This window comes from Ceratotherium simum, chromosome 10, assembly GCF_057802395.1.
Source record: "Ceratotherium simum simum isolate JZ-2026a chromosome 10, ASM5780239v1, whole genome shotgun sequence".
NCBI classification, from domain to species: Eukaryota; Metazoa; Chordata; class Mammalia; order Perissodactyla; family Rhinocerotidae; genus Ceratotherium; species Ceratotherium simum.
The window spans coordinates 53,323,110-53,387,947 of NC_141909.1; the positions used below are offsets into that span (position 1 = coordinate 53,323,110).

At 38.5% G+C, this 64,838-nt stretch overlaps 2 protein-coding genes and 1 pseudogene across 5 annotated transcripts; all 3 read right to left on the minus strand.

Moving 5' to 3' along the window:
* Window positions 1-4,134: 4,134 nt before the first annotated feature.
* On the minus strand, window positions 4,135-9,719 carry KBTBD7 (kelch repeat and BTB domain containing 7). The gene has a single exon (XM_004433615.3). The coding sequence runs from the start codon at window positions 8,522-8,524 to the stop codon at window positions 6,485-6,487; it is 2,040 nt and encodes a 679-aa protein (XP_004433672.1). The 5' UTR covers window positions 8,525-9,719; the 3' UTR covers window positions 4,135-6,484.
* On the minus strand, window positions 8,771-13,737 carry LOC101402619 (mortality factor 4-like protein 1 pseudogene; annotated as a pseudogene).
* Window positions 13,738-17,978: 4,241 nt separating this feature from the next.
* Window positions 17,979-56,981, minus strand: MTRF1 (mitochondrial translation release factor 1). Of its 4 annotated transcripts, none has more exons than XM_087436011.1 (10): window positions 56,746-56,981; window positions 54,416-54,841; window positions 49,820-49,911; window positions 48,319-48,400; window positions 48,020-48,127; window positions 38,779-38,951; window positions 32,461-32,578; window positions 26,104-26,240; window positions 23,375-23,473; window positions 17,979-18,955 (listed from the first exon to the last, which is right to left on the minus strand). In XM_087436011.1, the coding sequence occupies exons 2-10, from the start codon at window positions 54,831-54,833 to the stop codon at window positions 18,842-18,844; spliced, it is 1,341 nt and encodes a 446-aa protein (XP_087292137.1). In that variant the 5' UTR covers window positions 54,834-54,841; window positions 56,746-56,981; the 3' UTR covers window positions 17,979-18,841. The 4 variants fall into 4 exon arrangements, with proteins under 4 accessions (XP_087292137.1, XP_014645433.2, XP_014645434.2 ...); XM_014789947.2 differs by having other exon boundaries at window positions 56,711-56,981; XM_014789948.2 differs by having other exon boundaries at window positions 56,447-56,981.
* Window positions 56,982-64,838: the final 7,857 nt, after the last annotated feature.

Sequence of the window (64,838 nt, forward strand, 5' to 3'; positions counted from 1 at the left end):
TCAGAGAAAGCATTGAGGCAGAAAAACAAAGTAAAGTGGCCTGTTACCAGGGTCTAGGGGTGTCCGCCATAGTTGCAGCTGAACTCAGAGGCTGGCCAAAAGGGTGTGACTCCACATGCATCTACTAGTGTCTCCAAATACGATCTGTCTCCTATATTCTCAAACTCATTGAATGACAACACTATCCACTTAGTCAACTGCGACAGAGAATGCCAACTGCCCCAGTGCATTCTCCTCTTTTTCCTTTTAGCAAGAGTGAGAGCTGTTGGGGTGTAGCATAAGTGAGAGGGCTAAGCTGGTAGGTTCCCAGAGGAGAAGACAGGATTAGAAAAGAGTTTGGGCATTTAGGGAGAGAACCCTGGAGGCTTAATTTCTGCCCTTTCTAGGAAAACTTGGACTGAGATAGGACTTAATGGCAAGGATGTGACAAGTGCTCCTGTGTGTGACAAATGTGTGTGTTAAAGGCACTCAGGGGTGCATTTTTTTTTGAAAAATCATTGTTCACCATATACGGAATTTAACTTTTGGCTGTGAATTTATTGCGGAAGGAGGATTATGGAGACTTGAAATGACCATCATAGCAATAAAGCCTGCATGGTGTTGTGAACTGTCTGCATTTGAATACAGGAAGCCTTGACATGTCTATACTAAAATATATTAGCTTATTAATCTATTTAGTAATAGAACCCCGAGTCTGCCACAGTAGGAACTATAACCCTTTATTGAGTATATTTCCTTACCTGTCTTCCTCAACATTTTCATCCCCCAACTTTTATCTATTACAAGTTACCAAACTTGGCTATTCAGAGTCCTAGACCTCCCAGGAGTTATCTGCCAGAGATATCAGAAAATACTGCCTTCTTCCACCGCAGTTTCTAAGCTGTGGGTCTTGGGAGTCCTGGCAATCATTTTAGCTGACTGGAAGTGATGTGCACAACTTCCCTCACAGGGAAGGGTCATGCCCTCTCCTTCCTGTTCCTGCCTTCCTGATAGCTGGAATGTGGACACGAGGATGAACCAGTTTGGACCACGCGGACCAGGACAACACCCCAGAGATAGCAGAACAGGAAAACAGAAAAGCCTGGGTCTCAGGCAACCTTCTAGATTAGGGCCAACATAACAGATTGGACTTTTACATAAGAAACATCTATCTTATTAAAGCAACTATAGTGTCTCTGTATATACCACACTTAGATCCTAACTAATGTATAAAGTGAGAGGAAAACATTGCCCCATGATATCTTCTCTGTAAAAAGAAAGCCATCAGGACATTGAGACTCTGGGTGACACTCTGCCTTGAAGTGACAGCCATTGCTATTTGTTAGTTTCTCCAGAATTAAGGAATAGTTTGACCCACCAAAGTATTCCTGATTCAGATATAGTTGTTCTAAGCAGCTAAAATTGCTTCACAGGTGAGAATATAAAAGGTTGACTCCATTGGAGAGAGGTAATGCCCACAACAGTAGGATGGTTTCTGAGAAAATATGTCTCAAAAATGGAGAGAATGGTATGCAACAATATCTGTTCTCTATATTCCCTGTGTCTTGGACCATGTTTAGTCCACAAGGTTAAGAAGCAAGGAACGGAAGCTGATAGAATAGATCCAGGTGACAAAATGCCCCAGAGTCACAGAGAGGGCACAAAACCTATTGTCTATCTGGTACTGTAAGACTTGGCAGTTTCTGTGAATATGATTGTTTTATTTCTTCATTTAAAAAAACAGCTGGGGGGCTGGCCCTGTGGCGTAGTGGTTAAGTTCGGCACACTCTGCTTTGGTGGCCCAGGTTTGCAGGTTCAGATCCCCAGTGCAGACCTACACCACTCTCAGCCATGCTGTGGTGGTGACCCACATACAAAATAGAGGAAGATTGGCACAGATGTTAGCTCAGGGCTAATCTTCCTCAAGCAAAAAAAGAGGAAGATTGGCAACAGACATTAGCACAGGGCAAATCTTCCTCAGCAAACAAAACAAAACAAAAAAACCAGCTGGTTTTTATATAATTAACCATCTTGATGGTTCTAAAAATAGCTTATCAATTAATTCTCTCAGGATTGCTAGTTAGTCACATTTTCTATAAATAATTTTGTCTCCTAATACTTTCATATTTGCTATAATGAATATTCTTCTAAAGTTAGTTGTAATGATGAAAACGTGTTGAAATTTTGACAAAGATATGGGAGAGATCTGATGAGGATAGAGGCAAAGTGAAACAGCTAAGAAGCACACAACATAAAATGATTCCAAGAGTTCAAACCTAAAGCATGTAGATGGGGCTGGCCCACTGGCGTAGTGGTTAACTGCGTGCGCTCCGCTTTGGCGGCCTGGGGTTTGCAGGTTCGGATCCTGGGTGCGCACCAACGCACCGCTTGTCAAGCCATGCTGTGCTGGCATCCCATATTAAAAAATAGAGAAAGATGGGCACAGATGTTAGCCCAGGGCCAATCTTCCTCAGCAAAAAGAGGAGGATTGGCATCGGATGTTAGCTCAGGGCTAATCTTCCTCATAAAAATAAATAAACAAACAAATAAATAAATAAAATAAAGTATGTAGATGTCTACATTCCGGTTATCACACTTTAGGATTTCAAAGACAAGTAAACTTTCTTTTAAAGTTTAGGGAACTGACCTAGAGCTGCAAACTTTTTATATTTTCAATTTGTGAACATTAAAACAAATGAAATAATTTTAGTTTACATTTTTTTTTTTTTGGTGAGGAAGATCAGCCCTGAGCTTCCATCCATCGCCAATCCTCTTCTTTTTGCCGAGGAAGATTGGCCCTGGGCTAACATCCGTGCCCATCTTCCTCTACTTTATACGGGATGCCGCCACAGCATGGCTTGATAAGTGGTGTATCGGTGGGTGCCCGGGATCCGAACCTGCGAACCTCGGGCTGCCAAAGCTGAGGGTGGGCACTTAACCACTTGGGCCACCAGGCCGGCCCCTACATCATGTTTTATATTTTTTCCTCATTTCAGTACAAATTGGTAAAAATGACACTGGGCAAAGCACTGGATCCTAGTTTAATGAGCAGTGAGTAGCAAATTGATTATATTTTTCATTATATTTTAAATAGATTCCTTATGGGTAGATGCCCTTTTCCAACCACCTGTTTAGCTGCCCTTTATGAGAAAAAGAACTCTTGCTACTTAGATACGTCTAACAAACAGCTATGATGTCTGCAGTATGGAACATCAGGAACCTATATTTTGCTTTACATTCTAATATATATGCAGCCTTCCTAGACAATAATCATATCACATATATGTATAACACTTCAAGTTTCAAAGCTTTCATATATATTAGTTCATTTGATTCACTTCTTTAAATCACTTACATTTAGTTACTTAACTATTCTCATGTTAATCATCATGAAAATATTTGAATTTCAGAAAGCCTTAGTTCTGAGGTACCCATTAATATTCACACCCCTATCAGATGGTAAATGTGTATTATTTCTTTAGCTCTATTTTAGGAACAACATAATAATGCCCTTCCCCCCTTACAAACATTTGAGCAATATACCGTGTGAAAAACGCTAATTCCTTTTTGTAGAAGTGTTCTTGGGACTCTGTCACAAGCGTTCTTACCCTGGGTGTGTGGACGAACTTCAAAAGTGTCATAATACCCTTGAAATTATGAAAACATGAGTATGTACATTTTTCTGGGGAATGGGCCAAAAGCTTTCATCAGATTCTCAAAAAGAGCCAGGTAGAAAACAGAAAAAACACTGCTCAACCTGAGGAGACAGAAGGGAACTATTGCTTAAATTTAATCCTAAACCCAAACTAAACAAATTATTTGCTAAATTAGTCTTTTATTTTATTCTTTTAAAAACACCAATGCCACTTATGGTTTGAATTTTTAAAGTATTTGAAATAGTTTGGGTTCTTCAGACGACAGACACACAGATACAAAAAATAATTAAGATCATTCTAAAGCTTAAAAACAGTAGTCCTACAATCAACATTATGTTGAGCATTTGCTAAAAGATGTGCCAATTAATTGTAAAATTGAGACAAAGGTGCTTTCCTGTCAAGAAGGGATTTCAACGCTGTTAATTGTGTCACTCACTGTGTAAGCAAGGGTTTTAAACCTTTAGCAGAATCACTAAATTAAGAGGTCAGAAGGCCTGGGTTCTAGTGCCAGTTTTATTTGTAACTAACCATGTACAAATCACTTAGCTATAAAATGGTTAACAAATATTCCCTAATTCACAAATATATCATGAAACCAAAATCCTTCCCAAGAAAACCTTTTTGTAAACCAAGATTTACTACTAATTAGCTTGTACCTAACCTAAAGGTTGAGAAGGGCAAATTAGAGATTTTGTCTATTATCAATCGGTTGCATATCTTAATCCTGCAGATGGATAATCTGGTCGAAATAAGCATTGTCCTATTTCAACCTTACAAAACAAAAAGCTATCAAGAAGTTACTGGTAAAGAAAAGTTGGCCAAAAAATAACACTATTAAGAAAATAGCTTTCTATGTTAAGAGCAGTGCTTATAACATCCCTGATATCAAACGGAACAAAAGTTAGCCTTAGGCCACTAAAGCATGTCTGCCGTTTGAAGGAGCACATACTGCTAGGGCAAGACTCTTATTTCACTAGAAATAATGTTAAACAAGAAAGTCTTGTGGACTCTTCAAATGGCCAACCTAAATGGCTAAGAAAACATTATCTGTGTGTTTTTTTTTAATCCTTTTCTCTCTGCCTCTCTCTCTTTTCATTCAAAATTCAGTTCCCAATCCAGGAACACACTCCTCAGTACTCTGCCAGGGTGTACGAAATGTTAGCATTCCGTCACTAGAGAATAAACATGGAAGAGGAATTAGCATGTTAGTGAACAAAGATTCAAGAAGATAATTCTAAATGGGTACAGAAAAATTTATAGACCATAAGCATCTGTATATGTACACCATTTATCACGTATATGGATTGTGACAACCATATGTATTAACAGACCCTCAAAAGGTAAGCACCTATATATTCTTGTATTTAACAAGGTCAATTTTGTGCGATTTAGTCTCTATTTCTGGACTTTCCCTTATATTATGGGCATACAAACAAAACAAAACAACCCAAAGAAGAAAGACTGAAACATGGTTCACAGAGAAATACAGAACAGATACAAATATTCTAATAAAAAAACCATGTATACCACTGCTTAGGGAAACATTTGAGAGGAAACATACTTTCACTATTGGCCCCAAATGCCACCATCCACTACGTTCTTTAACTGTCAACTTTTAATACAAAAATAGCTTCAAGCTGATAATCATTTCCAGTGACATACAAATCTGACAATATTTCAATGCTCCACAAAACAGTTCTATACACAGCTTAAAGTTTTAAAGTTCTCTGCTGGCACTTGATTTTATAGATGATAGACACAATAACTAGAGATCTCAATAAAATACTGTATTTAGTTTATACATATTTTTGAAACCAATATTACCTCACAAAAACAGTAAAGAATAAATCACTTCCTGCTGAAGAATCCTCTAAGACAAACACCAAAACCGCACAGCCAAAATATTTTAGGAAAGCATAAAAACTTTTTAAGACAAGCCATGACCAATGGATAAAAATTTACATTACCCAATCATATGTCCAGTGAAAAAAAGGATTGCTCCTCTGATTCAATGAAGCATGTATCAGATACAGATGAAAAATATGAACTTACAGAGCAAGTTACCTATTGTTTTTTGGTTTAGAAGAGTGTTTAAATAATTGGTGACACTACTAGAATGGATGTTAAGACAGAAAAATGGTCACAATTAGCAAATACACATTTTATATTCCAAAATTAAAAGTGAAATTCTTTTAGAACAGTGGAATCCCAAGTTTTTTTCACTTTGAGAGCTCTTAAGACCACTCTTCACATTACCAAAATGAATCACTATTAATGTGTATGTGTCCAATTTTTTTTAATTTGCAGAAGGGAAAAAAAAACAAATTTTAACAAACTATATTAACTTAGAATATTAGAAACTGACTAGTTTAAAATTTGGGAAATCTACTACTTTCATTATTCTGAAGGAAAATATAAACCTTCAAAACCCTACCAACAATTTCTAGTCCAATTTTCTATTATAAAAATTAAGAAGTTAAATTCTTTGTGGCACTAATAGAATTAAAAAGTTAACAGAAGACTAAATTAGATAATCAAAATACAAACTACTGTAACTAACCAAAACAATCCACTGGTGCAATGAATAACTGAACAATGAAAAAACCACCAAGCTTTCTAATCAACGATATAGCTCACTTTTTGCATATTTCAATCTCAACTTTTAGCACAGTAAATTCTTATGTGGACTGCTTAAATTTTGCAACATTACATTAGTAATTCAAACATTACCCTTTCTAAACCAAATCTGCGGTCCTAATCACCTTTTTTTTTTTTTTCCAGAAAAAGGAGAGGATATCTTTTTAAGATACATTCCATAGCAGTAGAAACATCTCGGTGTTTCAAAATATTTACAAAGAACCCTGCTGATCCTGTGCATTTCGCTGAGGTGCTACCTGTACCCAGACTTCATCATCAGAAAAAGAACTTGAACTTCCTGACTCAGAGTCCAGCTCACTGAATCCATCTAAGTCCCATTCAGTACTAGATTCACTCCGTGCATCATCTTCCTCAGTGATGAAACTCTGACCAGGTTCAAGGCAGGAAGGATAAACCCGAGCACAGAGGCAAATAAAGCCAGAGTCAAATTGCAATAGACCTAACATAGTACCTATATTAATCCACTGGTCTTCCCTAGTATCATATTCATACACAGTCACCCGGTTTTTTTTCCACTGTGGGGTGGTAGAAGTGATGAGGAGCAACTTTTGACCATGATTGACAATCTGGTAGTTATGGGTCTCTGAGTCCAAGGGAATATTACTAATCCGCCTCCATTCTCCCCTGGCTGGGTTATAGACCTTCATGACTGGGATGTCACAGATACAATAGATCTCATCATTGAAGACACAGGCTTCCTGAAAGTCACTTCGTTTAAGAGAAGCACAGTTCAGCCACATATTGTGGCTAGGATCATAGCAGAGCATGCGTTTACTGTTCACAGCATAAAGATAGTTCTGAACCACTATTAGTTCAAAGGAATAGAAGGAATGGGGTACAGGAGCCACTAGCGCCCACTGGTTCCTCTGAACACTGTAGCATTCCACTTCCTTCAATTTAACTCCGGTAACAGGGTCTCGCCCACCCAAAATGTAAATGTAGCCATTGAGGTATGCCACATCCATGCCCTCACGGCAGAGCAAGCGGTCTGCAAGTTGCTGCCAACTATTCTGGGCTGGTTTATATACCCAGAGGTCTTTCCTGGGCTGGGCAGCTAGATAGATGTCATGGTCTGGAGAGACACAGACTGCTGAGGAGGTGACAGTCTTAGTATGAGCCAAGCTGGTCAATGGTGATGGCATTGTGTAAATGTCCCCCGAGTACGGGTCATAGCAGAGAAAGGGATCTCTGGGATGTCCAAAGAAGATCACCATCTCCTTGGCACACATGCCCAGCCTCTGGGGTGGATTTTCTGCTGCGGATACAACAGAGCTGCTGCTGTCCTCTGACTTAGGCACCACAGACTTGTACAACATGTCACCGCATCGCATCTGCAGGGCCCCTTCAATAAGGTCCGGACAGTACTTCTTCACAATGGGCTTGGTCAACAGCCCTTCCAGGTAATCCTGATCTTCATCAGTGAATTGTGTCCAGCGGACACACTTGAAGACTTCTGCTGCACTAGGCCCACGCTCCTTGGGAGCCGCCTCCAACCACTGCATGGCCACATGACACACTGTCCGCTCACTTTCGATGTCTAGACTATCCAAGCGCAGGACAGCCAGCAGCTGGGCCAAGGTCAGATCTGCCAGAGTCTCCTCCCGAACTGAACCCATCCGGCTGAGCTGCTTGAAGTTGTGAGCTATAAAGGACTGGGCCTGCGATCGCAGTTTGTGATGGTCGAAGGCGTCCGCAAACTTGAGGATAGCGGTGCAGTTGGCCAGGTCTAGGCGGCGGGCTAGGAAGGAGGCACAGGCTTCTCGCACATATTCCAGCTGTAGCATGTCGGAGGCCGCGTAGAGGCGCTGCACGTTGGCCTCGCTTAGAGACACGCGACCCGTGTAGCAGTAGTCAACCAAGACCTCGAAGGACTCGGCATCCACATCGTGCATAGTCACGCTCGCCTGCTGGCTCTCGTACATGCCGCCGGTGAACATGCTCTTGAAGTAGGGACACGCGGCAGCCAGCACATTACGGTTGCAGGAAAATAGGCGGCCTGTGCCAGGCCCGCTGCCAGGTGTCACCACCTCGATGGTCACATCACATAGCAGCCGCGCGTCGTAGAACGACTTGAGCTGGGCCAGCAGGGCTGCAGAATGGGCCGTGTCCTTCAGCTCCTCCGGGCCCGTGAAAAAAGCCGAAACCGAGGGCTTGGAAATCCTCTTGGGCCGCCTCCCCCCGCGGGGACTGGCGAGGCGGCGAGAACGCGGAGCTTCTTCCCGGGACTGCATGGTGGAGATGGCGGCGCGGTGCCGAGGGCGAGAACGGGTGCAAGGACCGGGCTCTGGCTCCTCCTCACCCTCCTCTCGCCGGCGCTAAGATCGCGGTCTCCCTGAATAGACTGTCGCAGGGGCCGCACTTCCTCAACTCAGCCCTACGCCACGCTGCTGCCTCTCTTTATCGCGTAGACAGTGCCTGACTCACCCTTTTCCAGTTCCGCGCCCTTTCTCCGCCTCAGCTCGCCCTCACAAGATCCGCTAGCCGGAACCGAGAGAGCCGCCACTGCCGCGCTGGCAATACCGGTACGCGTCCAAGAGAACTACGGCTCCCAGGTTGCCTTTCGCGCCTCGAGGCATGCTGGGGCTCTCCAGACTCACCGGCATAGGCTGACCAACAGAAGCCGCTTTGCATGTCGGGAGTAGTAGTTTGAGTAATATCGCGAGGCTTCTTGGGGTGGACTGCTTTAGCTAACAGAATCAAAAAGCGTTAATTCTCCTGGATTGGATGGTTTAGAGCATTGTCTTTGAAGTCCAGAGTAGAAGCCTCGTTTTAGTATTTGTTAATTGTGTGACTTCTCTCTGACAGCTTTTCCCTCTTTGTAAAGTGGGGATAATATTCATAGGATTGTGTGATGGATGGAATGAGATAAATTGAGTAGGACATAGGATGCTTCAACAAATATTTGTTGATTAGAACGATAATTAATTAAATGCTTACACTGTGCCTAGAATATATTCAATCACTGTTAGCTTTTCTTTTAGAGTTTTTGAAAAATGAGGCACCTCCTAATTTGAAACCATGAGCAATTTCTGCAAAGAAAACTTCCAGCTTTTAATGTTGCTTCTTTTGAAAGGTTCTGAAAGGTACTGCAATATTTTCAATACTAAACTGTATCCATAGATTCATTAGACTGTCTTTGACAGAGATGAGGTCCTAGTGAATAACATTTATAGATGTCCTCAAATATGCAAATCAGGCTTCTAAATATAGATGGATTGGCATCTCACCAAATCAACACATCTCCTGAGGAGCAAGATTATTTTCATAAGCTCTTAATATGAATGTTTTCTAGTCGTCTAATACTGCTTCTTTCACTTCCTTTCCACAAATCAGTTGAAGATTCTGAAATGTTTTTATTAAGGAGTTTTAACGAGAGTTTTAAATTAAGATATTTAAACAAATAGGATCTTGTACAAAAGCACAAGATCCTCAGAGTTTGGTATTCATATATGCCCAGATGTTCCCTGAATTAAAATAGTACAGTCTATGCTTTATAAAAGTATTTTTTATATATATTGATCAACATTGTCTGTTAGTTAAATCGTCAATATCAAGTGCTTAGAGATTAACTAAAAAAACAGAGAACTTTTATTTAAAAACCGAACTGTTCCTGCTACTGGTTTGCAGTGGTTCCCATAACCCAATGAACGAAATCTTTAGTGTTACATGAATAGGTGGATAACTCATAACAGGAGAATAACTCAGTCAAATTGTTTTTCTCTCTTTTCCTGTTAGCTGAAGAGGGTCTACTGGAAATACCCTAAGATAGAGACATTAAACTAAGTGGGGCTCTGGGCTCCAATATCTCCCCTGTACCTCTATTGGGTATCCCTCAGATAGACCAGAGAGAATTAAGTCACTAATAATACCAATTGCTTTCTCACCTGCACTAAACACCAGCTGGGGAAAAAGCAGTTAAAAAAATTTTTTTGTATTAGTACAATATATGTAACATAATATTTACCATTTTAACGATTTTAAAGTGTACATTTCTTGGGCGTTAAGTACATTCACATTTTTTTGCAACCATCACCACCATCCATCTCCAGAACTCTTTTCATCTTGCAAAACTGAAACTTTGTACCCATTCACAATAACTCTCCTTTCCCCACCCCAAAACTCCTGGTAACCCCCATTCTACTTTGTGTTTCTTTGAATTTGACTACTCTAAGTACCTCATATAAGTTCAGTGATTGATTTTTAACTTTCTTATATCTGCCCTTTGTTATTTGGTTTAGCTAACCCTTCACAGAATTCAAAATATTTAGTAGACACTGTGCCCTAAGGTCTAGAGCAGTGCTGTCACAGAACTTCCTGCGATGTTGCAAATATTTTATATCTGCACTGACTGATACGGTAGCCAGAAGTCACCTGTAGCTCTTGAGTTCTTGAAATGTGGCTAGTGCAATTGAGGAACTGACTTTTTGGGCCAGCCTGGTGGTGCAGCGGTTAAGTGCGTGCGCTCCGCTGTGGCGGCCCAGGGTTTGCGGGTTCAGATCCTGGGCTTGGACTTATGCACACCGCTTATCAAGCCACACTGTGGCAGGTGTCCCACATATAAAGTAGAGGAAGATGGGCACGGATGTTAGCCCAGGGTCAATCTTCCTCTGCAAAAAGAGGAGGATTGGTGGGGCTGGCCCGGTGGTGCAAGTGGTTAAGTCTGCGTGCTCCGCTGTGGCGGCCCAGGGTCCGCCGGTTCAGATCCTGGGCACGTACCAACACACTGCTTGGCAAGCCATGCTGTGACAGCGTCCCATATAAAGTGGAGGAAGATGGGCACGGATGTTAGCCCAGGGCCAGTCTTCCTTAGCAAAAAAAAAAAAAAAAAGAGGATTGGCAGATGTTAGCACAGGGCTGATCTCACACACACACAAAAAAGAGGAGGATTGGCAACATATGTTAGCTCAGGGCTAATCTTCCTCACAAAAAAGAAAAAGGAACTGAATTTTAAATTTTAGAAACATAGCATTGGTATCAATGCAATTCAATGGAGAAAGGAAAGTCTTTTCAACAAATAGTGTTGAACAACTGGATCACAATGTGAAAAAAATTAACCTTGATCCCTACCTTATACCATAAACAAAAATTAATTCAAAATAGATCTTAATATTAAACAGAAAAGTGAAACTATAAAGCTTCTAAAAGAAATCATAGAAGATTATCTCTGTGACTTTGAGGCAGGCAAAGATTTTTTAGGACACAAAGAACACTAACCTTAAAAAAATTGATGAGGGGCCGGCCCCGTGGCTTAGCGGTTAAGTGCGCACGCTCTGCTGCTGGCGGCCCGGGTTCAGATCCTGGGCATGCACCTACGCACCACTTCTCCGGCCATGCTGAGGCTGCATCCCACATACAGCAACTAGAAGGATGTGCAGCTATGACATACAACTATCTACTGGGCCTTTGGGGGAAAAAAATAAATAAATAAAATCATAAAACAAAAAAAATTGATGAAATGAACTTCAACAAGATTACAAGCTTTTGTCCATCAAAAAGCAGTAAAAACAAAGGCAAGCTATAGACTGGTAAAAAATATCTGAAATACATATACCCAATAGCCAATAAATATATGAAAAGCTGCTCAATGTCATTCATCATCAGATGAATGCAAATTGTATTCACAATGAAAAAACTCTGCACATGCACTGGAATGGCTAAACTTAAAAAGATCAACGATACTAAATGTTGGTGACAATAGGGAGCCATTGGAACCCTCATATATTAACAATAGGAATATAAATTGGTATATCCACTTAAAAAAACTGTTTGGTAGTTTCTCTGAATGTTAAATGCCCAATAATTTCACTCCTAGGCATTTGCCCAAGGGAAATTAAAACATCTGTCCACAAAAAGACTTGTACAAGAATGTTCATGGTAGCTTTATTCACAATATCCCAAAACTGGGAATAATCCAAACGTGTATCAATAGGAGAATGAAAAAAATTAATTGTGGTATATTCATATACTGTCATACTACTCAGAAATAAAAAAGAACCTTTGCACATGCAATAATGTAAATGAACTTCAAAAATTTTATGTTAAACAAAAGAAGCCAGATATACAAGAGCACATACTGTATGACCATTTACGTGAAGTTCAGAACAGTGAAAATAAGCTATGATGAATAAAAATCATTATAGAGGCTGTCACTGTTGGGGACAGGGGGTTGGCAGATTGCTGAATTGACTGGAAAGGAACACAAGGAAATTTTTGGGGTGAAGAAAATGTTCTCTTCTTGATTGTGCTGGTGGTTACACGGGTGCACGCAATTGCCAAATTCAATGAACTGTCTCTTAAGATCTGTGCATTTAATTTACTTTAAATTATACCTCCTCTTAGGATGAGCCACTTCATAATTACTGGCACTAAATAAAGTTGCAGAATAGGGCTGGCCCCATGGCTTAGCGGTTAAGCGCGCGCGTTCCGCTACGGGCGGCCCGGGTTCGGATCCGGGCGCGCACCGATGCACCGCTTCTCCGGCCATGCTGAGGCCACGTCCCACATGCAGCGGCTAGAAGGATGTGCAGCTATGACATACAACTATCTACTGGGGCTTTGGGGGAAAAAAATTAATAAAAGAAAAAAAAATTAAAAAAAAAAAAGTTGCAGAATTCTTTGCCAGGAAATCGTGAAGATTGTTCAGTCAAAAATAAAATAAGACTCTTCTCATCTAGAGGTATATGGGCCAACATTGCTCCAATTCTCACTAGATGCAGAGCTCCATACACCTGGGACAGGGTACCTCAGGGCAATCTTCAAGGATTTCAGTGTACTGGGATCTTTCAAATTTGTAGAGTAGCTGAGTGCCCAACATTACATTCTATTATTCTTTTATTCCTGACACAACTTCAGTAACAGCATTATTATTACCTAACTATCTGTGTTTCCTCAAGATTTCTGGTAATTTGCATAATCCTCTACAATGGAATCCACATTCTTCTCAGCAGGAAGACAAAAGAGCTGTTTTTGCCTGATACATAAGCCTCAGTCATCAGCAAGCCATGATTTTAGTCCTTCAAAAATTTTGAACTTCAGCTCTTTTCATGAATGCTTCCACAGCAGGATCTCCTTGGGCCCTTTCCTGCTAAGGAGGCTGAGGCATCTCACGAGTACTGCCACCATTTCCATTTCCTGGTGACTCCAACATTTTTCTCTTGCAGATCAGATATCTTCTTTCCTGGGGCAGCTCCTCTCATCTTCCCCTCTGAATATTGCTCCTGATTGGTTTCTTGAAGCTCTACTTCTGCAGATTGGTTCCATGTATTTGAGTACTCTGGTTTCCGGAACCCATTCATCCCAGTTTTTATTCCAACCACTATAATATATCAAGTATTTGACTTGTTTGTCCTTTATCGCAACCTTTACACACTTTGTTTCATAAAGAAGAAGCCCATGAAAGCACAGCACAGGTTCGCCTTGCCGGAATTCAGGCTTCGGCGCCATGTATAAGTGATTCTCCACCGCCTCCTCCTCCCGCCCCACGCGAGTACTGCCCCTTACTCTCCACCACACCTAACTCAGGTCCTGCGCGCAGTCAGGGGCTGCCAGTTTGTCATCCTGGGCCCCATCAGTATTGTTTTTCACTCTGATTTTTAAATAGAGTCTACAGACCGTTCACTCCTTTATTTCTATATCCAAAATGACTTGCAATGCCTTTAGTTGTTGGCTGCCACAAGAGTTTTTATGGGTCCACTCTCGCTCAATTGGAGAGTGCCTAGCGATTGAGCTGCCTGAGGCATGACTTCTGTTCCACGTTGTTTAGGGGCAGCTAATTTGTTTCAAATCAGTTATATACTTTAAAAAATTTTAAATTCATTATTTAAAAACTTTAAAGTGTAGCACACATACAGAAAAGGGAAAAAATCAAAATTGTAAATGCAACAAATTATCACAAAAGGAATACACCCTTGTAACCTCCACTCGGGTCAAGAAATAGAGTATTACCAGCATCCCAGAAGCTACACCCCCCCCCCAACACATATCCTCCTAATCATTATTGCCCCCCAATATAAGAGCAATATGCTTTCAAAAATATTTTAAAAAATTATTGACTGTCTGTAGTAGTGTGTTGATCCTAGGTCCCTTGACTCAATTTCAAATTCAATTAAAAAAATCTCTCAAGTTTATTTTTTTTAAATTCTTTTATTTTTTGTGTGTGCGGAAGATTAGCCCTGAGCTAACATCCGATGCTAATCCTTCTCTTTTTGCTGAGGAAGATTGGCTCTGGGCTAACGTCCATGCCCATCTTCCTCTATTTTATTTGGGACAGGGCCACAGCATGGCTTGACACGCGGTGCATCCGTGCGCGCCCGGGATCTGAACCTGCGAACCCCGAGCCGCCGCAGCGGAGCACGCACACTTAACCACTAGGCTACTGGGCTGGCCCCATAAAGTTTATTTATTTATTTATTTATTTATTTATTTATTTTTTCCCCCAAAGCCCCAGTAGATAGTTGTATGTCATAGTTGCACATCCTTCTAGTTGCTGTATGTGGGACACGGCCTCAGCATGGCCGGAGAAGTGGTACATCGGTGCGCGCCCGGGATCCGAACCCGGGCTGCCAGCAGCGGAGCGCGCGCACTTAACCGCTAAGCCACCGGGCCGGCCCCTAAAGTTTATTTTTTAAATTAAGTTCTTCCTTGATATCCTAAAAGTGTTGTGCATATGAGGCAACAAACTTTGGCTTTCCAGATTTTTTACAAGAACCCTGATTTATCTTTGGCTTCTATGTTCATTCCTAACATTTTTCTACTAAAAGTTAAAAGATATCGTTTGTCTTTGTAGTTTGGGAGAATAAGTCTATCTGAATGAAGTAGGATTATGACTTTAATTGACTCCTATTGTATGAAAATAAAGTGTATAACAACTGAAAGTATCCATTAATTGAATAATAGATGTCCTAGGTCCTTGCTACTCCAAGTGTTATTTGTGGGTCAGCAGCATCCACCATCACAGGGGAGCTTGTTGGAAATGTAGAATCACAGGCCCTGGACCTACTGAATCAAAATCTGCATTATGGCAAGATGTCCAAGTAATACAGAGGTTTGAGAAAAATACCACTGGAATTTCTGTAGGTACATAGCTCCACTATTCAATTGTTTTGACTTCTTTTTCCTCCAAATAAATTGTGTGCTTTAAGGAAAACCCACAGCTGGAGTATGAAGGAAGGGCAAAGACCTTGGCGGCAGTAGGAGGGTTACTGGACACACTAAGGTGGTGCCTCCCTTTGGCTAAAGAAGCACTTTCCCTTTTGTCCTCTTTCCCTCTTAAAGCCTTCCCTTCCTTGGCATGTGTAGAATGTTAATACTGATCATCATATGAATGAATGGTAACAAATCAATACTCTTTTCTCTTGCTTTCTCTCTTACAGTTTTTCACTTTCTCAAATTAACGAATTTTTTGCAGAAATCATGTTTTGGGGATTTATGTATTTAGTGTTTTTTTGGGAAAAAAGGTAGAATTTAAAAAATTGTAGATGGTCTCATACTTGACATAGTATAGGAAATTAGAGTATCTGCATTTTGCCTCGTTTCAGACAATGTTTAATATTTATATTTCCTTTGAAAAAGTTTGTGTTATGTAAAATGCCTGAAAACAAAAATCATTTTCTCTGTTTCTAATTTTTACCCTGAAACTCTCTATTCCTTCAATATTCTCTCAAATTATATCAGATTCTCCAGAGACATCAATTATTTTGGGAGGCAATGCCTACTCCTAGGGAAATAATAATGATCAATCCAAATAGGATTAAATTACCTCTCAACTCAGAGAAAGTGAGAGGAAAAACAAAGGAAAGCTTTCTTTAAAGAACACCAGCTAATAAATGTAGAAGGAATGAAAGAATGAGAGTTACACAATCTTGTAACTCCCAGTGCAACAGCTGATTCAGGCAAAGCAAGAATCATTAATTGATGTTAAATCAATGAGATGAAAGATCATTGGGTGCATTAGCTACCTATTCTGGTGTAACAAACTACCCCAACAATTAGTAGCTGAAAACAGCAAACATTAATTTACTCAGTTTCTGAGGGTCAGGCATCCTGGAGCAGGTTAGCCGGGTGCCTCTGGCTCAAGGGCTCTCCTGGAATTGTAGTTAAGCTGTTGGCCAGGGCCACAGTCATTTCAAGACATGAGTAGGGTGGAGTGATCTGCTTCCAAGCTCACTCATGAGCTAGTTGGCAGGCTTCAGTTCCTTGAGGGCTGTCAGACCAGGGGTCTTACTTTTGCCACACAATGTGATGTGAGCCACTCCATGGGGCTGCTCATGACATTGCCTTGCTTCCACCAAGTTGAGTGGCCCAAGAGAGAGGCAGAGGCAGAGACAGAAAGAGAGCAAGACAGAGAGACAGAGACAGAAAGACAGAGCCAGAAGCAAGTCTTGTTATAACCTAATATCAGGTAGAAGTGACAATCCCACCACTTCTTTCATATTTTATTTGTTAGATGAGAGTCAATAAATCCAGTCCATGTTTAAGGGGAGGAGATTACACAAGTGCATGACTGCCAGGAACAGGGATCACGGGAGTCATCTCAGAAACTGCCTAACAATGAGGAATCAAATGTTTATATGATAACAAACCATTTCCCCACAGATTACATACTAATTATTAAGGAGAACATGTGCCATTACAATGGAGAGATTTGACAGTTTACAAACTTAGCATCACTAATAGTGGAACTTCCTGATATGATACAGTATAAATTTCACAACATCACCTATGAAGTAGTCTTCCCAAATGTGTTTATTCTGAATCTTTAGACTTAATTTTACTTTATAATAATTTGAGGGGATGGATGAAAGTTACCAACGGCATGAGGAAGCAGCCAGACAAATCCAGAATGTAGGCCATTCTACAAAACAACCTTGCGGGACTCTTCAAAAAGTCAATGTCATGTGAAAAAAAAGGTTGGGGGCTTAATCCAAAAACTGAAGAGATACAACCAAACGCAATGTGTGAATCTTGGGTGGATCCTAGATTGGACAAAACTAACAAACAAAAATAGCTAAAAAAGACATTTTGGGGATAACTGAAGAAATTTTAATATGTAAAAGCAACTGATCATATTATACAATTTTATTATTATTATTATTATACAATTACATATGATAATAAAGTTATAGTTCTGTAGGAGAATGTCCTTAGGATATGCTGAAATATTTTGGAGTAGTGTTATGAGGTCTACAAATAACTTTTAAATAGTCCAACAACCACCACACGTGTGTGTGTGTTAGGTGTCCAGACAGAGGAAAAACAAATGTGGCAAAATGAATATATAATGTTGAATCTAGAGTATATAGTGCTCACTGAACTGTTTCTTTTTTGTGTGTGTGAGGAAGATTGGCCCTGGGCTAACATCCGTGCCTGTCTTCCTCTATTTTATATGGGACACTGCCACAGCATCGCTTGACAAGCGGTGCATCAATGCGCGCCTGGGATCCGAACCTGCGAACCCCAGGCCGCTGAAGCGGAGCGCACGCACTTAACCGCTGCGCCACTGGGCCAGCCCCTGAACTGTTTCTTAAAAATTGTTTTTAAAACTTTTCTGTGTGTTTGAAAATTTTCAAAATAAAAATTTGGGAAGAAATTTCTCTCTCCTCTTTACCTCCGAATTACTCCATTGGTCTTAACACTCTATTTTAGCTAATCTTTCCTGGCATATAGTTCCTCTCTGAGGAATGTCTAAAATAATAACCCCTTTCTTTTTTTAATCAAGAAACTTCCAGAGAACAATTACTAGATACATCATCCTACTTTGTATTTGAGTTGGTGATTTCTATTTTGGCTTCCTCACTCAACTGGAAGCTCTATGAGGTAAAGACGAGGTTTTATATATCACTGCACAAAACCAATTGCAGTGAATTACTCATATTACACCACATCTCTTGATGTTCATTAAGTTAAGCCAAAGAACAAGAAGAAACAGAAGGCAAGCAGAGAGTCTACTTTAAATACTGGCTTGCAGTTTATACAGTATAGAATTCATTCAGCTCTCAAAGAGCTCTACAATCTATATCCTAGAGATGCTCATTGTTATTCCTCACATACTTCACAATTCTTATTTACTTTTTATTTAAAAATAGCAGTTTAAGGCCTAAATTTAACATGATTAACAGTACTTTGTCTTTAAATAGGGGTTTACAAAGAAGTTTATAAATCTTATATCACTAAATTTTACCAGGTAGTAAAGTCCTTAAATAACAGATAAAAAATGTGTTTAAATTAATTTATAGATGGTTAAAAAAAAAAAAAAGGCATATAAAGAGAACAAGTGACCTGTCCTAAATCACCTAATTAATTCTCAATACTTTAGTTCTCTTTTCAACGACACATGCTTGTTTTCTACTTGAAGAGTTGTACTATACTTTACAGGAAACCTAAAATAAACTCTTAGGTCAAGAAATGTGATGATTCATTAAAAAATATATTTGTAAGTACTGTGTGTTTTTGGCTGTAGTTTATGAACATTCATAAAGATTTCCATGCCTCAGTCTGCTTCTTGATATGAGTCCATTTCATTTATATAATAATAAATAATAAATCAGCATTTATTTTGCTGATTTAAGGTTTTCATCCAAAAATTCAGTAATGGCTTCTTCGTCTGCTGACTGAAGTAGTGTCTGTATTAGCTGATCCAGGCACTTCTCCCCACATAAAAATTCCTGACAAAAGAGAGAGTGACTATGAAAACCTGATGACTAGAAATAAAGAAGAAACAAAGCAAAGAATTAAGTGTGTATTTATTTGGTTTCTTTACAGTCACTATCTAATAGCAACCAAGGATTACTAATGTGGTTCTACAATATAATGAACACATTTGCTAAGCTGGGAGGATACCCAGTTAGTATTGGCTTTTTATATAAAAAGTGAATCCAAAAGAGTAAATGGAATTCTACTACTCCTCTTAAATTGTTTAAATTAGCAACATGTTTAAAAATCAATCTTCTGAGATTTAGATCTTTCCAACAACTCTGGAGACAACAAAACAAAGAGATCTGAATCAACTTCTGAATTTACACTGCTCTCTCTTTAAAATTCCTTTGCTTGACTTTTCTGACAACACCATTTTAGGTTCTCAAACCATCTTTGGGAGGATATGTTTGCTGAATCCTTTCTCCTCTTTTACCCCCCCAAAATTAAGGGTTTTTATTCTTGCCCTGAAAATTCCACTCTTTTCCTTCATACCACATTATTTCCCAAGGGGAAAAAAGATTGAAATGCCTTAATGCCTAGGCATCTTGCTGCCATATTAATGTGCACACTGCTCCTTGCCATTCTCTCCTTGCCGAACCCTCTGGACCTGGCTCAGATAAAGCCTCCCCAGACCATTCTAGCTCACACTTATGCCAATCCTCCAAATTTACATTAAGTGGTTTATGATAGTTCTGTTTTTTTTTCTTAAATTGAAAATGCAGTGGTTTTAAAATCTAGAAGTCCTGCATACTGAAATATTTAGGGGACCAGTGTCTTGAAGTCTGCAACTGCTTTCAAATGGTTCAATAGCAACACAGGTGTACATATGGAGAGAAAGAAGAGATGGAGGTTGAAGAGAAGGCAAACGTAGCAAAATGTTATAGAAGTTCTGTATAACAGAGTTGTTGGGATTAGCGAATTAGCACAATTTCATATTTGAGAAATGCTCAAAATCTAGACAGTGGCTTAATGGAAATACTTTATAGCATTGGCATCTGGAACACAGAACATTTAAAGTTTTGATGTAGGCATAAAGTAATCTTATATTTAGTCTTTCTTGAATGGTCTTAAAGTTGAATTTTAGGTTAAGTGGACACATTTATCTCTCAAGTTAAACTGTAGGGGAGGGCCGGCTCCGTGGCTTAGCGGTTAAGTGCGCGCGCTCTGATGCTGGCGGCCCGGGTTCGGATCCCGGGAGCGCCCCGAGGCACCACTTCTCCGTCCAACGTGAGGCCGAGTCCCACGTACAGCAACTAGAAGGATGTGAACCTATGACATACAACTATCTACTGGGGCTTTGGGGGGAAAAAACTGAATAAATAAAATCTTTAAAAAAAAAAAAAAAAAAAAAACTGTAGGGGAAAGGATATACCTTACTGTCTTTGTATTCCACAAAACACCAGCATATAGTAAAACCTCAGTTAAACTTTATTATTAAACTAAAAGCAAAAGCACTATGATGGAATTGGAAAATTAAGATTTATGCCACACTGAGCATAATATGAAAATTGATTATAAAATTAGAGTGCCTGGAGCTCAAATTATTATTGCCAACGTGATTTCATCATTTGGAAATTATGTAAAAAGGATTAGCATTCTTACTGATAATCACACGGAGAGTTCAACTGGATTAACCAGAGTGCTAGAGATACAAAGATCAAAGATCAATGAGTCTAGTTCCTAACTTTAAGAAGCTCATAATCTAGTAGGAGAGGCAGGCAAATATATAAGCATCACAATACAGTGCAAGAAATTAAAAAAATAAACAAGAAAGTGAGGGTTGTAAGGAGCCATTAATTTTGACAAGAAGGTAGCATCAGGAAAGAGTTTAGGAAGGAAGAAAAAATTTGGATTAGATCTTAAGAAGAGAATAGTATTTCTCCAAATGCAGTCATGCCTCACTTAATGACGGGAATACGTTCTGAGAAATGCCTCGCTAGGCGATTTCGTCCCTGTGCGAACATCATAGAGTACTTATACAAACCTAGACGGTAGGTATAGCCTACTACACACCTAGGCTATAGGGTATTAATCTTATGGCACCACCGTCATACATGCGATCCGTCACTGACTGAAATGTCCTTATGTGGCGCATGACTCTAGAGGCGGGCAGAACAGTCAAAACAATGAGTATGAAGAAAGGCATGGAAAGAAAGTACATCTAAAGCCCAGGGCAGGGGAAATTTCCAGTGTACTTGAACTATAGGGCAGGCGATAAGCTGATAAGGAATCTGCACAAGGACTTTGAGAAACAGAATAAAAATACAAAACAATATATTACATGGTAGCCTGTGCTCATCATCTAGACAAATAGAATAAAATAACCTACAAGAGAATGCATGGCAAGAATACTGGGTGATCTCACAGAACCCAGGGATAGGAATGTACAAGCTGCTGCCACCACCCTGGGAATGAAGCTGGGCCTCAGGAATAAATGAACGTGAGGATTCATATCACCAGGATTCTTTCCATCCAGTTCTCATTTTTGCTCCTTTCCTTATATCAGGTTGGCTGGAAACGTGGTTTCTAACCTTTTGTAAGCTTCACATATTTCAGCTCTTTCCTGTCCTTCAGATTTTAATGTTTTACTACAACATTTTTTTCATGCCATTTTCAAATTCTTTCCTTTCACTAATATAGAATGTTTTCTTTCTTTCCAGTAAGCTGGTTAGTGATTATTAGAGCATACCAATATAATTTTCCTTATTATTTCTGAGTCTGGCATGCTAGTTTAGTTAGTAATAACATGTTAGTATTTAGGCCAAATTAAGATATTTTTATTACTATTAAAGCTAGTTCGCCTGCCTCTGTTTCATGACTAAATACTATACTGAGCACCTATGCGCCCTTCTAAAAAATATTACTGGTCATAAGAATGTGGCTGTCTTAGGGAAACCACCACCACTACCAGAAAAACAACTGAAAGAATATGGTGCAATTAGAACAATACGGCCAAACATGCTTGGTTATTTCTGTGTGTTTCCTGAGGAAAGGGAAGTTAGCAAATATTTTCTTCTTTTCGACAAGGTTATTATGTTCCTATGCAAGACAACCTTAAATTGCCAAGAAGACAGAGGAAGTGGCATAAGATACACAGAAATTTCTAAATATATCCAAAACACAGACATTTCCCTTGCAAAATTAGGACTTTAATTTTGAATATAGAATGGGACAGAATCAAGTGAAAGAAGCCCTAGGTATCTCAAGGCACCAAGGAAAAAAATCAAAACTTTCTGTCACCTGCCTTCTCCACATAGTCCTTTATGGGAACAAGTTCACCTTCCCGTTTGGTGGAAGCAAAAGGGAAATTTTTCTGTGCTTCACCATTAATGTATTAATGTCAGTGGTCTCGGCTAGACGAAACTTAGTTAGGTTAACTTTCAAACCATCTTGACAGGGTCTTTTCCAATACAGCGTAAGTGTTAACACCTGAATCTAATCAACACACACTGTGGTAGGCAGAATTCTAAGATGCCCCCTGGTGTACACACCTTGTGTAATTCCCTCCCTTAAGTGCAGGCAGAAGCTGCAAATATGATGGAATATCACTCCAGTGATCAGGTGACTAATCAGTTGACAGTGAGTTAATCAAAAGGAATAGTATCCAAGTGGGCCTGGCCTAAACAGATGGGTCCTTAAAAAGACCTGAGCCATTCCTGCAAGAGATTCAAAATGGGAGAGAGCACATGGAAGGGCCCATGTAGCAAGCAACTGCAAGCAGTCTTTAGGAGCAGACAGCAGAGAACTCAGCTCTTTCGTACCTGGATTTATGACCTACAGTACCTATGAGATAACAAATAGGTATTATTTTAAGCCACTATATTTGTTGTAATTTGTTACATAGCACTACCAAACTGATACACATGTATATATGTATACTGACTATCTTGTGGGGTTTTTTTTGTGTGTGTGTGAGGAAGATCAGCCCTGAGCTAACATCCACGCCAATCCTCCTCTTTTTGCCGAGGAAGACTGGCCCTGAGCTAACATCTGTGCTAATCCTCCTCCACTTTATGTGAGACGCCGCCACAGCATGGTCTGACAAGTGGTGCGTCGGTGTGCGCCTGGGATCTGAACCCGGACCGCCAGCAGCAGAGTGCGCTCACTTAACCGCTACGCCATGGGGCTGGCCCCTGAATATGTGTTAATACGTTGCGATTGTATAACAAAGAATTTGGAATTTAAAAGATAACTGCCTCCAACTGGCATAAAGACCATATTTCTTGCCAGCAAACTAATACAAACGTTTGCAAATTTTAGGGCATCAACTAACATAAACTGGCTTAATGATTTTAAATTACTTGGCAATATTTTAGACATAACTCTCTAGAATTTGACTATACTTTCTTCAAAAATCAAAAGTCATAAAGCATACTCAGTAATATTACCTTAATATCACGAACTTCATATGCTATCCTGTGGTCAGTGACTCTATCCTGGGTGAAATTATATGTCCGAATTCTCTCTGATTGGGCTCTTGTTCCTACCTGTGCCATAACAAAAAGCAATTCATATTTTAACTTTATAATTACCTTTATTACAATGGAAAAAGTACTTGTAAATGACTTTTCTATTTCAACATTTTAAATATTTTCTAAAAGTCACATACAAAGTGACAAGGAACAAGAATGGGCAGAACTTAATGTTTGAGTCTACAGGTTTGTAAAGCTTTGTTATGGAATAAGAATTAATGTCTCTTTGGTTCTTCAAACCCCAAATACTTAAAACCAAATTATCTTTCCACCCCAATTAGTTCTTCCTCCTGGTTTCTATAAATGACACTACCATGTTCCCTTTGATCCAAGAAGGAAACTCGGACATCCTGCAATTTAATAAACATTTCATGGGAGCTTACTAACTTCCAGGCTTTGACATAGACACTGAAGGAGAAACCACCTCCCTGTCTCTAACAGCCCACTCCTAGTGGTTTCAAGGGTCTCTTATTATATCCTGCCCTTTCCATTGCTACCATCTATCATTCACAGGCTCATTAGTTTCACCTACATTCCTGTAAAAAATCTCCTGATTAATCTTACATTTCTCTGCTTACCTTGTGTTGCTCTGCTTAGTTTTCTTATAACAGTTTTATGATTAATTTTATTCTTTGGTTCCTTCTTGTCTACCAAGCAGACACCACTCAACTCAGTATTCAAGGCATTTCATAATGTGGCCAATTTTCCCAATGCTATTTCTGAAAATTATGTGAACTTCTATAATGCCACTTATTATATTATATCATTATTGTGAGTGTGTCTGTTAACTCTGCTAAAACATCATCTCAAGGGATACCCTTCCCTCACACTCTCTTACCATCTCTGCCTTTCCTGGTCCCAACAATTGAAGTATGTTATCTTCCTCCTTTGAAACCCCCTGCACTGGGAATCTGCTTCACAGCACACCACAGTTTGCCTTATGCTATGGTTACTTGCATTCTTCTTAGACTGCTCATCTCCTCTACCTCCCCAGCACACGATACACACAACACCCTCTCTCGCTTTCACTTTTTAAGATAAAAAGACATTCCCATAACTTATTTTCTTAACCTTTAAAACAAATGATATGAAACTAAACTCCTAAAGATGTCTGATCATCAGGAGAATTTTTAAAAATTAAAGATTCCAAACCCCAACCTCAGATACACTGAATCAGGGATTAGGTATTTTTAGAACATTCCCCAGGCCATCCATTCTGCAACCAGCCAGGTTTGGAAACTACTATCCCAAAGCACCATATTAATGCCCAGAACCCCACCCAGATCAATTACACCAGAATCCCTAAGGGTGGGGCCTAGGCATCTACAAAGCTCTTCAGGTGATACGGGGAGCCAGGGTTGAGAACCTGGCAGAATGCCTTCCATATAAACACTAGTGTATGTATTAGCTGAAGAAAAACTTCTAGCATTAGAAATATCCACAGAAAAATTTCTCACAGATGGACAAGTTAACTGGGAGGCATGGAGGTCTTTTCTGCTCCTCAAGCCAGACTACTGAAGATCGACACACAATTTGCATAAGGCCAATCTTGAATACTTATTTTAAAAATTACCATGTGAAACATCTGGTGCCAAAACACCAAATGGCACGTAAATCCCAATGCCCTTTATTAAATCAAATGTGGCAGAGTTACATAATGTTTATGTTCTCACTTACTTGCCAAGAAGTAATGGTTTGTAAATGAGCATTCCTATCTGCAAATGTATATACTGACGCTGTCCACAGTCTGGGATTACCACAAATAGAGGATTAATATATTACTTCTCCTGTCACTTTTACTACTTGCAGGTTAGAATGTGCATAAGGGAAACTAGAAGGGCAAAAGTGTGAAAAGACTAGGACATCCAGGCAAAAAGAATAATTAATGCTTAGTTTTGTACAATTCATTATCCCAAAAGGCCACAAAATCTTACAGGTTTACTGTAGAATACCTATCTGCAAATAACACAAAATCACAGTTATTTTCAGGTTCCACTTTCTCTTCCAACCTCTCTCAGAGACAAATCCTATTTTTAGAATTTAAAATTATACAACACTTTGTTTACTTAAAACAATAATGCATTCATTTTGCTTAGAACTTATCTACTTATATATTTGCATAAATAATACTATACATGTATATCATACAAAATTCAAAAAGTACAAAAGGGTATATTGTGAAAACTGAATCTCTCTTCTATCCCTTGTCCCCAGACTCCATCAGCAGCAATCACCGTTACCAGTTTTTTGAGGTGCCATTTATTTTTGATCCCACATAGAATTATAATAAAAACATAGGTTTTTAAATTTAAAAATCTGAAAATCTCTTAATTTCCAGAGGATTAGTTTGTCTTTTAAACCAATCTCCTCTCAATACAGTTGTAATATAAACACTGGAGGGAAACAACTGGGAAATAATTTTTATTTTACTCATATCTCATCTACTTGTATGCAAATTGGCATGTTCAAGTTTAGCCATAATCCGTCAGTCTATATGCATTTAAATGATTGTTTATTTACAAACAAGCATGTTTTCCTATGCTCTAAGATATTTCCATTCAATCAAGAATAAATACTACATTTTCTACATAAAATGATGACTTTTTGTACAGAGGTGTTAAATGATTATACCAAATAAATCTTACCTGCAGTTTTCTAGCACTTTGTTGTTGACACTTGTCTTTCTCAATAATCTGCTGGTACAGTCTAGCTCTCAACACTCGCAAAGCTATTTCTTTATTTTTTATCTGTGATCGTTCTTGTTGGCATTCCACTACAAGCCCTGAAAAGTAACAGAGATCAGAGGTAAACTGCAGCCTCCACAAGCCAAATTAAGATGGAACTGAGGAACATATTTTGATTAACTGAGGAAAGGTTAATCAGGAAAAGATCACAAAGGATTAAAAACATTTTAGATTTAGCACACTTCAGAAACTATATCTGGGTTATGATGGTAATAGCAGTAGATGGTTATAAACATTCTGACATCTGAATGAGAAATTTCAGAAGACTGAAAGCAGCCACACCTGCAGATGGTTACACATACTTTCCTTCCCAGAGCTCCGCCTCTCCATCCTACGCTAGACACTTTCACAGCTCAACAAAAAGCAAACTACTGCCACCAGCTGTGCAGCGCTGCTCCATTCTCTGTTTTACTCAAGGAGGACTCAGCCTTTGCCCTTTAAGTCACACGGAGCTGATGATTCAAAAATGACTTAATATATAGAAAGCAATGAAAAGAAACTACTCAAACTCTGTTGCCAATCCTCCTCTTTTTGCTGAGGAAGATTGGCCTTGGGCTAACATCCGTGCCCATCTGCCTCTATTTTATGTGGGATGCCTGCCACAGCATGGCTTGATAAGCGGTGCACAGGTCCACACCCGGGATCCGGGCCCGTGAACCCCAGGCTGCCAAAGTGGAGTGCGAACTTAACCACTACGCCACCAGGCCGGCCCCTCAAACTCTTTAAAAGGAAGAGTTTATAGTGAATGTTTCTCAGTTGTCTTGGTTCTAAACCCAGCTAATCAACACATCCAACCACATATGTTTGGCCAGCCAACTTCTGGATTTCGGTGGGTTTGGCCCACTGTGCAGCCCACTTACCAGCCCAAATCTAGCCCTGACATGGTGACCCTTGATTTCAGATGTGTTCTTAACTTTGCAGCTACCACTCTGAAGGTCTGAGTCCAAACCTGCTCCCAGGTACACTAGAGGTGAAAGGTACTTTTCTTTCTGAATCACAAAAACCAAAAACCCGATGAGCTTAGGCCAGCTGCACTGATATGGTGGTAACTATTTCACTGGAGATTTAAAAAACTTCTATAAAATTCTACTCTCCAAATTATGTTTTCTCCCTGACTTAATAAGCTACAATCTACATGTGCTAATACTTTTAGTAGGGCATCTAGGTTTTACCTCTATGAGTTTAAACTTATTGCTTGACTGCTTTACTGCAGCCACATGTTTGGGCTGGGGCACCAACTTGCTCCCATCTTCCAAGCATTTGCCTGGAGCTCTCTTGAATCTGGTATCCTTTTTTCACCACCCAAAAGAATATGAAAATTTCCATTTCAAGATGGCCAGACATTCATAAGCTTTGTTTCAAATTCCTCTTCTTGTCAGCTGACCCACAGTGAATTTTGCCTATACACCTGCATTATTCTTATCCAGTGGCTCAAGTCAGAAATTTTAGCTTATAACTCTTACTTACCAGCTCAGTAATTCCTAAGGGAATCACTTGATTATATATTTTACCACACTTCCTATAGGGGAGTATTTAATCATAAGTACTCCCTTAGACATAGAGGATTTGGGGGAAAAAGAGTATGTTGAATAACAGAAGAGCTGTTGAAATAAGAAGGTGCTGGTATTGTTTAAAAAACTATAAAAGGACTTTGGGAAAAAAAGTTTTCTCAGTGTTATTTCAATACACTACAGGAGATTCCAAAATTCTAAGTAGCAATGGGACCAAGTGGGCATTTAATATATATTTGCTGAATAACTAAATATATTATTTAAAAAATTTGCAGTTATAAATGAGAAGAAAAATATCATATTTTTATTCTAAAAAGCCCATTTAAAAAAAAGTTTAACATCTCTGAAATTGGGATACATCTTACCATCATTGGACTGTCATAGCTTAATTGGCAGTGCTTTTTTATTCCTTCATAGTAATAAAATAGTGATGTCTTTCAATTGATGCATTCTTAGGTTAAGGTTAGATGAAATAAGTTACATATAATCAAAGCCTAAATAAAAAGCCTTTAACCTTAAAAGGGCAAACTGATGTAAAAGATTAAATCTGGGGCCGGCCCCGTGGCTTAGCGGTTAAGTGCGCGAGCTCTGCTACTGGCGGCCCGGATTCAGATCCCGGGCGCGCACCAACGCACCGCTTCTCCGGCCATGCTGAGGCCACGTCCCACATACAGCAACTGGAAGGATGTGCAGCTATGACATACAACTATCTACTGGGGCTTTGGGGGAAAAAAATAAATAAATAAAATTATAAAAAAAAAATTGCCTTATCTTTAAAAAAAAAAGATTAAATCTGATTTGGAAGAATTCGGTGTTATGCATTATCTATAATGATGCAGGAAAGCAGTGTAAGAATTACAGAGGTCTACAGTCACTCACCAACTGGTAACAAACTAAAAAGCTTGCTTTAAAGCACACAATATTAATTTGTCTTCACCCTTGTTTTGATAAACTTTACAAAAAAAAAAGTAATTTTTCCCTGTACAAACATCTAACCATACACCTATGGTAGTACTACTCTTCCAATGGTAGAAAATGGAGTTATATAGAAGCAGTAGGTTAGAAAAAATGTGATTCATCAGAGTCCAAGTGCAAGGAGAAAATGGAATAATGACCTACAGCTCTCACTTGCAGTTGAAGCAGGGACACAGTTCCCATTCTAAGGGTCTTGGGATGGAAGAAATAGAAAAAAGGCTTAGTTTTCCTTGCAGTAGATGCTGAAATCAAGGTAAACCTCAGAGAAGTAGACTCAAGAAATCACCTGCTCATAACTACATGGATTCGTAAGAGTCAGCAGGCTCTGACATGCCTTGCCTAAGGAGAAGGTTTGAGGGTATACTTTAAGGCCTCTTTAAATCAAAGAACCAGATCTAAGTGGCTAAAAATTAAATTGGCCCAAAGTAAGTTTGGCAACACAAACATCAGTCATTTTTTGTAAAATCAGTAATTTATGATTGCACAGGGTGGTTTTACAATCCTATAATATGTTTTAAAGTGTTTTGGTTCATTTTGTCACAATTTTGGTCATCTTTTACCTTATTTTTTCTCATTCTAATTTTTCTTAAGCTAATTACTGTTCTGGACTGCATATAATATAGTATACAGGGTTTAGACGAAACACACTAAGAATCCAACAATTTGTGGATTTCTTAAGAAAACTATGGTAAACTACAAAAATTATAACCTCACTTTTGGTGAAAAAGGATATATTTATATAAGCATAGAAAAGAATTTGAAAGGATATACACCAAAGATATATACCAACAATGGTTGTTGGGTATCGTTATAGAGGTTTTCTGTTCTTTTTGCTCATGTATATATTCTAAGTTTTTATAGTTTCTTATGGAATAAAAATCAACAAAGAAAACTTAAGAGAAATTATAAAATTATCCAATTGTTGGATATTCAGGTTGTTTTAACTTTTGCTATTATAAACAGTACAAGCAATAATAATTGGCTGGAAATGAATTTAAAATTTAAACTTGACATCTGATTTCAAGATGGCCTCCTCTTTCTTTTAAAAATCACACTAAAACAACAAGAACAAGAAACAGAAACAGAAACTCCATCTGAAATAAAATGAGGTGATGTATGCAGTCCCCAAACACAACATATAAAGACAGAAAGTGGATGGAAGAATGGTAAATGACTTAGCAGAGAGGAGGCAGGTGAAACCCAGCCCCCTGGAGAGGGAGATGCTGACCAGGAGCAAGCCAATCTGCCCTGCTGAGTGCCAGAAAGGCTCAGGAATTGAGGCACTGGCTACTTCAGAAGACGAGGCTGATGATTTGGGGGCTAAAATCAGAAAGTCTATACAACAAGTGGATTTTCAAGTCCCCTCCCTCAATCTGTAGGAGGTGGGAGGTATAGTCTTTAGAGAATTAATTAAATAAGGAAAGTTCCCAACTTGAGATTAGGTACAAAAGAGGGCAAGTGTGAGGCATGGGCTTGAAAACAAGAGGATTAAGCAAAAGTTTGCTTACTGAATCGTGAGACCTTGACCTTATTCTCAGAGGTATCCTGGAGGATCCTTCTCAGGAGAAAACAAACTACCCAAGAGAAAAGATCTACAAACAGTGACATTTGGGGGTCCCTATAAAAAAGCTGATTAATCACCAACTGCCTTATAGATGAAACTTAATAGTGGATAAGTGGCACCCACGAAAGCAGAGCTTTTAGAACCTCAATCTTAAATATATACACACAGCCAAGGATTCCTAGACATTTCCAGCATGAAAGCAAGACTGAAACAAACAGAAAATATAAACTCAGAGGAAACAGAGACACTGCAAAAAGCAGAAGAAAACCTCAGGGAAACTAAAATTAATATCCTTGAGCAATAAAAGAAGAAATATGCATCAACAAAATAACAAAAGGAGGCTATGAAAAAGTGATAATTTTGAAAATAAGAAAAGGCTTTTGAAAATTTTTTTAAAAAAGAATAAGTTTTAAAAATTCAGTTAGGGCCGGCCCCATGGCTTAGCGGTTAAGTGCGTGCGCTCCGCTGCTGGCGGTCCAGGTTCGGATCCCGGGCGCGCACCGACGCACTGCTTCTCCGGCCATGCTGAGGCCACGTCCCACATACAGCAACTAGAAGGATGTGCAGCTATGACATACAACTATCTACTGGGGCTTTGGGGAAAAAAATAAATAAGTAAAATTTAAAAAAAAATTAAAAATTGAGTGAAAGATTGGAAAAAGAACTAAAACACAAAGTGACAGATGACGTGAGAGAAAAAAGAAGAAAATTACACAATGAATCCAAGAGGTCTAATATCTGTCTAATAGGAATTCCAGGAAAAACAAAGAAAACAGTAAGAAATTATCGATGAAAATATTTCAGAAGTAAAGGGCGTGAGTCTCCAAATTGAAAGCAACAAACACAATGGATGACAAAAGCTTTAAACGTTACAAGTGGAAATGATTTCCAACAAGTGTTCATGATCAATGAAGTGTGAGGTTAGAATAAAGCTATTTTCAGATATGCAAAGTCTCAAAATATTTATTTCTAATGTACCTTTTCTCAGGAAGCCACTTAAAGGTGAGCTTCACTAAAACGAAAGAGTCAACTAAAAGAAATGACACAGGATTCAAGAAACAGGAGGCTCAAACACAGAATAGAGATGAAGAGAATTCCGTGACTCTTGGTGCCCAGGACAACCTCTGTGTGGCAGCCCTAGAGAGCAGCTCATCCAGACCGGAGCAGGATAATGGAGTGCTCTGTCAGAGGTGTTGCCACAAGGCCTTAGCCCTGTAGAAAATTGAGTTAATTTCATTTTATAGAGCTTTTGGAAGATATAGGTAAACTTAGAATCAAAGAAAACTAAGCAAATAAAAAAACAGTGACGTAATTACTAACTTTAGGAAATGAAATCATAATATACTACTTGACTCAGCAGTGAACACTATTTACCTGCTCATTATACAAAAACAGTGAAGATTAATTTTGCCAAAATATAAATATATTAGGAAAAGGAAAACAGGATATTATAAGAGAGCCAAAGTCTTCATCAATTACTTTAAAAAGTCAATATATAATCTTATAATTAATTGACCAGAAGAGTACTATCTGCCTATTATTTAGAAATAAAGAGGTAATTACCAGAGAAAAATAGCTAAGAGTTTAAAGGAGTTGCCTTTGGGTAATGGGAATTTACGGTTGAGGAAGGAGGGAGGGGAAGGAGGAAGAGGTCTAGGGAGCTGCTGTTTTTTGTCACAGGACTTTACCATTGGACTTTTAAAATCATATACATGTAGTATAAAAATTAATTTAAAAAAGAAAAAAGTTTAAAAAGCTGAAAAATGATAGAAATATTTAAAATCACATTAAAGACTATAAAACTATCTCAGTATACCAAAATTACCAATATTCAGAATAACAGCATTAATGCAATGGAGCTAGCAGTCAATCTACCAGCTGACAAAAGATCCATCACAGTGGCATGTCCAATCCTACTTTTGTATTTCATTTGTTTTTAGGCTAGAGCACCTCTATTTTCTCACGCCTGTCCAGCACACCTGGGCAGCTTCTCTGAATAGGTCTGCATCCTTTAAGAGTAGTACCTTTTCCAAACAGAAGGGGAATAGGAACACATTGAGGACTTCAGACCCACAACCCCAGTGTCACCTTTAAAGGGTTTGTGCAAGGAACCAGACACTAACATAGGACTATTTCTTTCTAAATGCTGAATAGTTTTATAAGACATGAACAAAGGTTAAAAGTATAAAAGCAAAGGGACCTGCTTACCTGTAGGGAGATGGACAAGTCTGACAGCACTATCAGTTGTATTAACATGCTGCCCTCCTGCTCCTTTGGCTCGAAATGTATCTATTCGCAAATCCTTGGGGTCCACCTTCACATCTACCTAGAACAAAATGTGGAGCATAAGTAAATTCTACACTCAACAAATACTTTAACACTAAATCTATTCCAAGATTTTTCAAATAAACTGTACTGTTGAGTGTTAAGCCATAGCCATTAGACTAAGAGGTGAAATAACTTATACCAAAGAAAGGATCATAAACTCCCTATTCCAATGGATGCTATTTTTTAACACTGACTTTGATGCTATGAGATCACTGAGTTTGCAATCTTTCAAAAGTTTCATCATCCATCATCCCACAAAGCTATATTAGATACAATATATATGTGTGTATATATAATTTTATTTATTTATTTTTCCCCCAAAGCCCCAGTAGATAGTTGTATGTCATAGCTGCACATCCTTCTAGTTGCTGTATGTGGGACGTGGCCTCAGCACAGCCAGAGAAGTGGTGCGTCGGTGCACACCCGGATCTGAACCCGGGCCGCCAGCAGCGGAGCGCGCGCACTTAACCACTAAGCCACAGGGCCGGCCCTATGTATGTATATATAAAGTCGATTCTCATTATTCCCTGATTCTGTATTTGCAAATTCACCTACTCGCTAAAATTTATTTGTTCCCCAAAATCAGTTATTACAGCACTTTCACAGTCATTTGCAGACATGTGCAAAGCAGCAAAAAATTCAAGTTGCTCTACACATGCACATTATCAGCTAAGGGCGAACAAAGTGATACTCTTGCTTTTGTGTTTCAGCTCTCCTACAGAGATGACCAGAGGATGAAGGTGGGAGGGGGCAGGGTAGCGTAGTGCAAGAAGCTCCAGCTCTGGGGCCAAATGGATGGGGTTTGAATCCCAACTCTGACACCTGTCAGTGAGGCAGCCTCAGGCAAATCACTTAACACTTCTCAACCTCATTTTCTCTTTTGTAAAATGAAGAAAATAGAATCTGCCAGGATGAGTCGTTTTAAGGATTTAAAATTATAATCTATGTGATATATATATACACACATATATATATTCCCCCCCCAGGAGAAATATTCAGTATTCACTAAAGCACTGTTTGACGTGACTTTACAGAATATAACTACTGTGAGTAACGAGAATCCAGCATGTGCGTGCATGTGCTTATTAGTGGACTGAATGGAGACATCCAAAAAGATATGTCCTCATTCTAACCACTGGAACCTTATTTGGAAAAAGCATCTTTGCAGATGTAATTGAGTTAAGATGAGATCATCCTGGATTATTTGGATAGGCTCTAAATCCAATGACAAGTGTCCTTAAATGAGACACCTAGAAGAGAAAGAAGAGACCATGTGAATTCAGAGGCAGAGATTGGAGTTGTACAGCTTTAAGCCAAGGAACACCTGGAGACACCAGAAGCTGGAAGAGGCAAGGGAGAATTCTCCCCCAGAACCTTTGGAGAAAGCACGGCCCTGCCAATACTTTGGTTTTGGACTTCTGGTCTCTAGAACTGTAAGAGAATAAATTTCTGTTGTTTTAAGCCACTAAGTTTGTGGTAATTTATTATGGCAGCCTTAGGAAATTTTCTTCTCTCTATATACACACACAGACACAAATATATATATAAATAAGTATATATATAAACAAATAGCTAAAAAATATGATTTTTTGAGGAGAGATTTAACATTTCCTTCCACATTTATCATCTATTTGTATGAACGACAGACAGTAAGTGTGACTTTTCTCTTTGAAAAGTACGCTAATAATAGGGTCAAAGTTAGAATCTAATATACAACTTAGTTGGTTGTTCTTTTGTTTCCTCTAAAATGAGTACCATACGGTGAAGAAAAAGATTATACAGTGCAAAGATTATACAGCTTTTGTTAAAATATGCCAGTGTTGGCTACCTTAAAATTTCAATAAACACTAAAGAGATGAAGAGTAATTTCCCATTTCTTGTGGTTACAGTATATTAAGTAGTTATATTGCAAATATGTGGACATATGTCATATTCTCCCAAATGTTACAGAAACTACCTAATGACTTTTGGGGAATTCTGAACGTAGAAACAGTGATTTAGGGCCGGCCCCGTGGCTTAGCGGTTAAGTGCGTGCGCTCCGCTGCCGGCGGCCCAGGTTCGGATCCCGGGTGCACACCGAGGCACCACTCCTCCAGCCATGCTGAGGCCGCGTCCCACATAGAGCAACTAGAAGGATGTGCAGCTATGACAGACAACTATGTACTGGGGCTTTGGGGGAAAAATAAATAAATAAAATCTTTAAAAAAAAAAAAAAAAAGAAAGGCACAGACTTTAAAAAAAAAAAAAAGAAACAGTGATTTAATAATATACAAAGAATTCTAAATGTCAGTTAAGAGAATAAGACCTTGTTCTTTTAGAAAAATGAAGCTCCACTAAATGAGTTTAATCTTCAAGAACATGAAGACAATAAGGGGATAGGTGGGAACAGCGTGGAAGGAATAAGGGTGAAAGCAAGACAACTCTATAGTTTTGATTTCTGAACCACCTAAATGCTTAATATAACAAAAATAAAATTAGATAAAAGAAGAAAGAAAAATCAAATCCTAAAATTAAATACAAACAGAAACAAATGAACCAAAATATTTACCATAATGATAACATAACCACATAGAAAAATATTATTTCAGGTGGTCTTTGAACATAATGCTCTGACATGCTTTCTTGGTGGGTTAAATTCTAAGGACAGAGGGCCAGCCCCCTGGCTTAGCAGTTAGGTGCGCGCGCTCCACTGCTGGTGGCCCGGGTTCGGATCCCGGGCGCGCACCGATGCACCGCTTCTCCGGCCATGCTGAGGCCACGTCCCACATGCAGCAACTAGAAGGATGTGCAGCTATGACATACAACTATCTACTGGGGCTTTGGGGGGAAAAAAGTAAATAAATAAAATAAAATAAAAAAAATTCTAAGGACAGAAATCTTAAACATTACTCAGTAGTTTACTGTGTAATTTTGAAACTATTTTATATATTGTATAATAAAGCAAAAAGTAAACATATTAAAGTGATTAAGACACAAGATTTTACTCTAAGTGGAAAGAGATATAAATATAAAATGCAAGAAGGTGAGGGGGAAAAACTCCCTGTAACGGTAAATTTGAATCAGTAATAATAATATGAACTGGTGATTTAAAATCACATATGCTCTGTCCACTGCAGAGTTTAGATGTAAACACACTTTGATAATAATGAGCACACCTATTACCAAGATTTTGATTTCTAGGCACATTCCCCACTAAAAGGAGTGAGGTCTGACTCCAAGTCTGAGGCAGGAGAGTACAAGGTGGGCCTGGGATAACTAATTATACCAGAAAGCAAGGACACACTCCAAGACTGATGGGGTCATTTCAAAAGGGGCTACCATGAAAAGGCTACTGTTCGCCAAATCTGGGACAATTTGAACATCAAAAACAATAGTGTTTATAGCTCACTGAACTTAAAAAACAAATCCAGTAAGTCTATAATGAGGTCAATATATGAAACTCAATATATGAGTTTATAATGAGGTAAAATAAAACAGAAAGCAAGCAAGAAGGAAGGAGGAGAGAAGATAGTAGAGAGGAAAGCACTTTATAGAAAAGAATGCCAGTTAATACATGTAGAAGGAATGGTAGAATTAGAAAATCACCATCTTGGGCCGGCCCTGTGGCTTAGCGGTTAAGTGCACGCGCTCTGATGCTGGCGGCCCGGGTTCGGATCCCGGGAGCGACCCGAGGCACCACTTCTCCGTTCAATGCGAGGCCGAGTCCCGCGTACAGCAACTAGAAGGATGTGAACCTATGACGTACAACTATCTACTGGGGCTTTGGGGGGAAAAAACTGAATAAATAAAATCTTTAAAAAAAAAAAAAAAAAAAAAAAAAAAAAAAAAAAGAAAATCACCATCTTGCAACCCCAAACTAAACAACTGATTCAGGCAAAGATCACCGATGGATGTTAAAACCAAGGAAGAAAAGTTTTGGGGAACAGGATATATGTACTCTAGAGATTACTTAGTGATTGCAAAGAGAAAATACTTTTACAATAGAGAGATTTCTGTGGTCACCATCTTAACTAAATGCTCAAATTAATTCTAACTGAAAGTGGAACAATCTGATATTATGTGCCTTTTGATAAGATGCAACATGAATATAACTACACATATAAAGTATTCTTGCTCAAAACATGTAACCTGAATGGAACGGAACATTTAGGTATAACTTTCAATATAATACAGGGGATAAAGGAACAAGTTAAAGAGTACCATGAAGAAACAATCAGATGGATCCAGAATGTGGGTCATTCTACAAAACAAATGGTCTAGACTCTTCAAAAAGTCAATGTCATTTAAAAAAACGTTGGGAGACTGTTTCAGACTTAAACAGGTATAACAACTAATTGCAATGTGTGAAACTTGATGGGATTCCGGTTAAAAAAATAGCTATAAAGATATTTTTGGGACAACTGGGGAAACTATAAAACGGACTAGATATTAGATAATTATGATGCTGTGATTTATAATAAGAAACATATATTTGGTCTTCATCCAGTTCCTGGTACAGAGCTCCTAAAATCCTTGGAATTTCCTAAGTGATAAGCAAGAAAAGGTGTTTTTTGTTATTCATAACAAGCTCCTTTCAACTACACCTTATGTTAATGAGGTGATTTTTGGAAAATTGCCAGGGGAACCAACCATGTGATTAGAGGGTTGGAACTTTCAGCTCCACCTCCCCACCCCAAACCTGCAGGGAGAGGAGTGGGGCTCAAGGTTGACTTCATCCCCAATGCCCAATGACTTAATCAATCGTGGCTATGTATGAAAGCCTCCATAAAAATCCTAAAAGTACAGGGTTTAGAGAGTTTCCAAGGTTGGTGAACACGTGGCGGTGCTGGAAGGGTGGTAAGCATGGAGAGGGTATGGAAGCTCTGCAACTCTTCCCACAAACTATGCATCTGTCCTATGCATCTTTTCATCTGGTTATTCCTGAGTTGTATGCTTTATAATAAACCATTAATCTAGTAGGTAAAATGTTTTCCTGAGTGCTGTGAGCCACTTTAGTAAATTATTGAAGCCGAGGAGGGGATCATGGGAACCTCTCAATTTATAGCCAGTTGGTCAGAAGCAGAGGTGACAACCTGGACTTGTGACTGGCCTCTGAAGTGGGAGTCTTCTGGGACTGAGTCCTTAGCCTGTGAGATCTGGCGCTATCTCTAGGTAAACAGCGTCAGAATTCAATTGAATTGTAGGACACCTACTTGGTGTCCACAGAGAGCTGAAGAATTTTTGATGGGGGAGAAAACTCCACATATTTGGAGTACACAAGTATTCTCTGAGTAGACAGAACACACGAGAATTTTTCCTAGACAATAATATTACAGAATTATGGTTGATCTTCATAGATAATGGTATTGAGTTTATGTAGGAGACTGTCCTATTCTTTGGAGATGTAAGTTGAAGATATAGGGGGTAAAGTCTCATAGTGTCTGCTATATCCTTTATAGTTCATTTTAAAAATGTATACACACACATCTATAGGAATCTAGCAAATGTGGCAAAATGTAAGCAACTGTTGATTCCAGATGCAGATTACAAAAGTTTTTAGTGTGGTATTCTTTCAACTTTCTGTATGTTTAAAATTTTTTTAAAAAAGGTTAGGAAAAAGAAAAATATAGAGGATATGGCTGTATTCAACTAATACAATATAGATCCCATATAGATATTACATCACTGACTTCAAAATATTATCTGTGGAATTCATTTTTTTTTCTTAAGATAAAACTTTGGCAACAACATTTTAAAAGCTTCGTGGATTCTGTTTTATGAAGAGAAGTGACTTCTATTTAAAACAAAACAGGGCCGGCCCTGTGGCTTGGTGGTTAAGTGCGCGCGCTGCGATGCTGGCAGCCCGGGTTCGGATCCCGGGTGCGCATTGAGGCACCACTTCTCTGTCCATCCTGGGGCCGAGTCCCACATACAGCAACTAGAAGGGTGTGCAGCTATGACATACAACTATCTACTGGGGCTTTGGGGGCAAAAAATAAAATAAATAAAATCTTTAAAAAAAAAAAATAAAACAAAACAAAACATCTTGCTCAGGGATAAGAAGGGCAACTCTACCTGGGGAAGAGTTAAGGATTTCCCAATGGAGTCTGTAAAGTTCAATCTGTAACCCTGAAAATCACAGATTTTCCTGGAGGCAAGGCTTCTCAGCACAACACCCATTTATGTGAGCGAGTTTTCAATGTCTCCTGGTGAGGTTACCTCATCTGGTTGAGGGAGGACAATAACTGACATTGTTCCCGTGTGAATACGCTGCATCCTTGACGACAGGCCCACCTCAGGGATTCGCTGAACTCGGTGAATCCCACCTTCATACTTCAAATGCTTATAGACATTGTCACCGGAAATTCGGGCAGCTGCATGATGTAGCCCACCTATAAAAAAAGATAGTCAGAAATATTAAGGAATTCTACTTTGAAGGGGATCAGGATCTTAAATGCCCTTAATCTATGGCTTGAATGTGAGTATAGAGCCTGACATGAGATCACAAAGAAGGTACAAAACTATATTTTCCCAATGTAAATGTACTAATATATAAAAGGAAACACAGCCAAATATTATTTATGGTTATCTCTGGAGAATAGAACAGCATATTTTTTATTTTACTTTTTATACTTCTGTTTCTAGATTTTCTATAATGAACAAATTTTGCTTTTATAAAAATGCTATTGGGAAAAAAAAGAATACTCAGATGTTTTCTGCATTGAACTACCCTATGCAAATTTAGGCAAATATGGTGCCATACATAAAAGAACGATCAATAACATAATAATTTGATAATGATGAACAACTCTACAGATCCTCCCAAGTTTTCAAAAAATCTATTGAAATTTAGTTCTCTTTTGTCTGTGGAATGGGAAAATAAGCACAAAAAAATATTAATGCCTAGGCTAGCTTCTTCTTATCAGATATGTTTGAGAAAATTTTTTTATTTTAAAATAATATATAGACATAGAAAACTACACGAATCAAATGTACGGTTTAACGACCACAAGATCAAGAAAAAGAACTTTGTCAGTCACCCCAAAAGCCCTTCCCTCCCTTTCTAATGAGTAAATAGTATCCTGACTTTTCTTTCTTTCTTGACTATAATTTTATTACCTAAATGTGCCACCCTAAGCACTACAGTTTAGTCTTTTCCATTTAAAAAAGTTTGATATGTCTTTTAAATCTCTTAATCTATAGGTTCATCATCCATCTCTTTTGTTTCCCACACATTAACTGCTGAAGAACCTGGGCTGTTGACCTGTAAAACTTCCCACAGTCTGGTTTTGCTGATTACATACTTTTGGCACAACTCAACCTGTTCTTCTGCCCTCTGTACTGGCTGCAATTTGGCAGCTGGATCCAGAGACTGGACCAGACACCAGCTTGAGCTCCTTGGCAAGACCACAGGCGGCACATAGTGTCTGGGGTCTGTCTCTCTATGGGCCTGACAGCCTTTGACACTTAATGTACCATGGGGGTTGCAAAATGGTGATAGTCTAATTTTATCATCTCTTTCTCACTTATTAGTTAAAATACATTTATAAAGAGACATTTCTCCTTGGTCTACTATTTGATTACCCAGTGACACTGTTATGTAGGAAAGGCAGGATAAATGCTGGATTCTGTCCCTTTACCAGTTTTACCAATATATTTTTTTGCAATATAATGAATTAGGGTCCTTTTAATCCCCTCAAGATGACCAATTATTTTAAAAAATATCATTATGAACTCAAGGATTTGAACACATCTAGCATGTTTAAATCAATGGCAATTATTATTATTGAAGCCCAACTTGTCCCATCTTTGGCCAGCGGGAGCTTCTTCAAGGTAATTTCTGAGGTCTTCTGACATGCCTCTTGTTATTGTATAACAAGATTTTCTGGGATTATTTTGAACATTTCTTGCTCTGACCTGGAATCAGCCATTTCTCAAAGAAGCCCTGGTTCCTTTCGGAGAGATATAATATTTCAATATTTGGCGCTAGGGATGTTCACTACTACTGGGTTGGTCATTGTTTCTAGGCCTTTTCAGTGGACAGAGATAGGAAATACCTCATGAGTTCATATTGACATCAGGAGACAATTCCCTATTGGTTTCTTGTGTTACTGCACATCTTGCAAATAAGGCACTGCCTGCCCTTTTGTTCCAGAACATCTTTTTAAGGGTGTTTGTATAGTGAACAGCTTTGGCGAAATGTCTCCCTCCAGATCAAAGGACAAGTTTGCTTACAGCCTTGGAAGATAGAGACAGCTTCTAGAGCAATGAGCAGGCATGCTTACTGCCCATTAAAAAAGACTCGAGATCCCTAAACTCGGGGTTCCTTTCCTGTAATGAAACCCACTGTGTGGGCAGGTATCATCTGGCCTTCTTTGAGTTGCCTTGTGGGACTTGGAGTTCATGGAACCAGCACAAAAATGCTAATATTTTGGTTACTGCTACTACTGTAATCAACTTTCCTTCGTCTCTGACCCATGAAACTGTGGCATGCTAACTTTTTAGCTTCCAAGTAGGGTAGAATCTTAACCATTCACAGTTTTTGACAATTAATACTTCAAATGTAAATGCAAGATTACAACCTCTTCTTTACTCTTACATTTCTTGTCTTCCACACTGAGAATCTTAGTTCTCAGACAGAGAGGATACTAGAATTAGAATATTTCATAATTACTCGTCTGTTTTATCCCATATTACACATACAACAGTCTCAGAACAACAATACTAGTTCTACCACCAATATGATTACTAAAAACAATAAAACTTTTTTGTATATGCTTGTCCCATTCTCCCCCCATTTTTCAAATGGTTGTACTCTATCTGTACTGTCAGATCTTACAGTCCTTATATACTGTGTTCTTTCTCTTAGTCCTCAATTATACTTAGTTCTATACGTAACCACATATTTAATGCTCACCCCTACTTCTTATGTTGATACCTTATATTTTAATTGTCTGAAGTTTTGTTTCCTAGTAGATTCCTCAGAAAGAGATCATGGGAAGAGTATTTCCTGAATTCTCGCATATTGATAACAGTTTGTACCCTTATACTTATGTCAGTTCTGCAGATCATAAAATCCTTAATTCAAACTTCCTTTCCTTGAATGAACTTCATCTCTTTCTGGCACAAAGTGTCGCTAATGAAAAGCCTGATGAAAATCTCATTTTCTTTCCCTTACAGTCGTGGGCTCTTTTTTTCTCCAAGTCTAATAGATTTTTTTCCTTTATTTTTTACAGTCCAATAATTTTATTAGAATATGTCTTAGTATTGGTCATTCTGGCTGGATATCTTCATATGTGCTTAAATACGTGGCTTTAAATCTTTTTTTTTTCCTATTTCAGAAGAGCTTTGTTGAAAAATATTAGTATTTGTGGTAGGCAGCCTCAAAGATGGCCCTCATGATCCCTGCCTCCTGCTATTCACACACTTATAGTTCCCTCCCCCGGTCTGTATGATGCATAGCAGATGGTAGACTTGACAGTACAACTTCTGAAACTAGGTTGCAAAGAACCCTGGCTTCCCTACTGGGAGCTGGCTTCCTCTCTCTCTCTCACATCACTCACTCTGGGAGAAACAGGCTGCTGTGTTGTGAGCAGCCCTATGGAGAGGGCCCACCTGGTGAGAAAATGAGGTCGGCCAACAACCAAGTGAGCTCTGAAGTATACCCTTAAACCCCAGTAAAGCATTGGGAGGATTACAGCCCCAGCCAACAGCTTGACCCCAACTTCACGAAAGACCCTGTACCAGAACCACTCAGGAAAGTTGCTCCCCAATTCCTGACCTTCAGAAATCATGAGATTAAAAAAAACAGTTGTTGCTTTAAAGCTGCTAAATTTTGGTAATTTGTTACAGTGACAGATAGATACAGCATCTGCAGATTCTTTTTATTATGTTATCAATCTTCTTGGCCTATCTTCAATATTGTTTTCTTTGATTCCTTCTTATTTTTCTTCATTTCTTTTTGATTCTAAAAAAACTTCCTCTTTTTGACTACTGTTTTCTTAAGGCATTATCTGTTCTGTGTATCCACTCATATGTTCCTTCTGATTTATTCTTCATCTCTGAAGTGATTTTTCATTTATTTCTAATTCCTTCCTGAGTCTGTCACTTCATTTCTAATCCTGATTTATGGGGTTCTTTCACACCTTGTATTTTTTCTTACTGTTTCTTACTGTGAAAAGAAATAGTTTTACAGGCAGATCTAACCTACTTGGTTTCTAAAGTTAGCATGTTAGACAAAAATTGCATATAGTTTTAGATTTCCCTGGAAAATGCCTTAGGAAGGTATCTTATCAGAGACTGACGTACTGTCTCCCAATAATTATGTCCAACACAGCCAGTTTTCCTCCAGCAATGGAATAGACTACTGTTTATTTTCTTGAATACCAGATAAAGCTAACATGCATTTAGGGATCAGATGATACAAAAAAATTTAATTGTTGACAATCCATACTCAGTTTAGTAAGATGGTCATATTATGAAAAATACCCAGGAACTGAGACAGAGTGAGGCCATGACAATTTAAATATCCCATCTTATATTCATTCTGTACTTTTAAAATTATTCCCCCTATCCTCTTTACTTCATGTTGAGTGTAAATATTTGAATTTGTGTGAGCTGAAAAGAAGAAGGTTGCAAGTTTACTGTATAGATTAACAGAGCCAGTCTTAGGCTGCCTGAGTTCAAACTCAAGCTCCTCCTCTTCCTAGCTATATGTCCACAGGCAAGTCACTTAACTTGTCAGTGCTTTGGTTTCCTTATTCGTAAATGATAATAATATATAACAAGCTACAGCACTGCATACCTGAAGGGGGAGCCATTCATATTGTAGATTATGTAAGTAGTGCTTCAAGGCTTATGTAAGCATATGACATAGCCCTGAATTCAACCTACTTTCCAAGGGTTGTTGTGAGGAGTAACTGTGATAAACACTTGTAGAGCATTTAGTAGTGTCGACATCTAGCTGTCAACAAGTATCAGTGGTAACTGGAACTACCCCATCAGCTATCCTGGCCCAGTATGACATCTTGTAGAAGAGAAAGACATCAAGATCCCTGTGAACTAAATTATGATGTAGGGCTGGAGAGCTGATATAACTCTGAAGTAGAACAGTGGAGGTGTATAGCTGTATAGCTGGCCTTGCCAGCTGAAAGCAAACTGCTTCTGGTGGGCCTTATGAATAGGTATGGAAAAAAAGCATCTGTCAGATCAATAACTGCATACCAGGTACCAGGGGGTATTAATTTGCTCAAGCAATGAAACCACATCTAGCACAGCAGCTGCAGTTGGAGTCACCACCTGGTTAAGTTTACAGTTACCCACTGTCATTCTGTAAGATCCATCTATCTTCTGCACAGGCCAAATAGGTAAGCTGAATGGCAATGTGGTGGGAATCACCACCCCTGCATCTTTCAAATCCTTGATGGTGGCACTAATCTCTGTAATCTCTCCAGGAATGTGGTATTGCTTTTGGTTTACTATTTTCCTAGGTAGAGGCAGTTCTAGTAGCTTCCACTTAGCCTTTCCCACCATAGTAGTCCTCGCTCCACAGGTCAGGGAGCCAATGTGAAGATTCTGCCAGCTGCTGAGTATGTCTTTTCTAATTACACATCGGGAACTGGGGAAATAACTACATGATGCGTTCAGGGACCCACTGGGCCCACTGTGAGACAAACCTGAGCTAAAACTTCATTGATCACCTGACCTCCATTAGCCTCTACTCTGACCGGCAGACCACAGTGATGTTTTGAGTCTCCTGGAATTAATGTCAATTCAGAGCCAGTGTCCACTAGTCCCTGAAAGGTATAATTATTTTCTTTTCCCCAAGGCACAGTTACCCTGGTAAAAGGCCATAGGCCCCTTTGGGGAAGACTAAGAAAAAGATTAACAGTACAGGGGGTCAGCCCCGTGGCTTAGCGGTTGGGTGCTCGCGCCCCGCTGCTGGCGACCCGGGTTCGGATCCCGGCGCGCACCGACGCGCCGCTTCTCCGGCCATGCTGGGGCCGCGTCCCACGTGCAGCGGCTGGAAGGGTGTGCAGCTGTGACATACAACTATCTACTGGGGCTTTGGGGGAAAAAAAAAATTAATTAATTAATTAAAAAAAAAAAAAAAGATTAACAGTACAAATTTCTGGCAGTGTACTGGGTTCCTCAGGGTGACACAGCCTTCCCCTCATTCAAGGGGTTTGGGTCTGCAAACTGGCTCAAGTCTGGGAAATGACTGAGGGGCCATGACTTCTGCTTTTATGATACAGGTTAGACTTTTGTTCACTTGACCTAGAACTTTTCAGCTTATACAGATCAAGTAAGAATCCAGTAGGCTTCCATTTTACTTGACATCTAGGGATACCATGATCAACTGCCCAACACCATAAGTCTGCACAAGTCAGACTATTCTGATTGCTGCTTTGACTCTGCTGTCCGTTATGGTAACCATGCCCATCTTGCCTTTGGATGTTGAGTGCCATCACTTGCCACTCTGAGATCCAGTTACTCCCATTGCCTTTAGATTTCCCAATTCAGTTACCAGAGTTCCCATTTTAAGGGCTGGCCTACAGAGAAGAGTGATCATAGAGCTCTTCAACGATGCTGGGGCTCCCCTCACAAATTTATTTCTCCCAGTTGTGGTGAAAAGTATGTCTTCTGGACACATAAAATTAACCATCACATTACTTTAAGTGACCTCTCCCTGAATTCAAGTTGTGGGCAGAGAATAAAAAAATATAATTATAAACATTAATCTGTTGGGAGGGAGGAAATAATGTAACAATTTCATAGAATCCCTTTAACTTGGAAAATATTTCAAATCATTAGACAGCAGGTATACAGAATAACACAGTGTCAGATCCACAATGCATATCAAGAGCCATCACCCTCCACTCCTTCCACAAAGGCTAGCTTGTAATTATTTAGGCTATCATTTAGTTTTAACTATTTATGTAACAGTTGAGTATTGTCTCTATTTGTACCTGTAGTCACAAAACTACAAGACTTTAAGTCACTTGATATATAAATTTTTGCATGAAAGTGTTTCTTTCCATTCTTAGCTTTTAGTGCTGTGTGAATCTCTGTGGAGTTCCCCTCTATTTCAATTAAACATAAAAAAAATATGTATATATATATAACTTAATAAACATATTTTATAAGGTAGGTACTTTTTTCCCTTTCTCTATTTTAGTCTTTTCCTATCCACATCTTTTTATTTTCCTGGTTATAAATAATAAATCCATTTTTAAAAATTATTTTATAATTTTAATAAATAGAGGTTTATTCTTAGTCTTTCATTTTAAAGGTATATGAAAGAAACATTTAAAATTTTTCTTTAAAAAAAGGCCTTTTTATTTTTTAAAATATCTTTATTTTATTTTGCCAGTGAGTCAGTGTATCTAAAAGAAAAGTTTCCATTCCAAAGCCTAAACCATTGTTTAGGCTACTCCACATATCTGGAACAGAATCTCTCTTCCTGTTATTAAGTTCATCTCCCTTTCATTCTTGAAAGTCGGATTCAAAATATACATCTCAGCGGTCACTGATGACATTTTCCACTATTCTCTCTTTTAAAATGCTGCTGTTTCTGATTATATTCTCCTTGAAACTCTCTCCTCTCTTGCTTCCATAATAGTATACTGTCCTCATCCTTTTTCTGCTTATCTGACTCCTCTTTTTCTTTTGCCAACTAGAGTATCTTTCTAAATGTGGCCACTCTCCAACGTTTGGTGCCCTGAATGTTTCTTCTCTATAGACTCTCCCTCATTTATTCTCTCAGTATCAGACATTATCTCTGTGCTAACAGCTATCAAATATTTCTCCTCAATTCTGTTCTTTCGCCAAAGCTCTGGTTACACAACTTCAGCATTTACTGCATATTTCTAAATGGATGCTCACTATAACCACACACTTAATAATTAAAACACCACTTATCATTATTCTTCTTAAATGGGCTTTGCCTTCCAATTTCTATTCCATTCAATGGCATGAATGAATATCACAATCTTCCTGTTTAGAAAGATGAGAATCCCCATGGCTCATCCCCTTTGTGTCAGAATAGACTAAGGGGATGTAGTGTGGCTCTGGATCAGACAGACTTAAATTTAATCCCACGATTGCCATTACTTATTGTGTGATCTTGGATTTGTTACTTACTCTCTGAGCCTAGACTCTCATGTGTAAAACGGGATTAACAATACCTATTTCACAGGGTTGTAGGTCAAATAACCTATACTGCATACAGGACATAGTAGGCAAGCAATAGCTTCTCTTGTATCCAGTCAGCAAACTTTGCCCATTCTTCCTTTGAAGGTCTCTCACATGTCTCCTTACTCCCAATTCTAACTCTTAGTCATATCTGGATTACCCTAATCACCTCTTAGTAGTCTGCCTTAAATCTAGACACTTCAATCCATCTTTCATACTGTTGTCAAAGTAATCTTCTTAAAATATATATTTATCAAGTCATAGTCTTATTAATAAAATCTTCAACAGCTCCCTACTCCCTAACAATCAAGGCCTGTTCAGTTTCCAAGGCTGTTCAAACGCTATCAGTTCAAACCTATTTCCCATCTCTTCCTATCACACATAGCCTCTGGGTAAATTGGCTTCCTTATTGTCCTACACACACACCAAGATCTTTCCCACCACCCTGCTGTGGCTCAGGTTGTTCCTTCCGTCTGCTCTCACTGATAGTCCCCTTTCCTGACCACTGGCAATATTTAAAATCTGTATCAAGCACAACTTACTTATGCCGTATACTGGTTTTCATTTCCCTCTATTGCTTAACCTACTTTAATCCTCGTTCCCCACTTTGAGAATCTGTGGTTTATTATTGAAGATTCCTCTGTCTACTACAGCGTATCACTATGTAACCAAGCAGACAAAAAATTTCAGGTGGATTAAAAGAAAGGGAAAAAAAGAGAATTACTATTAGATGTTCTGATTTAACATATTTGAGTATTTAAAAGTTTAAAGACTTGTATTGTTTGTTATTGTTTATGTTGTATAAGTTTTTAGCAGCCCAACTAGAGTGGATGCTTCTTGAAAATAAAGACAAATGATTAACTTTTTCTGTATTCTCATAAAACATCTAGCACATCATTAGCCACTTAATCTAATCAATAATGATTTCTGATTATATCATATAAATGACAAAGTTCTTTAGAGTAAAAACCTTAATACATCTTTGCTTTGAATACAGAGAACAAGGATTTTTAAGGCAAAGTATATATCTATCCTCCACAGGGAAATTTTCTCTAATTCAAATATTCCTTCCTTCCCTCCCTCCCACTGTCTTCTCCTAGTTAAGAACTCTACTATAGTAAGCCACTGTGATTGTCAAGCCTATGTCACAGTATTCAGCAGGTAAAGACAAAAAGTTTTAGAAAATGAGACAACATGGTTCTAATCAAGATCAGAGGTAAAATAATTTTCAGCATCATCTATGGACAAAATCCTCAAATACGCCTACCATAATCAGCCGGTGTATAATTCAGAAGTTCAAATTTCCAGTGTTTATAGCTTGAATAATTCTGGTACATGTCAAATATTTCCCGGGTAAATTGTTGGCAGATATCACCTAAAATAAAATACAAAAAATATTTAGTCAGCACAAATTTCTAAGAGAGCCATTCTTACGTACAGGCCCCTTAGGAAATGAGGAGTAGCTAATTCCAAAGTGCTAACAAATTTTTAAAGTTACAGTGTGTCAAATCAATGTAAAATATAAGTATTTTTTTAGATCATTTACAACAAAATTATTTTACTGACCTCCAGTTGTTCTTCCAGATGTCACCTCTAAAATAACATCATTTTTGTCATATTTCTCCTTTGGCACTAGACTCTGGAAAAGCTGAAAAAAAAAATCAGCATTAGTGTCTATATATTTTCCATGGTATACTATTATTACTCAATAGATTGAGAAACCTCCAGACATTAAAAAATCAGTAATTAACAAAATCATATAGCATCCCAATGAGGTCTAGTCCTAAAATACTGTAATAAATAGACCTTATTAGACCTAAAATAAGCGATCAATTCATGTTAACAATGAAGGTTCTTGTCAGGATATTCTCTACAATGCTATCAGATTATCTTAATTGTCTAAAATGCTTAAGTTTAGATCAAAGTCCAGAGTGTTCCATTCCATTTTCTTCAGATTTTGCCCTTATAATTAGTTCTGGACAGTAGCTTCTTTCATCTAGATGAATGAAGTAAAGCTTTGAAAGTCTTCATTTGGAGAAAATGAGGACTCTTTACATATGATTGCATGTTCTCTCTTGCCACAAATGACAGCGGACATCAGGCCATGCCCTGTCTTCTCAGGAGAGTTGCTCTGTTTAAAGAGTATGTTGAGGACTCCCAAGATAAGGCTCAAATAGTTTCTCAGCCACGACAAGAAAAAAGGGGGCTTCCTAACAAAGAAAGTAACCAACTTTCCTCTTAGGAAGAAATGAGAAGTAATTTTATTTTTATTATTACTAAAAGGCCTTTCAAGTCAAACTAAAAGTGCCTACGTGTCATGACTCTCCCCACTGCCAATTTTTGAAATAATCCATCTTTGCTAGAAATGACATAGTCTGTGGGAGAGAATATTAGACTAAGAGTCAGACATTTTACTTCTACGTTTGATTAGCTGGTTAAGTCAATGATAACAAAAACTGATACCTCCACCTCATCCCCCTCAACCCCTTAACAAGACCCTCTACTGGATTCCCAGAGTAGGGAAGAGTGAAGGCAGGAGGATGGCAAGTAGGACAGAGGGTAACATGGTATATAGTACTGTGTTTTCCATTGTCTTTTAGACAAATCATTCATTAAGCTAGGAGTTAAAGACTTGTGTTAACCAATTATCTCTATATCCTTGAATTCATCCCAATTTATCCAGAATGCAAATTTTCAGTCCTTAATTAACATAATCACCATGAACGACTCCCCCTTTCTAATACTTAAAGCCCCCTAACTCTTTTCCAATGGTGAACTACATTTCTTCACCAGCATGTGTTCCCCTGCCTGGCAAGTTAGTAGATTCAGCTTTGGAATATTATTGCTCTGGGGGGAGGGAGGAATTTGTTTTATTCTTTGACATCACAATTTCTTCAATCTCATTCTGTAGCAAATTACAGCACTAAATCCAGCTTAATCGCTTATCGTAAGAGAAGACTTAAGAAACTGGTGTTCGCAAAGTACTTTGAGCACCAAAGCATAGTCTAGCAAGAAGAGTATTCCTTTCTATTAACACTATTGAGATTAGTTTACCTCCTAAACATACCTCTCTGTATAACATGTTGATTTTTTGAGCAATGGTTTGCCTTTCCTCCAATACAAGCTCTTGTAACTGCTTTTCATCTTGTTTATTTAGGCCTACAAACAAGCAATAGAAATATTGGTAAAAGTTTTAAAATACTTACAGAGAAACTCTTAAAAAACTACCTAATCTCTGCCTACTAAGTTTCATTTCAGTTGTGAAGGCAAAGGATTATACGAAAGAATAGTTAGAATCATTAGAGAACGTCAATTAAGTATTTGTGAAGAATGTCCAAAAAACTCAGTGTGAAAAGAAATACGATCTTGCCCCAAAGAACTTGTGATTAAATGTCTATAAGTAGGGGCCGGCCCCGTGGCATAGCGGTTAAGTATGTGTGGTCTGCTGCAGGCAGCCTGGGTTCAGATCCCGGGTACGCACCAATGCACCGCTTGTCAGGCCATGCTGTGGCGGCGTCCCATATAAAGTGGAGGAAGATGGGCACGGATGTTAGCTCAGGGCCAGTCTTCCTCAGCAAACAGAGGAAGATTGGCGTGGATGTTAGCTCAGGGCTGATCTTCCTCACACACACAAAAAAAAGTGTCTATAAGTAATTACAGAAATCAGTGATTAATCAAACAGGTTTAATAAGGTAAGTCTCAGAGTAAACTGGGGTGATCACTTATCTAAAGGTGGCAGCCATTACTCAGCACACTGTGAGTAATCTAGCATGGCTAGAGCCTCAATTTCCTTAACATTTTGAAATTTCTTGAAATGTTCATACCTAATAAGCATTTTTCAAAAACATTGTGTGGGTCAAACAAAACACATCTTTGTAAGCTCTGCTTTATGGAAACTATGGTCCTTTTCACATCATTTCAAACACAGAAAGTTAAATCATGGAATTCTAACAAAATAAACTAACACTGAATGACCAAGCATGGTGGATCCCATAACCTTTGACTCCATGCTCTAGATGCCCTAGAGACTTCATTTGTCAGTGGTGATGCTTGCAAAGTGAGGTAGAAATTTTTGATTCTTAATAATAACAAAGAGGAAAAGAGAAATGAAGAATCAATTGTAAGAGAGAAGGCTCTTTACAATTCTTCTCTAGTCATAGAAGTCATTAGGGTCTGGTGAGATTCTGTGCCTCATTCATGCTTTCAACATTTAACACTTATATGTGCCAGATACTCAGCTAGTTCCTGGGGACACAAGGAAGAATAAAACATAATTCCAGGCTTCAAGTGGCTCAGGCTGGTGGGAAAAACTGACACATACACACAATTACAATACGTAATAAGGGCAGTGCCACGGAGGGGGTCTAACCCAGACCTCAGCACTTAAGGAAGGCTTCCTGGATAAGGCACTGTCTGAACTAAAATCTAATTATAGATCATCTGTTGCTGAATTGTAACGTCACTACCGGCCCCACATTGTGCACACACTCCACAAATGGAAACCAGGCTGACATCACTCAATATAGATATCTGTTTGGTCAAAGGTTATCAGAAAAATCTTCTGATTTGCAATCATATAAAATTATTTTTGTGGCCTCTTATTATTTACTAAACTGTAAAATCCAACCTAATTCAATTTCATTATATCAACAAAGATTCGATAACCTATTATATCCTATGTTCGGTGCTGCAGGAGATATAAAAATGATGACACAGGCCCTGTCCTTGAGGAACAGACAATGGGGGAAGGGGCTGAGGTTGAGACAACTACACAAAGGATAAGAATACAAAAGAGGCAAGTAACCATACTTGTTTCACAGAGGGGATTGAAACTAAAGTATGGCATCCAAGCCATCCTTTGTAAGGGGACTGAATTTTAACAAGGTGAAATTTGTGGTAACAATGTGAACAAAGACATAGATATGGGATGGCATGGGTATATTCAGGGAAAGGCAAGTTGTCTATTTTGGTTGGAAGAGAGAATATGCAAAGGGAATTAATAAACTACACAGAGCCACTGGCGTCACTCTGCAGAGGCTCTTTTTTTTGTGTGTGAGGAGGATCAGCCTTGAGCTAACATTTGTTGCCAATCCTCCTCTTTTTGCTGAGGAAGACTGGCCCTCGGCTTACATGCGTGCCCATCTCCCTCCACTTTATGTGGGACGCCACCACAGCATGGCCTGACAAGCGGTGCATCAGTGTGCGCCCGGGATCCAAACCCGGACTGCCACAGTGGAGCACGTGCACTTAAGCGCTATGTCATCAGGCTGACCCCTGCAGAGGCTCTTAAATGCCAAACCAAGAAATCCATGTTTATAGGCAATGGGAGCTACTGAAATTTTGAGCAGGGGAGTAATATGATTAAGGTTGTACTTCGACTGGGAAAGCCTGCAGGTGGGATGACAAGTCAGGAATTCATTGTAATCATCTAGGATGAGATATAATGAAGATATACATCAGTGGAAAAAATAGAAGGGGACTCATGCAAGATACATTACAGAGGTAGATTCTATTGGACTTCGAATTATTGTGCAGTGGGTAACAACAGAGGCTGTGGAGTCTCCTTGATTGGGTTCAAATCCTCGCTCCTCTCCTGACTGGCTAAGCGACCTTTGGCATTTTAACCTCCCAGTTTCTCCATCTATAAAATGGGGATATGAATAATAATTCCGACCTCATAAGGTTATTATGAACATTCAAATGAGATAATATTTGCAAAATACTTAGCTTAGTGCCTGGCAAATGGTAAGACTTACTAAATGTAGCTATTATCACTTTTATTATAGAATAGGAGAATTGTAGACCTAGAGGAGACTTCAGAAACAATATAATCCAATTTACTAATATTACACATGATACAACCAAGGCTGAAAGAGATTATGTCAATATAATTTGGAAAGCATTTAGTAAGCTCCTGTTACGTGTAAGCAACTTTCCCAAAACTAATTACTTACAAATTTGAGTGGCATTATGAAAAGATTAAAAAATAATCCTCATTAAACGTAGGTGAAAGACTCGTGGTGCCACTAATAGAAGGCAGGAAAATGATGTCCTTGGACATCAAGGACTTTACAGGTCTTGACAGTGCTTAACATCTAAGGCTTAAGGAAACAGGATGGAGCACAGAAGAAAGTTTAGAAACTAAAAGCCAATCACAAAATCTGGATAAATGTTGAACCCTGTATTAGTCTATTGTACTTTTCTCTCAACTTCTGTATATTTTGAAAAATTTTCCTAAGAGAAAGAATGTTAAGGTAATAGCAATATTAAGAAATACTACAATTAAAAATAAACACCCCTCACATTATATATAAAATTAACTAAAATAGATCAAAGACCTAAATGTAAGGGCTAAAAATATGAAACTCTTGGAAGAAAACATAGATGTAAACCTTTGCAACCTTGGATTATGCAACAGTTTCTTAGATATAACACCCAAAACACAAGCAACAAAAGAAAAAAAGATAAATTTAACATCATCAAAATTAAAAACTGTGGTGCTTTAAAGGAGAACCCACAAAGTGGGAGAAAATTTTTGTAAATCATATATCTGATGAGGAACTTGTATCTATAATATAAAGAACTATTACGACTCAATAAAAAAAGACAACTCAACTAAAAAATGGGCAGAGGATCTAAATAGTCATTTATCCAAAGATGGTATACAAATAGCCAACAGGCACATGAAAAGATGCTCAATATCATTAATCAGGGAAGTACAAGTCAACACCACAATAAGATACCACTTCATAGCCTCTAGGATGGCTAGAATCCAAAGGGCATATAACAAGGTTTGGTGAGGATGTGGAGAATTGGAACCCTCATATACCGGAGGTGGAATGTAAAATGGTGCAGCCGCTTTGGAAAACAGTCTGGCAGTTCCTCAAAAGGTTAAAGAGTTACCATATGACTCAGCAATCTATGTCCACAGAAAAACTTGTACACAAATGTTCACAACAACATTGTTCATAATAACCAAAAAAGTGGAAATAACGCAATATCTATTAACTGATGAATGGATAAATAAAATGTGGTATATCCATACAACAGAATATAATTCAGCAATAAAAAAGCAATGAAGTACAGATACATGCTACAACATAGATGAACCTTAGAAACATTATGCTAAGTGAAAGAAGCCAGTCACAAAGGACAATATATTATGATTCCATTTATATAAAATGCCTCACATAAGTAAATCTATAGCAACAGAAAGTTGATTAGTGGTTGCCTAGGGCTAGAAGGGAAGGGGAGATTGCGACAAGATGGCTGAAGGGTGCAGAGTTTCTTTTTGGAGTGATGAAATAATACCTAGACCATATAAGCCCTTTGATAGGGTAGGAACTGTATTTTTGTGTCCCTGGTGTCTGGCACTGTAGGACAGTGCTCAATAAAGCCCTGTTCAATAAATTAAAGCTTCTGAAAAGGTCAATATTCAGTCTCCCACACCCTGAGAACTTCTTGACAAGCACCACGAGGAGCTTGGTCTCTTAGTAGTTGATCTTTAGTAGCTGAAATACTTCAAACACCCAGGGTACAGAGTCCTGTTCTTTCCAAGTGTAGAGCTTATTACTTGTAAGCTTTTTAAAAGACTGAGTTCAATAAAGCTTTAACTTAGAAAATCAGTCCTGTACTTGCAGACACACACATATCTTTTACCTACTTTTACACATTGATTCTAATTCTTCAATTGCTTGTTCAGCCTCCTTAATTTCTTGGTAAATGGCTGCAAGTGGTGCCAACTCAGCACGCCTTCGATTCAAGGACCTTCGGTCTCCTTCAGTCACAGAGAGAGGCTCCAAACACTGATCAAGTGTTTGGTACTCCTTATTCAGGCCTTCCATATATTTCTGTAGTGCTTTATGCTTCCAGAGCATCCTGGTGTCTTGATGACAATATCTCCTAAACCAATTCTTATTTAATAGATGATGGAGAATGTGATTTCTATTTTGTCTAAAACCCCACAGTCTTGTATCAAGATGTATCTGTGTAAACTGATAAGAATGGGCCTGGATGCGGCACTGGTGGTGACCATTAAGAGACGGATGTCTAAAAAGCCAAACACACAGGTGACGATTCATCTCAGCATCTGAAATATAATAAACACAATCTGAAAAAAATCAACTTTACAGATATAAAAGCTGGAAGGAGTCTCAAGAAATCTTGCTCAGTTCACTGTTTCAGCCAGCTCCAAACACGGTCCCAAAATTCAATAACCCACAAAAAGAAAATAATTCTTCAAACCTCTGAACATAACATATTAAAATAAATGAAGATAGCACTGTTTTCCACCCACTCAACATATATAATTAAGGCAAATCAGTAGGAGTGTAACTAATAAATATACAAATAGAATGGGTTAAATCAGGTATTATCTAGAAAGTATCCAGAATCTAGAACTGAGTGTAGGAACGAGCACTTGAAAGGTATGAAATAATCACGCAGACTTTAGGTGGTTCACACATTAATAGATTTCTACAAAGTTTGAAGGAAATATTAACTATTTTCTTGTCTAATTCTTTAAGTATCCAGATATCCAAGGACGTCAAGTAACTTAATCATGATTATTCACTCAGCTGGACAGAGGCAGGGCTGATACCAGAATGCAGGTTGCCTGTTCAGGACTCAGTGCTTTTCATTTTCAATTTTGCAATCACTCTTCAAAGGTGCTTCCCTTTTAGCTGAGATCCTCAAAGAATACTTCAAATATTAACAGACTAAGAAAGTAGGAGGTCTGGTAAAAAAGGACAATGGCGATAATTATATTAAATGAAAAGAGCAGAATAGAAAACATAACCTCAGTTAGGTTTTAAGAATTCTCTACAATATATGGAACACACACAAAAAAGGTACAGAGTATTTTGAAAAAAGAAAACTAAAAAAGAATTATACCAATATGTTAATAAGATGATCTCTAGTTGTGGGGTTATGGATACCTTTTGCTTGCTTTCTATTTTTCCTACTTTTTAGTGTTTTCCAAGTCTTCTATACTTATAGCACATATTACTTTTACAATCAGGAAAAAAAATTACTTAAAAAAATTACAAGTTAGGTGAAATTGGCAGTGTACAATAATTATCTGTTCTCTTTTCCTCTAACAGAGATAATCAAAAGCTAACAAAAGCACACAATGGTTTTATTGAGTAAGAAAAGGAAAAGATAAAGTGTTCTAATAAAAATACTTTGCCCCTAAAATCCTGAAGTTCAAAGTTGAAATAAGGGTCAAAATTTATCACAATCAACATTTACCGTCTCCAATGGTCCTACTATGGTAGGAGGTGCATTCATCTATTAGCTTATTTGATCATTATAAGTCTGCTAACTTACATATCATTATCTCCTAAGAAATAAAATATTCAGAATGGTCTCTAAAACCCGAAAAGTTTGCAGGGCTCTACTAATGAACTTTAACACACTGAATAACATTTGGAAAGGCCTGTGGAAGAATGCACCAATGCCCAGTAGCCACAAAAGTTACAGTCCTCCAGCAGAAATTTGTGTGTCTTCACATCTAGTCTCAAGCGCATCAGAGGAGGTGTATCCATTTGAAAACGGTCAGAATAAAAGGATGGCAAACAGATTTTTGGTAGGACACTGCTAGCTAAAATTTCCATTTTAGGAACAGTAGTAGAATAAGTAACTCTCAAGGTCATGAACCTCAGTGTAAGAGGGGGTAAAAAAGACGTTTACTCACTAGGGTTATCTATATTTGAGAACACCAAGTCTGCTCCATCACCCACCACAGTAACAGGATTGCTCTGATACTCTAGGAACAATTCTCAGTGTCGGCATGTCAGAATTGACACTAAGCCCGCGCGAGAGCAGCACGTGTAAGCCATACTGTGTAACTTAGCATACAGTATAGACTGATCCCACAAGGAGGCAACATGAGGAAAAAAAAACTGGAGAAAGGAAAAATAGTTTTTAAGATCAGAAGAAAGAAATGAACTGTGAGTACCTAAGAAAAAGAAAAAAGACGTTAGCTTTCCTTACTGAGGTCGGAACCTTCTGTAACTCGCTACATTTCAGACCGACAGACACGGGATCACTTTTACTTCCTGGCTCACTTCTTCCGGGTTAACACTTGATCCCGGCTCCTCCTCCGTCTCGACCCTTCTCCAGAGGAGTCGTCCTTAGGTGTACATAACAATGAGCTAACGGAAGAAACAAAAGGGAAAAATGACAAAGCGAGAAAAATTCCCACAAGACGACCACGCAGCGTACTTATCTCGAGGGCGTGGGTTGCGATTTTGGGAGAGTGGGGGGCGGGGAGATGGAGGTTAAGGAGGGCGCCGCCGCAGTGTAGAATGAACTACGACTCCCAGGAGCTCTCACCCAGGAATCCTGGGAGTTGTAGTTTATCCCCCGGCAGGCGGCCTGCTCTCTGGGCCGAAGGTGGAGGGTTGGTTTTCAGTTTCAGACAAGCCCAGGACAGAGTCTCTACAGTTCTGTTAAGAGATCAAGATTTACAATATATTAATGTAAAATTACAAGAATTTCCTTATATATGGAGCCACTAAAGCAGTAGTTCCTGAATTTTTTTTTATTAGGACCCCCTTCTCATCATTTAAAACTTTCAGCGATTCTGCATATTAATAACTGTACTTTCAGCTTCCATTGCCTGAGAAAATAACTAATGACTAAATGAGACTATAAATTTGTATTTTTAAAAATCATAACGGGATCCAAAAGATAGGAGACTATATATATCCACAAGTTAGTGATTTTATAGATGTTGCATGCACATACAGAACTTAGGGGATCAACTTCAGTTCACAGCTTGTAAACCACTGATTAAATAAAGGATTAAAAAATCCAAATAATAACCAATTCCAGGAAAATGCAAACATATTGCCTTACTTTGAATATTCCAGTGGGATACAGCCCTTGGCGATCACATTCACAAGTCATTTGACCTCTGTGCCTCAATATTTCTTCCTGAAAAGCAAAGGCAAAATAATCTCATATTACTGAATTCACAGGATATTTTCTAAGGTTATGACCACATATATAAAAGGGAGAATTATCCATAAATGTAAATATCTACTTCTATGTATCTACTTCTACCTACTACATTTTAGATACTATTCTAAATGGTTTAAACCTGTTAATTCATTTAATCCTGACAACAACCCTAAAATACCCATTTTGCAGATGAGAAAACTAAGGCACAAAGAGTTTAAGTAACTTGTCCAAGGTAAAAGTAAGTAAGTGATAGTAAGTGATAGAGCCTAGATTCAATCAAGGCAGTCTGTCTTAAGGATCTGTGGCTCCTAAGCTCTGATAATACTGCCTCCGTCCTCCAAAAAAAATATATATATATATACACTGAGCACCAGTTATGTGCTACTCACTGTTCTAGACATGAGAATTTAACGATGAATAGAAAAGACAAAAATCTTTGCCCATATGGAGCTTATATTCCAATAGGGAACAAATTCCAGAGGACCCACATAAGTCATTTTCCTAAATTATCCAACAAAATCCTTTAATTCTGTATTTTGATTTGTGTATGTAGATATATAACTTAAGTATTATGTATAAAGCTTTATCCTCGTTAAAAAAAAAAAGACTTACTGCTATGGACTGAACTGTGTCCCTCCCAAATTCAGTATGTTGAAGCTAACCCCCAATGTGACTATACTCGAGATAGGGCCTTTAAGGAAGTGATTAAGGTTAAATGAGGTCATAAACATGGATCCCCAACCTGATAGGATTAGTGCCCTTATAAGAAGAGACACCAGAGAATTTATAAGGTCTCTCTCTGTCTCCCTCTCTCCCCCAACAGAGCACAAAGAGGTCATGTGAGCACACAGCAAGATGTCAGCCACCTACAAGTCAAGAGAAGAGGCCTCAGAATGAAACCCACCTTGCCAGCACCTTCATTTTGGACTTCCCAGCCACCAAAACTGTGAGAAATAAATTTCTGTTGTTTAAGCCACCAAGATGGTGTTTCATTATGGCAGTCCAAGCAGACTAAGACACTTACATATGTAAAAATTTATTGAAATATACATGAAACTTTATGCACTTTGTGTATGTTAGTCCTCAATTAAAAAAAAAATATCTGTAAAGACATTTATGCTTGGTACTATAAATACGGCTTCCTCCTCCATGTTTTTTAAGATAGAAAATAATGTGGCATATCTATATCTATTAATATGCAAAGATGTCCACAATATATTATTAAGTGAAAGAGAATGTTAAAAAAACTCAGCAAACTATTCCATTTAAAAAACATATCATGGGCCGGCCCCGTGGCTTGGTGGTTAAGTGCGCACGCTCCGATGCTGGTGGCCCCGGTTCGGATCCCGGGCGCGCACCGAGGCACCACTTCTCCGTCCATCCTGAGGCCGAGTCCCACATACAGCAACTAGAAGGATGTGCAGCTATGACATACAACTATCTACTGGGGCTTTGGGGGGAAAAAATAAATAAATAAAATCTTTAAAAAAAAATAAAATAAAATAAAATAAAATAAAATAAAAATAAATAAATAAATAAAAAACATATCTGAGGGGCCGGCCTGGTAGCGCAAGCGGTTAGGTGCGCGCACTCCACTGCAGCAGCCTGGGGTTCGCCAGTTCGGATCCTGGGCATACACCAATGCACCGCTTGGCAAGCCATGCTGTGGCGGCGTCCCATATAAAGTGGAGCAAGATGGGCATGGGTGTTAGCCCAGGGCCAGTCTTCCTCAGCAAAAAAAGAGGAGAATTGGCAGATGTTAGCACATGGCTGATCTCAAAAAAAAAAAAAAACATATCTGAGGGGCCAGCCCAGTGGCGTAGCAGTTAAGTTCATGCGCTCCGCTTCGGTGGCCTGGGGTTCGCTGGTTCGGATCCTGGGCGCGGACCTACTCACCACTCATCAAGCCATGCTGAGGCGGCATCCCACATAGAAGAGATGCAACTCTACAACTATGATACACAACTATATACTGGGGCTTTGGAGAGAAAAAAGAAAAAAGAGGAAGATTGGCAACAGCTGTTAGCACGGGGCCAGTCTTCCTCAAAACAACAACAACAACAACAACAACAACAAAACATATGTGATGCATATATATTTAAAAGTCTGGTGGAATTATAAGTAATCTTTATTTTTCTCTTTATAGTATTCTAGATTTCCTGAGGTTTTGTGATGAGTATTATTATAAACAAGAAAGCTATAAAAGAAATAAAGGGGGCCGGTGCCATGGCATAATGGTTAAGTTCTGTGCGCTCTTCTTTGGCGGCCCAGGTTCACAGGTTCAGATCCCGGGCGCAAACCTATACCACTCATCAGCCATGCTGTGGTGGTGACTCACATACAAAATAGAGGAAGATTGGCACAGATGTTAGCTCAGGGCTAATCTTCCTCAGAAAAAAAAAATAACAAAGACATTCTTTAATCTTTGATTGAAAAACCTTACGGAAATTATTGTGAATAATAATATGGATAACTTCAGATTTCATATGAATCATTTTATGAAGTTAAGTAACTTCTACTTCCAAAGCATCTGATATATTACAGGATAAAAATTTCCAGAAATTGGGGCTGGCCCCGTGGCTTAGCTGTTAAGTGCTCGTGCTCCACTACTGGCAGCCCGGGTTCGGATCCTGGGCCCGCACCGACGCACTGCTTCTCTGGCCACGCTGAGGCAGCGTCCCACATACAGCAACTAGAAGGATGTGCAACTATGACATACAACTATCTGCTGGGGCTTTGGGGAAAAAAAGGAGGAGGATTGGCAATAGATGTTAGCTCAGAGCCGGTCTTCCTCAGCAAAAAGAGGAGGATTGGCATGGCTGTTAGCTCAGGGCTGATCTTCCTCACAAAAAAAAAAGAAAAATTTCCAGAAATAGTAATAAAAAAGGTTGATTCAGTGAAAAAAAAAAAAGCATTTGATTAAATTAGCAAGAAGAGATACCATGTCTGAAATAATTCTCACAATCAAGTCGACTATAAATAGTTTCTTTGTTGAATGAATTTGTAATGGGCACTGACAATTTGGTATCCCTTTGAGAAACTAAATGACTTGAGTCCCCCTCCTTTAGGGGGAGCCTTGTTCCACTTGGAGTAAGCTAAAACAACAAAATATGTGGAGCCATTTTTCAGATCTATTTAGAGCAAACTCAGCCCAAAACCCAAAGGGGTAGAGAACAGAGATTTTCACTTAGCTTCCTCTGAGAGACTTCCAGATGGTTTTAAAGATTGTGAGGACACTTGTGTCTGCAGTACTAACAGAAGGTTGACTTGTGTTGTGGACAGTGATAACAAAATAGAGTGACATATGTCGGGGCTTCTAAAATGGAGCTGGGAGGCCATCAAGGAAATGGGGCTTATGCACACACATCGCGTCTCTACCCAGATGGAATGTAACTTTTGAACTGTGCCTCACTGTTGTCATCTTGACCTTCTTTCAAGAAATATGCTTACTCCCATAGATAAGAACTTTTTGCCTTAGAGATGTCCTTAGCAACCAATCACGTCTAGCCAAGAAGTAACAGTTGTTGCCAGCACCAACCACCAATTTTGCAAAACAACCTGTGTAATTTCTCTCTTTTTGTTCTTATAAACTCTTGTGTCCTTTGTCTTCCTCGGAACACATTTTGGGTTTCTACCTGAATCTGTGTCTCCTGGATTGCAATTCTAATTGCCCAAATAAATATCTGCTGTTTGAGTTGTAGTGAATTTTTCCTGGTCCACAGTGTCCTTCTACAGGGATTCCACATCAATAAAGTGTCAGCTTAGGGCTTTCCCTGAGAGAGGCAGAGCACCAGGGCTTCCTGAGCCCCGGACATTCTTTGGGGAGCAAGACTGGGGTGGGTATAGAGACTGTTCCAGGCTAAGCTGAAACCTTTGGTCCCACTTGGGAAATTTTCAGAGGCACTGAAAGCAACATAAAATCCCAACACATGAGCCATAACACATTATGTCTCATAGCACACTATGAAGATGCACCTGGCTTTCTGGTTCCCTGGAGTTTAGGTTCCGGACCACATCTAGACACATCCCACAGTGTGAAGATTGGCAATGTCTTGGGATTTTAATCAGATATATTTTACTACAAAAAAAGTGAAATCAGGAATTATTTAGCAATTTAACACAAAATTCAAGCTTTCACTAAGGTGGAAAAGAAATAGCAAAACAAAGATTATTCTATTTGTATTTTTATAAACTGTTTTCCCTGAGAAAAGCAGAATACGAAGGATGAAAAGACAGCATTTCTTATTTTCATATATTCATACTGGTTTTCAAATTTTCCTTAGCTTGGAAAAAAAAAGCTAAGAAATGCGCCACCTGCTGGCATTATTGAAACTAGATCACTCAAACCTTTTACTCTTTAAAAAAAAAGCAAAGGCCGGTCAAAGACTAACTGATCCTGGAAGCTCTTTTGTCTCCCCTAAACTGATATTAGCCGAGGTTGATGTCAGCTTTGTTAGGAAGCTCATTTAGTGTTGTCTCCTACACCTTCTTGGTAATTTCATCTCTTCCATCCATCATCCTAAATTTCATGCTAAATATTTTTCTTAAATCATTTACTTTAGTTTTGAATTGTACATTTTCAAATCTTCATTTCAATAGATTTTATTTTTCCATCTTTTTCTGCTAACAGTAGTCTTCAGATACCCTTTATAAGCATTATTTTCCAACTTAGATCCAAAGTGGTCTGCATTGAGGAATACAGTGTAATCTATACTCTGTGTTGTGTGTAGATATATATCTTATTATTTTTCCCTCTTTATTATGAAAAATTTCAAACATGCTCAAAAATAGAGAGAACAGTACAATGAACCCCCATGCAGCCATCACAAATTCTCAACAGTTATGAACTCAGTGTTTCACCTGCCTTCTTCCTCTCTCCCCCTTCTCATCCTCACTGGATTATTTTGAAGCAAATAGAAAACATCATATCTTTTCATCTGTAAATATTTTAGTATGTAGCTCCAGAAGACAAAGACTTTAAAAAATATATAATCACCCTAAAAATTAAAAATTGCTTCTTAAGATTATCAAATATCTAGTCAATGTTCAAATTTCCCTGATTGTGTAAGATTTTTTTTTCTTTCTTTTTTTGGCAGTTTGTTTATATCAGGATTCAAATAAGGTCCATACATTGCAATTTGTTGCTATATTTTTTGTTTGTTTTAATCTATAGGTTCTCCCCTCCTTTTTGTTTTTTTCCTTGCAATGTATTTGTTGAAGAAACTAGATCCTTTGTTTTGAGAAATTTCACACAGTCTAGATTTTTCTAGACTTGTGTTGTGTTTATCATGTTCCTTTGTTCCCTGTATTTCCTATAAACTGGGCTAGAAGCTTGATCAGACTCAGATTTACATTTTTTTGGCAAAACTACTTCATAGGTGGGTTAGATACTTCCAAAAGAAGGTGCAAAATATTTAGTTGTATCTTTTCAAAATGATACTAGAAGCTGTTGATTGCCTAGATTCATTATTTCATTAGAGGTTGCAAAATGGTAATATTTTATCATTCCATCTTCATTTATTAGCTGGAACCTCTATAAAGAGAAACTTCCCTTCATGAACTATTTGTTGCCCTTGCTTTGAACTTTTTAAAAAGAAAAATTAAAACTTTGCCAAAGTAGAGAGGTGATCTAATTCAAAAGCTTGCTTTCTGAACAATTTCCAGGAGTTCTAAATTCTGTTTCACTCTCATCTTTTTTTACTTTAAAATCATTTATTTATTTATTTATGTTTTTCCCCCAAAGCCCCAGTAGATAGTTGCACGTCATAGCTGCACATCCCTCCAGCTGCTGTATGTGGGACGCAGCCCCAGCAAGGCCGGAGAAGCAGTGTGTCGGTGCGCGCCCAGGATCCGAACCCTGGCCGCCAGCAGGGGAGTGCGTGCACTTAACCGTTAAGCCACAGGGCCAGCCCTCTTTTTTTACTTTAGTAATAGAGCAATTCTCTGCAATTCCTAAATCTCAAAAGCTCTGAAAAACGTTATTTTCAATTCAAAAATCAAAAATCTCTGAGAACTAAATACTTTTTGGTAACTTATTTGATGGGCAAACCTGCCCTAACCCAAACCAATTTGGCAGGCAAACCTGACTGGGACTGATGTGAAGCTATTTATATCTGTATTTATCCCACTTAGAATGAATATTCATATACATTACTGAAGAAATATTTATGTATTGGATTACAGGATGCTGGCCCAGATCCTGCTGAGAGTGTTATGTAATGTACAGTATATGCATCTACTTTTCTAAATCCAAACTATCCTGAAGTTTAAAAACAACTAGTCCCAAATATTTCAGAAAGAGAACTGTGAACCATAACAGTAATATAGTAGTTAACATCTGCTGAGTACTTATTTTTTACCAAGTAATGCCCTAAATGTTTAACATTTAACTAACTCACTCAATCTTCACAACACCCCTATGAAGTAGGTTCAATTGCAGTGCCTATTGTAGGAACCTGCGGCACAGCATGGCTAGATGACTTGCTCAAGATTGTGCCCAAGGGACAATCTAATGGCCAAAGAGATTTGAACCAAGACGGCTGGGCTGCACTTTGCCCACTGTGTCCTCTGTCTCATGAAATGGGACATCATTCTCCCAGCTCTCCATCATCTGACTCCAATCTAGCCTCTTTTTTCTATCATGATATCCTCCAAGAACCTCATTTTTCAGCTCTACCAGATGACTCCGTATTTCCCAAAAACACACTTTCACACTTGTCTTTTTTGTTCATATTACTAACAGGCATTTTTTAAAGGTAAGATTATGACCCTTGTGCAAATATGTCATATACATGTGTGAAAATTTTTATTTATTAATTAATTATTAAGTAATGAGGGATGCTATAACTAGTTAAAGAAAAATCCCAAGAGAAAACATAAATATGCCATAAAGAATGCTGAAATGAATTTGTTTAAAAGATGAGAAGCTGGTCAATATACACAAGGCAACAATCACTTGCATCTCCATCATACACAATTTGCATTTCTAGGGACAAGAATCATTTGCTTTGTTAGCAGTTTTCTACAACTTAAAAGAGTTGTAAAATAGCTCAGAGGCAATGAAAAACAGTTTATTCAACAGGGGGGTTTTATAATCTTTTTGTCCATTTCAATGTCTCACA

What these genes read in the sequence shown, in the direction of transcription:
- KBTBD7 (XM_004433615.3), bottom strand. Translation starts at nt 8,524, where the DNA reads ATGCAGTCCCGGGAAGAAGCTCCGCGTTCTCGCCGCCTCGCCAGTCCC.
- MTRF1 (XM_087436011.1), bottom strand. Translation starts at nt 54,833, where the DNA reads ATGAATCGTCACCTGTGTGTTTGGCTTTTTAGACATCCGTCTCTTAAT. An exon ending in TTATACACCGGCTGATTATG is followed by an intron (nt 38,952 to 48,019) that starts GTAGGCGTATTT and finishes CTTTTTTTATAG; the next exon opens with GTGGGCTACATCATGCAGCT. An exon ending in AAAGTGCTAGAAAACTGCAG is followed by an intron (nt 23,474 to 26,103) that starts GTAAGATTTATT and finishes GTTATGGCACAG; the next exon opens with GTAGGAACAAGAGCCCAATC.